This window comes from Silurus aristotelis, assembly GCF_946808225.1.
Source record: "Silurus aristotelis genome assembly, chromosome: 4".
In the NCBI taxonomy this organism is placed as follows: domain Eukaryota; kingdom Metazoa; phylum Chordata; class Actinopteri; order Siluriformes; family Siluridae; genus Silurus; species Silurus aristotelis.
Genome location: NC_139577.1, coordinates 6,189,886 through 6,261,974, shown reverse-complemented (window position 1 = coordinate 6,261,974; position 72,089 = coordinate 6,189,886). Strand labels below are relative to the sequence as shown.

Sequence of the window (72,089 nt, the reverse complement as noted above, 5' to 3'; positions counted from 1 at the left end):
TCAAGTCGAGCTTCTGTTGATGTATTTAACCCTATTGTAAAGTTTAAGTTAATATTTTATAACAAAACAAATTTCTAATTTTGTTACCTAATGAAGGTATTCAGGCTGAAAAAACTCGCTTTATTCAATTTCTTCTGGTTTCTTGACACATCGATTTCAAGCTATTTTAGGTCATATTATTAATTAAATGTTTTTTTCTATTGATTACTATTAGATTTATTTTCCAAATTTTCCCTATTTTTTACATTTATGGTGGCGGTGAAATTCTTACCAAAGTCCATCTTGTACACACAGAGCAGACAAACACAAGTCTTACAAAAATGCAAGTCAAAAGTGCAAGTCTATTTATAGCTTTTCTGCCAGAAATAATTATACTAGAATAACTTGTATAATTGTATCGTTGTAGTCTGATTTATCTGCCATCATTTCACTACTGCTACACATTTGCACTTTTACCTAATAAGTATATTTTATATTTATATTTTATTTTACTTTAAATGTACTGTAAACAACTGCAACCTAACAATTTCTATGATTCTGATTGAGTCTGATTAAGTGTCTATATAACATATAAAGCATCAATATCAGGTACATTTGCACTACAGTCTAAATGGTAATTAAATATGTTATATAAATGTGTTGTTTTCTTTCTACGAGGAAGCTGTTTGACCATATATGGATATCTGGGGGCGTTTCTCTGTTTTTTTTTTTTTGTGAATGAACGCGCCTGTGTGCTCGAGCACGCGGTTATGAGCGCTCATTAAGAATAGCTTTGCGCGCTTACTTGAAGGTATAGCAGTGCGTCTTAACGTTTTTTAGGGACTCAAGCAAAAATTGCTGCACCCTGCGTAAGCAAAATGGACTTCTCACTGTCAGGAGAACCACAGAAGGTCAGTCATGACCTCCATTATCCTATTCACTTTTTAGTTTCTTGACATACTTTCCTGTTGAATGAAGCGTGTCACGTGTCTTCACCTTGTTGCGAGTGAGCCAGTCCAAAAGTGCAGTGATGATGGACAGGGAATAGAGTGTATGCAGTGGTGCTTCTTTACTCATTCTCACACATTAGAATATATGACAGTAAAGAATGCAGAGAAACGAGAGCCATGACCTCAGACCCATTCTCCAACGATGGAGGACATCAGTGTTTGCAGGGTTCAGCATTTCTCAAGGGTGCAGCTATGCATAATATTGGCTATGCCAATAGATTTGTAGACTTCCTATAGTCCCATGCAACTTCTAGTGTCTTGTATTGGTGTTCTTGTACTGCACATTTGAGCTCAAAATATCACTCAGAAAGGATGGCCATACTTTTGCATATGACTGTAAATGGTTTAGTTTTGCCTACAAAGTCCTTTCTGTGTATTCCTGTGTATGTCCTATGATGAAGTGCACTATTTTTCTATAACGTGATATTCTTCCTATCCCAAAATGATTTGTTTATAATTTCAAAAAATGTATCACAAAATGCAGTGCCATACCTTTGTGTGTGTGTGTGTGTGTGTGTGTGTGTGTGTGTGTGTGTGTGTTTTTGGTCCATTTAATCTTGTTAGTTATTTGACTTTAGTTAAAGAATCTGAGATTTTTACTAGTGGAACAGGTCCGACTCCTGATCTAGCCCTTGGGGGATAAGACTGAGGAGATATTTTTATTCATTCCCCAGCCCTTGCGTAAATGTCAAACATCTTGTTGCTACACGTACGATTACGCATTAAAAACATTAGAGCACCATTCGATTCAGCCTGTGATTTGCAGCTGCAGTACCGTCAGAGCTGCTGATACAGAAAAAGTTTCGACTCCTCCTGACCAATCAAATTTAAGAATTTGACAGCAGTGAAAGCAATGCTTAGCCCAATCGACATAACCGAGGTGAAGGGTTGTATCATCAGACGGGGGCATCATCCATGCCTTTTTAGCAGACTTTCGACCTTGATGAAATTTCTTGAAAGATCTCCATTTAAATGATTCAACAATGATATTATATCAAATATTAAATTGATCAAATGGTAAATCCTGATAAATTTTTATAAATCACTTCAACTTAACATAAAAAAAAAACCTAAAAGATTTCAACGTGGCCTAATTACCACAGTTTCCCTGTTTATACAGCAGAAATTGATCCGATCCACATCGTCTATTTACGTTACAGCAATGTTGGGTTTCATCAGCTCAAAATATGCTTTTTATATAAAGAGATTCCAGGAAATTTCCTCTATTTATGAATGAGACCTTGTAGGTTCACAGCAAGCTAACTGCCATCATCTAACATGGCTTCCAATAGACCACATATACCCCAGCCCCCCCCCACGGTTATTACCAAGCTCATTGTTCTGCCTTTTGATAGTTCAACAATTTTGGGTTGCCATTTGATTTCACCCCTGTCCCTGTTTATGCAGTTTGAAGATTGCCTGACCTCTTTCTGTTCCATTACCATGTGTTTGCTGCCAGGTTAATATAGAAAGTGTCTATCTGCATTTGCATCCCTTCAGTCCTTGTGCTGTCTGACATTATTGAGTTGCAGGTGTTTCAGTCAGGGAGGTTACGTTTCACTTCATAAAAACCCCTCACAGTTCTCACCTTGGCTTGAGTGAATCTTCCCACCTGGATGCAATACCGGTTGTGTCCATATTTATCCCAGGACTCTCATTTAAAATCTGCTCATCCTGTAAACACATCTTTCATCTCAGCTCTGGGGAAGTGGAGGGTCAGTGGTTAAGACGATGGATGTCTGATCAGAAGGTTGCGAGTTCAAGCACCAGCTAGCTAGTACCACCACCTTGATCAGGTCTATTAATAGGAAAAACGCATGTCTTTCTGGATAAACGCTTCTCATAAATGCTGCAAAATGATGTAGATGATATAAGAAAAATTGGTCTTCGGATAGTAGAGTTCTTAATTTTAGTGTAACTAGCTTCATATGCAAACCTTTTTTTTTTTTTTTTTATAATTATTTTTTTTAATGAATAAAATAAAATCCTAAACCATATGTATGCACATATTTTCCCATTATTTAGTATTTAGTTATTGGAAAATAATTTTTCAGGTTAATAATTTTTTTAATAATAAAATGGGAGAAATCCTGCTGATATCCACAATAAACTGTAACTATTAAAAATGTGCTTTGTGCATTTACTATTCGGTAACAAATGATTTAATCTACAGATGTGCTCTGATTTTGATTTGCTGTGTTGGTTTTTTTTGTTTTTTTTTAAGAAAATATCTTTAAATTATATAGGTATCAGTAATAAAATTATACAATTAAAATCTTGTTTATGTTTCTAAAATATGGCTCCAAGCAAAAACAAGACAAAAAATTACATTAAAAAAATTACAAAAAAAAGCAAAAAAATGAACGAGGAGAGTTGACATTTATTTGTCCTTGATTTTACAATAAAACCATTAACGTTTGAAAATGTTAGCAAAAAAAAAAAAAAAAAAAAAAAAGACAAATTATATACAGATGAACAAACAAAAAAAAAATCTGATAAAAGCAGTGGTTTTTTGCACACCCTCATACCGTTCATCAGAAACCAGTCTAAACCTAAACCACTCCGTCCAAAGTCTCTGTACTAAATACTTGCATGTATTTTCAGGGGTAGGAGAAAAAAAATGGAGGAACGTAGATCTAAAAAACAAACAAACAACAAACAAATACACGCTATTTCAAGAGGCTTCACATTGTCCTTTAACCGTCAGTGACGATTCGTCAATTTGCTCGCCTGCCACCGGCATATGAGACCGTTATGCATGATACGTTTTTATTTACTGGAAAATATTCCAATTTGTTTTCGAGAATCCGTTTCTCCGCCGCAGTCCCGATCCTCCTGTCCACAACACAAGAGGAGCAAATGAACGCGGGAAACTTTGCTTGAATCTTGTTTTTTCTTTGTTGGCTCGTCTTTCTCTGTAGTGACACCGCTTGTAACTTGAATGAAATTTCATTGATGTGGCTCAAGTCTCTTATATATACTTTATATATTTCAATCTTTAAAAAAAAAATTATAAAAGGAAAAGAATAAAAAGAAAGGAATGAGGGGAAAAAAAAAAATCAGTCCGATCGCAGTAGGTTACTCCGAGGCTGGTGTGGGCTCAGCAGGCGCAGCCTCAGGTGTGGCCTCGGGTGTGGCCTCGGGCTCAGCAGGGGTGGAAGCAGGAGCCTCCTCGGTTTTGGTGCTCTCCTCTGTGGGTGTAGCTTCTGCTACAGGGGCTGGCTCTTCTGCCTTAGGCTCCTCCTCCGCAGCCTCCGGAGCAGGTGCTGCCTCTACCTCTGCCTCAGCAGCTGCCTCGTTGGTCTCAGCAGCTGGCTCTTCCTCTTTGGTTTCCGTGGGGGCGTGGCCGTTTTCCTCAGGCGCCGCAGCCGCCGCTTCCTCTGCTGGTTCCTCGGTGGGCTTCTTGTTCTTTTTCAGCGAGAGACCCTTGAACTTGAACGAATTCTTCAAGGAGAACTTCTTTTTCTTCTTGGTCTCTTTGGGTGCCTCGGACTCCTCAGCCTTGGCACTGGTCCCTTCGCCGTCCGCGGCCTCGATGGCATCGTCGGCCTCCGCCGTGTCTTTGACCGTCTCTGCGGTCCCGTTTCCGTCGGTCACCGCTGCCTCTCCCTCGGGTTTGGCTGAGACGTCACCGTTGGTTTTGACATGGCCGTTCTCCTAGAAAAGAAATCCGAGAAGAGTAATTAGATACTTTTCAATGTTTGTCTGGGGCTCAAACATTCCACATGCTCTAAGTATTAACCATCATGGCAACTGCATAAATAAATGTACATCACAAATAACTCGTCGGTACACTGATGTATATCCACGTGTACGGCCCCCATCTTATGTCATAAAGGCACGTCCAACACATCAGTGGACGATATTAGACAGTACCCCAGACCTCACGCCACCAAACCAACATTTAAGCAATTACAAGTAACTGGATTAGACTAACAAAATAAGACTAACAAACAATGATGCTGACAAATAACAGCAGCACCAAGTTGCACCCAATTATAAGACCATGACCAGATTAGGGTGTGTGTGTGTGTGTGTGAGGTGATCTGCTTTCTGCAGACATATTTTGTAACCTCTCTTTAAATGGCCAGCACGAATGTTGAAATACGGCAATGAAATGCAAGCGCACACACTCCTGTACCCAAACCCTGACCAATCAACAGCTCGTGCGCGCAACTGCAGAAAGTAGTAGTAATCGTGTGTATTTTAATCCTGAACAGCAGGAGGCGCTGTTTCGCGTGCTTCAGACTTGTTCGTCCGATTTCGAACGTGCAATGCTCAAGTCTACCACGAGGCGCCGCTGTCGCTCCACGGAACAGCACGTCGGCCATTAAAACGTGACAAAACAACAAGGGGCGCGTCCCAAACGGATCGTTTAGCGGCTCCACGTCAAGAATTTTTTTTTTTTACGGAGAATCCATTGTTTGTAGCGCTACGTAGTGCACGTAGAGAGGGAGCAGTGGGGGCGTTTGGGATGTGGACGTCTGGAGATGTGAACGCGCAATGGTTTAATAACGTGGGTAAATGATAAAGCGTGTGTATATGTGAAAATATATACGTTTGTATATGGCATTAAATACCAATAATAATATGAATAATACTAATAATAAATCTTATTAAATGATATTCGTATATTATGATTAAAAAATTTGTAATGTGTTTTATAAAAAAAAAATGTTTTTTACGAGATCAACTCTGAAATGGTTCCTCACACCCGTAGGCTGCTCGGGGTATCAACCTGATGCCCCACCACCGCGGGGCACTCTGTACTCAACACCCACCATTTGGGACTGAACCCAAACCAAAGCGGCATCAATCTGCCTCCCTAAACCCGAACACGAGCGAGATGTGTGGTGGTGAGGATGATGATGATGATGATGATCATGATGATGATGAGCGTCGTGGTCTGTTCCCGCAGCAGTCTTTCGGTGCGCGCTTTTGTTTCGCAGCGCAAAAAAAAGGACCTCATTTGCATCCTTTGCGCTCTTTTGTTCCAAAAGCACCCCGCAGAGCACCATCATCTCGGCCCCATCGCCTGGTCCACAATCACTAACCTGTGCAGATATTCACCACATCCATTCCAATAGGTTTCTACACATATTTCAGTGCACTTTTTTTTTCATTCTTGTCGGAAAAAAGATACCCAGGATGTTTGGGGTGAACAACCAGACCTTAGATGCTCTAGATTTATTTATTTATTAGGATAAGAAAGGAAAAAGATGACGTGGGTGGGCGTGAAAAAGTTAAATTTGCGGTGGGGGGTAAGAAATTAATTAAAACCCGATACCAGGGTCCGAACGAGCGAACGCGCGCGCGCGCGCGCACACACACACACACACACACACAGAGACAGACAGACGCGTACACGCTCAACACTGATGGATTTGAAACCCCATTCCCGAATATAAAAGAAAGGAAGGAAACCAGGGTGCGAGGATGAGAGGCGTACAGGGAGGTACGGGGATGTTTAGGAGCCCCACTTGGACGCAGAGCGGTTACCTGGCCGTTGGATTTCGCGGCTGCGCTCTCAGCCTCGGCAGCTCCACCCTTAGACAATTGGGCTCCCATCTTCACTCCAAAACCAGAACTGTAGCCGACCAAGAATAAAAATAAAGATGATCAGTGCTGGAAAAAAGTAAAAAAAAAAAAAATACAAGAGCCGAAAGGTCTCCGCTGAGTTTTGTTCCCTTTTTTAAAAAAAAAAAGTGTGAAAAGCTCTCAGTATCACATCCGCTCCTGCGTCTCCACCAAGGCGATCTGAAGCTACCCGAGATGTCGACGCGTGTATTAGCGCTGCTCAAATATTGCGCGAAGCCCCGCCCACCCTGGGCGTGGTAAAGCGCGAGGGGCGTGTACCCGCCTCTGAAATCTACTGGGCTACGTGCCAGATGGTTTAGAAGATTTGGGTTCTGTTCTGGGTGCTAGTACCCTTGGTTCTTAAAACAAAAAGAGAAGAAAGAAAAGAAAATAGTATTTAAAGGTTCTAGCTTTGAGTGAGGAACTGTAGGTTCTTAGTGTTTCCTCCCAGCAGTTCTGTTATTATTGTCTTTAATTCTTCATTGTTGTTATTTCTTTCTTAAATTTTTAAGTATAAAAACCCAATAAAATGGTTGCGTTTTGGGTTCCTATGGTTCTAAAAGGTAGAACCGTGGTAGAACTTAAGTTTAGGGGAAACGGTTAACCGTTCTTTAAAATGCAACAGAAGAACACACGAAATTCTTAATGGAAATGAATTTCCACGAGCATGGCATTAAAACAATAAAAATAATAACCTGAAAAACCCAACAAAATATTTTGTGATTCTAAAGTTTTTGCATACTGAAGGGGATCTGCTTTAAACCTGGACACTGTTATATGTAAACCTTTTCGGAAGGCATTACTAATGTAATTCAACCAATTATAATATTAATATTTATAATATTTATCAATACAATTTAGTTTGTGCAGTTAAGTTTTCCAAAAGGGTTTTACATTGAATGGAGAAACTGTTTATTCCTTTCAATAGTATTTCCTGCCAGTGGTGGATCAGTAAATAGTCTCTGGTTTGTTGATCAGAAGGTCAGCAGTTCAAGCCCCAGCCATGTTGGGCCCTCAAGGCCCTTAAACCTCTGTGCTTCAGGGGCATTGATTCAGGGCTGACCATGTGTGTTGACCCCAGCTTCCTCACAAGCTGGAATCTGCAAAAAAAAAAAACCTTTCCTGTAATGTATAATCTGATATCTCTATATGATTACACCTTTAAATATCTTTTCATGATGGACAAACTGACAAAGACTTGAATGCTATCAACCAATTTTATTTGATAAGTTAGCTATTTTTTTCCAGAAATATATACTCCACATTGGATAATGGATAAAAGTTTTCAGTTTTATTCCTTTAAAGGTTCTTCAAAGAGACACCAAGAGAACAAAATCTCATGTACAGTTTATTGTATTGTTCTCAGGGTCTTATGGTTTGGGCTTACAGGAGCAGATTTGGGATTGATCATGTGCTAAAAATTTACAATGAAACTTCAGCCACTGAATAAATCAATCAATCAATCAACTGATTTCAAAAAGCAAAAAACAAACAAAAAAAACTTTTTGTAGTATAACGGTGTAACTTACAAGCGCATCAGCATTTAGTATAGATTGGGGTGTTCCTTTAGACTTGTGCATCAATGCTGAATCAATAGTGCTAAATGCTTCCTTTTATACCTCAAACATCTTTTTCTGTATTTAGTGTAAATTAAATAAACTGCAGGACACAGTTAATCAAGCTCAGTCACAGTGTCCCATTTTCTGTAGCCTAGATGTGTTTCATGTATTATAAAAGTAAGTATTTATCTTGAAGAAAACAGTGATGCAACAATGTATTCTGTGAGGCCTGAATTCCAGGGACTTGTGTGACCACGTAATGAGCATGGAATGATGCCAGAAGCACCAGGAACAGAATTGACAAAAGAATTTGAAATGTTATCCGAACTGTTAAAGGGTTACGATAAGAGGACGGGGCTAATCCATCGTTGCACTTCATCACAATTGCTTCTAAAAGCTGTTTGAAAAGTCCACCAAACAAGGATGAAGTACTGTAAACAGCAAGCGCACGTTGCAATGTGAAAATGCTGGAGGTTTTGTTTTGTTTTCATTTTGTTCAGAGCGTTCCTAAGGAAGTTTAGACACACTCGCATTGTCTCGGCTAAGATTTATTTGTAAGCATGATTTCAAAATGGCGACTTGTGTAAAGAATAGCAGTGGTTTTCCAAATTTCAATAGTCTAAACACACAACTATGAGTTTATCTGTCCCATTTTCTCAGTTCTCGGTGGAAATCCATTCAAAACTATGTGCAATATGTTAAAAAAAAAAGTGAAGAAAAAAATCGCTACTCCTCTGTTGATTGATTTAAACTAATTTGAAGTGGTGAACTCATTTTACACTTGACTGTGATGTGTTAATTGTTCGGAAACGGTTTTGAGACACATGAATTTTCCTTTTGTTTCTGTGCAACAAACTCAGTGAAAGGCAAAAACATACAAGAATTTGGACGGTGAATGACTGGAAGAAAGTTCTGTGAACAGATGAGTACAAATCGGTCACTTGTGGCTCTAACAGAAGAACTTGTGTAAGAAGGAGAACAGGATAGAAGATGTAAGCAGACTGTCTAATGGTTAAGGACTAAATTCCGAAGACTTGTTCCAATGAAAATAAAGTGGAACATCTGGATATTTGTTTGGTTAAAGGAAAGCATCATACCATCGTATGAACTAGTTTGTTATGCATGCGTGTCTTAAACTTTTGACAGGCACTGTACAATGATCTATTGTAAGGGGACCCTTTTTTTGATTTTCCCCAAGTGAAGTTTGATAATTACTTACATTTAGCTTAACACCACTATATTGCCAGGACACACCATGTGTAAAGGCTTTCATCATCCTAAACAGTTAAGCGGTCATCTTTTCCTGCCTGTATTCCACTTACCTCCTGATAACCTCAACTCACAATAAGTACACCTTCCAAGAGATCTACACTCTAGACCTTGCCAGATGTCAAAAAAGAAGGACGAGATCCGGCCTGCCAACCCGAACATGTTTCCATTGTGGGAACTGTGCCAAAGGGTTTACAAAAGACAGGTTTTAAACATACGATGGGAGCACAGAGCTGCTTCCTGGCCCCCGGTTTTGTGGATTATTGTGTATTTAGAACGAAATGTGTCGGAAAATCCATGACATGTAGAGACAAGGCGCAGACCCGCAGGGCTGTCGCAGATTGCAGTTAGATAAACGAAGCCAAACCACTGTGTCAGAACCCAGAGCCCTGCCTTGCTGACAAAAAGGATACCAATGACTAAAGACGTTTCTGTGGCATCTGGTCAGTTATGTAGGGAATGTTTGGCTAAAGTATAGAAATTCTTCACTCATTTAAAAGTGCAACTGGTCAGCTTTCTGGTATGAACTTTAAAATCGAAAGTATGTACCCACATAGTATGAAAAAAAACAAGAAAATGGAATGTGGAAAAGCCATTATCTAAAGCTGGTGGAAAAAAAAGTTTGTAGTCTCTGATCAATAAATCTTAATTTAATATTAAATCCTAGCCAAAGATCATTTGAACAGTTGACTGAATTTGCCTCATTCTATCGCTATAGTTAAATGTTGCTAGCACTAGCGAGGTTTTGAGCTTATTTTGGCAGCTGGTTTATATTAGACAAGGAAAATAAACCTAGCTAAAGAACCTCTATGCCGGATTTAATTGAATAAATGTTTTATTCTATTATCTCAAGAACAATCTGATTTGAGTCACATAAACCACCACCTTATCTTCTTCTAATCTTCTTCTTCTAAACTTTACTTATGAATGATTGATTTTCCTGCAAATGATCACAAACACTTATACGGAAATAACTACTATAAAAAGCCAACACTCCGGTCTAAGTGAATAAATATATTTCCCATACTTGACAATTTACACAAACTATGTCCTGCTGATCGCAAGGACGTTCGTCCAGTGCGAACTCCAAAAGTTTAAATTACTCACATTCGAAAATGACCTCGGACCCTCCCTACCCCCTCCCCTTTCCAGCTGTGAAGGAAACAGTCCCCCTCCATGAGCAGCTGTGGTATGCAAAGAATGTTTTAGCCACCCAGACTGCTCCGTTTCCGCCCGATCATCCCCAAGCTGAAGAGCAAGTAACAGGCCTGAATTTCATCCCAACCCCCAAGATAAGCTGTGAAGAAATGGTGGGTGTAATTATTATGGACACAAATTGTTAAATGGGAATGACTTGATTCCAGCTGAATTGGTTAGAAGAAAAGAAAGTGCAAATCATAGCCAAATTATTTTATCGACTGAGTCGACCTTTTCAGGTAAACGTGTCGCTAGCGTCTTTCCCCGTCAATCGAAATTCCTGAGATGATAAAATTCCTAGAGCAGATGATAAAATTCCTAGATCGGTTTAAAATTCCTAGGTAAATTTGTATCTAATGCTCTTCCAGTCAGTACAAACTGTAACATCGCTATAGATTTCGTAGCTAAACTGCTCTCAGTCGGGAGAGATTTCAAATTGCTGGCTAAATTAGTCCAAATTCCTGTAAAACGTTCAATTCCTGACTAGAATTTTCTGAGCTGAATCTTTGACTGGTTGATTAAAAATTTCTCACAGCTGCCCTTATCGAGAACAATTTAAAGTTATGTCAATTATACAGCTGAGCAGTCGAGGGATTTAGGCCTTGCTCAAGGGCCCAGGAGTGGCAGTTTGGTGGTGCTGGGATTTGAACTTATGCTCTTCTAATCCAAAATCCAACATCTTAAAGACTTGGTTTCCATTTCTCGCCTGATTTTCCACATTCTTATAGTAACCATTTATCATGAATGGTAAATCCCTAGCTAAATGTGATTACATTCATATGATACTTTGTTTGTTTATTGCAAACGTTTGCAGTTGTTGCATGGTGATCTGAGTGAGTGTGTGTGTGTGCGCGTGTGTGTGTCTATTGTGTCTATACTGTAGTTTCATGAACTTTGAACATTTTCACATATCACTCTGGTTAAATATGCATGTTCAGGCGGCTGATGGAGTGAACTGCACTTGGGATCTGGGAGTGAGACTGTGTGTGTGTGTGTGTGTGTGTGTGTGTGTGGGTGGGTGGGTGGGTTTTGTGAGAGAGAGAGCTGAGTGAAGTCTGTGAGTGTGTCTGGCAGTGTGGCTCTGCAGTGTTAGTGGGTCAGTGTGCCAGCAGCGGCTCTTCATCAGTCATGTACTCTAACTGCTCTCTCTGTCTTTGTCTCTCTCTGTCTCTCTTTGTCTGTCTCTCTCCTGCTGTCTGACTGTGTGTGTGTGTGTGTGTGTGTGTGTGTGTGTGTGTGTGTGTGTGTGTGTGTGTGTTTCACACTTACACACACCCTGCCAGACGGAAAGGGTAAGCGGAGGCTCACTTATGCAGTGGTAGTGCAGTCAATAGAGTGGAATACTGTGTGTGTGTGTGTGTGTGTGTGTGTGTGTGTTTGGGTTGGGGGATACGTGTAGATCCCTCTCTTTGTCTCTGTCTATGTTTTTTTCTCTTTCTCTCTCTCTCTCTCTCTCTCTCTCTCTCTCTCTCTCTCTCTCTCTCTCTCTCTCTCTCTCTCTCTCTCTCTCTCTAACACAATTTGTCCTTGAGGCAGGGGACAGCGCTGCCCTTGTATTTTAAAGAGAACAAGTAAACGAAAGATGGGAGATAGGACGAGAAACACATTTGCATGCACAAAGAAAGAAGGAGAGAGAAAGACTTCAAATTTTTTTCATTTCAAGACTGTTGCCGGTTTATTTTTTTTTTCACCCATATAAACACCTTGCAAGATGGTGTGTGTTGGTGTATGTTTGTGTGTATATGTGTGTGTGTGTGTGTGTGTGTGTGTGTGTGTGTGTGTGTGTGGGTGGGTGACTCTATGTGTGTGACCCAGTTTCACCCCTCCTGTTTCTTTCTTCCTACCCGAGATAAACCTCCCCCCGCTGGTTTACAATAACAGGAGGGTAGGCAAAGAAAGAAAAGGCTTCAGATGAAGCTCTGAGCAGCACCACAAATCTCCTTAACATAGATGAACCAATAAAAAAATTGCCTGTTATTAACAAGTATCGATAGTGTGAAGTTGCACTTTGTTTTAATTTTAAAAACAAAAAAAAAATCAACAAAAAAACAGCAAGGTCAAAAGGACAGCTTGTGTTTTGGCTGACGAAACCGTAATCATAATCAGGCAAGCACCACAATCTCTCATTTTCTATTATGATGTCAGTCAGGGAAAGTTATAATCATGAACACTGAACGCACAAAACCAGAAGTTTTGCCATGAATATTTACAGCTTTTTCATTCAGAGAAAATTCAATAAAATTTTCAGTTTGATTTGTATAGCATCTTTACCAATGGACATTATTCCAAAACAGCTTTTTCAAAATAAATAGACTACGAATGTTTTATAAATTAGTTTTTAAGTTTATCCCTAATAAGTGGTCCAGTGGTGACTGTGGCAAGGTAAATCTCCCTGAGATCATCCTCTGGGTGAAAACTGCAAGTAGATTGGGTTTCACAGGTTATTTCATATTATTCTATTATATATTATTCCAGGAGTCTCCAGTGTCAATGCTTGGGTCAAGATTTGCGGAGTTTTGTTGAGTTGTTCCACGCCATTAAAGGGTCTATAAATAAAGATAAGTTATGCCGTGTTTGTATTCATAATAAATTAAAATTATAATTGTCGGCAGTTAATCCGATCCAATTCCGTTAAGGATAATGATTTTTGATTATTTTCCTGGAATGGCACAAAACACACATTTAATTCCTCTCTGAGGAATTAGACCATATGTTGAGCTTAATTTTATGGCTTAAACCACATTATATCGTCCCATTTTTTGACATAAATAAGCATTATTTTTTATTGGTTTTGTTAAATGGTGAGGGAATAACCCCATTACCCCAGTCTACACTGGACCTTTTATTACTACACTACCTCCATTTCCCCTATGGTGTGCTATATCATACCCATGTTCAAAATATTTCTAACTAACTGAAAAATCTGTGCAATACAATGTTAGTTTCTGTCCCATGCCATTGTGTACAGTACTGTTTCCTCTGCTTGGTCATTTGGTTGTGTTATGTGGAATCATGTTTGTATCAGTCTATTTCCTGTCCAGTGCCTGTATGTGTAAATATGGACTGTTGGTTTGCCCTAAACTGGGATCAAATTTATTGTACGCTCAGGCATACTTGGCCAATAAAGCTGATTCTAATTCTAAACTATGTCTCCTTCAAACTCCAGTCTATCCATATACAAAGTGCAATTATAATCTTAAGCATGAGAAAGCAGGCGAACAAAGCTAGCTGTTAATGTGCAGTGAAAGCTGGCAGATAATCAATGACTCTATATCTGAACAATGGACATTAGGGACTAGTGGACAGAGCGGCAACAGAAAGATGCAAGAAGAGATAGAGGAGACAGAGAGGAGGTAGAGACAGAGATGGAAATGGAAAGTGCTCTGCTCTTGCTCTTTACATTTTCATGCTGCAGTCAGGCACTGATTAGATAGATGGATAGATGGATGGATGGATCACTTCTTCATCCCAGAAATTCATAAATTCATACGGGGGAAAGTCATACATTTTAAGACAATTCAATAAAAAACTGTATTATAACTCTAAAAATAGAATAGAAAGAGTACCAAAGCATCCGGTCCTCAAAATGGAGTCTGTGGAACATCTGTGATGGACACCACAACCCAAGATGATCAAAGCTGAAAAAAAAATCCCCAAAATGGCAAATCAAGTAATACCTTTGAAAAAAAATCAGATTTGCTGACTAGCATTAGCAAGCAGCAAAAGAAAACTAAATTTTGTTCAATGGCTTTCTCCCAAAATTTTCTAATTAAACTAATGACCAAATAAAATTGATGCAAATAAAAACGATGACTTAGGACTGAGGTTAAGTAGATTGCCAGGTAGCTAGCAAAGAACTATAGAATTTTACTTTTTTTTATAGAATGATGGATTCTTGATTTGTCTGTTTTGTACAAAATGTATTCTTGATACGAGTTCTCTTTCAGCAAAAGAAGAAACCATCAGTCTGAGCTGAAGTAGATTCCTAGCTAATAAGGAACTGGAGTAGGAAGGAATTTAGCTAGCTTGCTAGTTGACTGTACATACAGTATCGAGCTCATTTGAGTTCACAGTCGTAGCTCTTTACTTTGAGTTTATTTGTGAAGAAAAAAAAAACGCTGCAGAGCTCTAGAGGCAAATTGTTATGTTTCTGTGACCATCAGACTTCAGCATTAGTAAACCTTATTTAGATTTCGTGTCACAAGCCCACTGCTTCCCAAACGTAACCACAGCTCTCAGCAATTGATCTGTGCCAAAGAGAGGAATAGAAACTGCAGGAGCAGAAGGCATGGCAGGCCTGAGATGGGGGTTCAGATCGAGGGTAAAGTGGTGTGACAGAAGGAGTCGGGTGGAGCGGATGCGTGTTGTGGAGAAGATGGGTAACCGAAGAGGATAATGTGTGTGACCCCATGACCTTTAAGTGTGTGTGTGTATTAGTGAAAAAAAAAGAAGGCACATGAATCACAATAAATCCTGGACATCACTGTATAAAAGATTTATAGATTACAATCAAAAATTACAAATGCGATTGGACATATATGTTCAAAGTGTGTGTTTGTGTATGCGTGTGTGTTTAACACTAGTTGTTAAAAATTAACAATTAACAGAATGATAAAGAAATTTCAAGGAGATGAAGAAAGACTTGAAGCGAATACAAGAACAACAGAGCTGAGGGAAAAATCTAATACTGAATTTAATAATGTATTAAACTATCATTATGTAACATTAATGAACCTCCATTTCTCTAGTAGGTAGTGTGTTGGTGTGGTGTTCTCGATTCTGATTGGTCAGTGTTGACTCATTTCCTGTATCAGTTGCTGTGACTACAACAACGCGTTTATTGTAACGCATTTGTGTCTCTATGGTAACAGCTGCCACCCAGTGATATTGTTGTTATGGTGCAGGTGTGACGTCCAATTTTTTGTGAGTGCTAAATGTAGCCACATTTGAGCGCTAAAGCTGTACGTTTTTCCCCGACATCTTGAGTGCGTTCTCTTTCCTCTGTAACATGACAAGCGTTGTCAAGAGAGAAAAAACAAGAGACTAAAAACAAGTGTGTATAGATGCTATAACATAAGCGAGAATAAAAAGCATCCTGTGTGATAGGATAGGATTCCAAAACATTATATGTAACTAGAAAAGAAGAAATTCATGTCATTATTAAAAAAAAAAAAAAGAGTTCATGTTGTCGATGATTTTCCTCCAACAGGCAAACCTCATGTGTTGTATTTGCCTTGTGAAACTTTTACTTTTCAGCTTTTGGTGTCGAAACAATACAAAGAAACACACTGCTTACACTGAGGTTTCGTTTAATTGGCTTCACCCTGCATATACTGTATATACCTAAACCCAGCAACTGATATTCTGACATAAGCAAATGTGGATGCTGTATAGTTTAAGAACGAAAGGTGCTTAATGCTTTTCCCATGTACTTTACAGCATGGTGAAATTCTTTGTTCATATCCCAGTGATTAAGCACAGGTTTAGTCATGATACAGCACCCCTGAAGCACCAAGGGCCTTGCTCAGGGGCCCCAAGCGTGGCAGCTTGTAAATACTGTGGCATAAACCGCCGACATTCCATGTACAGTATGTGCACGCCCCAGTTCAATATCTTTTTCCATATCTGTGCAATAAATCTAATTGCAACACTATCCAACTGCAAACACACACACACACACACACACACATGCACGCTCACAAAGGCAGGGTGATTGAGACACAGTCGTGCACTGATAAACAAGCTTCAGTTAGTTCAGAATGCAGCAGCAAGAGTTCTTACTAGGTCAAGAAAATACGATCATATAACCCCAATCTTATCGTCCCTACATTGGCTTCCTATTAAGTTTCGAATAGACTACAAACTACTGCTACTCACTTATAAAGCACTAAATGGTTTGGCTCCCATGTATCTATCCAGTCTCTTAACACGCTACAATCCGTCACGCTCCCTGAGATCTCAAAACTCTGGGCTTCTAGTAGTTCCTAGAATAGCAAAGTCCACTAAAGGCGGTAGAGCATTTTCACATTTAGCTCCTAAACTCTGGAATAGTCTTCCTGACAGTGTTCGGGGTTCAGATACACTCTCCCAGTTTAAGTGCAGATTAAAAACATATATTTTTAGCAAAGCCTACACATAACACACATCACACACATCACATCATAACCTTGTGCTCCAGAACATCTGATCACATGCACATTATCAACTTGTGCTGTTAATATCATGAACAGCAGCTACGCTAATTCCTCTCCACTGCTTCTCTTTCTCTCCCCATCCCGAGGCATCCTGAGGTTTGGCCAGCTCCAGTCACGTCCCACCTCGTGAAGATTATGGACCTATGGATGATCATGGAGAAGTAGATGCCGAGTGTTTAAAGGCCCTGGCATGGAGAAGCTGATGCTGGATCTATGATGATCACAAATTGTTCTGTATTGTTGAAAGATTTATGACCAAACTTTTGATGTCACCCAAATGAGGATGGGTTCCCCTTTGAGTCTGGTTCCTCTCAAGGTTTCTTCCTCATATCATCTAAGGGAGTTTTTCCTTGCCACTGTCGCCACGGCTTGCTCATCAGGGACAAACGCACACCATTCACCTTCACTGTTGTTTTCTGTAAAGCTGCTTTGAGACAATGTCTGTTGTGAAAAGCGCTATACAAATAAACTTGACTTGACTTGATAGAGATAAGGCCAGAGAGGCAGCAACCTGGATTTTTTTCCTGTTCCAGCAGCAAGTTCCTGCTTCCTCTCTCGCATGCAAAACACACACACACACACACACACACACACACACACACACACACACACACACACACACACACACACACACACACACTCTCTGTTTCAGTGCATGTACATGTTCACTTCTCTTTTTGCTGTCTGAGATGTAAATGGATTTTTCATGTGACTGAGAGGCTGAGAGAAAGCTGAGATGAATGAAGAGGTAGTGATGGAGAGAGAATGGAGCAGTTGGTCATCAAGTGATGGTGCGTAGGTGTGTGTGTGTCTGTGTGTGAAACGCACAGGCTAATAGAAAATCTAATAAAGATCTAAATATAGCCATGTGCAGATTAATAAAACATTGACAACACAGCTTGCTATCTCTTTCTTCTCTCTCTCTCTCTCTCTCTCTCTCTCTCTCTCTCTCTCTCTCTCTCTCTCTCTCTCTCTCTCTCTCTTTTCTCTTGGACTTTCTTTTTAGAAACAGAGAGAGAGAGAAAGAGAGAGAGACATTTCCCTGTATATTCTATGTAATTTTCATCTTTTTCTGTGTTTGTGTATGTGAGAGAGATACCAAGATACCATCACTGTTGTCATAGTGTTGCCATGGCAACCACAGAGATCATCATTATCTCCACATCAACCAAGAGAGACAGACAAGAGTGATAGCGAAATAGACAGCGAGACCCACTGGCGAGTAAATTGCAAAACACAGAGACAGAGGGACAAAAAGAGAGATGCAGACAGGTAGATGAAGATACAGACAGATAGGTCAGAGAGACAGACAGAGAAAGTAAAGATAAAAAAAAATACAGAGAGATGGAAGGAAGAACAGATATGAAGAGAATGATTGAGGTGGGCAGAGAAGTGATGGTACGACTGGAAGACACAAGTATAGGAAGACATGTAAAGGCAGAAGACAGTAAAACACGAAAAAGACAGCAAGATGAGACAAAATAGGCAGAGAAAAAGATGGACAAAGAGACATGCACAGATAGAAATACTGATAAAAGCAGGCAGAGAGATGGAGGGAGAGACAGACAGAAAAACAAATGCAGGGGGGGGGATTGAGAAAAAAAAAGACAGGTAGAGAGGAACAGAGATGAAAAGATGGACAGAGAGACACGGAGGCAAAGAAGTGGATACGGAGTCAGACAGAGATAGACAAAATGACAAACAGAGGCGAACAGTGATGGACTGAGAAGCTTATTTAGACAGAGGGGCCAAGAAGACGGAGGGAGGGAGGGAGGGAGAGAGAGAGAGAGAGAGAGAGAGAGAGAGAGAGAGAGAGAGAGAGAGAGAGAGAGACAGACAGACAGACAGAGAGACACACAGCATTCGTTTCTCACATGAAGTGACTAAGTGAGCAAGAGTGCCTTATACTCTATTTCATTAGAAAAATATTTATCCAACACCTGTCAAGTGGAGACAGACTGACAGAAAATAGAGGGAGACACACAAAGACTGAGAGAGAGAGAGAGAGAGAGAGAGAGAGAGAGAGAGAGAGAGAGAGAGAGAGAGAGAGAGAAAGGAGCGAGAGAGGGGGGGGGGGATCTTTTGTGACTCACTCTATTTGCTCTCTATCTAGCCATGTCTCTCACACAGTCTTTTTGTCTCATGCTATCTATCTGTCTGTCTGTCTGTCTGGGTGGTGGACTGTAACATGGCTGCCATGTGTGTGAGGGTGAGTGGTTGTCGTCCTCCTGTAAATACCCTTAAGTATTTTAAACCTCATCCTTTTCCCATCCTGCCTTTACCATCCCCTCCCCACCGCTCGATTCTTCTCTTTTTCCTTCCTTGGGGCACTGAAACAGACCGAGTTCGTTCTCTTAAACAAAAGATCGGAAGCAGAGCTGCAGACTCGGACACTAGCCGACTAGTACAACGAACAAGCTTTGGATGCTGCGGCCAAAAACAAACAAAAAATATTCTCCCACCACCATTATCCATTTTGAACTGCATGTTATCTCAGGTGAAGCCGAAAAAATGACGCGTCTCAAGAATTTGAACGCGCACACATTTGACAGCCAAATGCTCGGCATCCAAATGAAGAATCCTGTGCTATTTGTTGTTTCCTCAATGCTAAACTCTGGATTTGCATTCATTCTTTCTTAAACTCATGGATAAAAAAAACCCTAAACTCTTAAAAAAAAAAAAAAAATGTTTTATAGCTAGCTGCAGGATTAACAATGAGCTAGCATGAATATCATTCTAGCTAAGATTAATTAGCGGTTTCTTCCAGCTAGCCCTCAGCTAAATAATTTCATAAACAGAGGTTAGAGAAAAAGAGTTTACAAGCCTTATTTTAAAATGTTGTTGGGGATATATGCTAGCATTGCATTGTAGGACATCAGACATATCTTACTGTAACTGTATGAAAAACAAACAAACAAAAAAAAGGCCGGGCAAAGATCAATATCTGATCCTCTACCTTCATTAAAAAGGTCAAAGGACTACCGATTAGCTGTGACCTCAGCCATTAGTGTCGCAGTTTGGTCTCTAATGAGATTAAACTTGTGCACTATTACACTCCAGATTAGCGTGCGCAGGAAAGGGGATCGTTTTAACAGGTTTATTATTGACTTCTGAACCTTAAAGAGCTTCCACAACAGATGCAGGACCATTTTCATTCCCAATCAGTCATTCCATGAAACCCAAATGATTTGTTTCTGTGTTACCGGATTGTATCTTGGGTGCAACACAAAATGTAGTATATGGAAACCAAATAAACATTTTACACACAAACTAATTGTAGGACGTGCTCGGGTTAGGTTAGGATACAAAAACTGGTTAAGCATGATTGTTATTGTAATTTACTTTGGAAAAAGATTGAAGCAATCCTTTCCAGCAAAACAATAAGGTAATAAGCGGGAATCACAACCCAAGAATACAAACACGGAACAGGTGAACACGTTAGGACAGTTAAACCAATGATAATACAGGGGCGGAGATGGGACAGAAGCCAAAACAAAAAGGCTTATAGCCATAACAGACAAAAGCACATGAAGTGAATTCTGAACAAAAGCACACAGAGATTGAGAAATACGTTCAAATGTAGAGCTAGACCACATGACCACACCCTACATGTCTGTCTTTTTCACTATATGTGCTCAAGCTATACAATAGCTATGAATACAAGTTACATAGTGCATTCACAATATCCATTAGGATGGTTTAAGTCCAGCCATAGAGAAGGAGTGATAAAAAAAAAATACTCTTTGGAAATAAAATTCTATATAAAAAATAGTCCAGTTTATTTCAATAGCGCTTTTCACAATGGACATTGCCTCAAAGCAGCGTTACAGAATTTAAGAGTTAAGGTGAACAATGTTATCCCTGATAAAGAGCCTGGGCAACTGTGGCAAGGAAAAACTCTCTTAGATGTTATGAGGAAGAAACCTTGAGAGGAACCAGACTCAAAAAGTGAATCATCCTCATTTGGGTGATATCAAGAGTGTGATTATAAATCTTAAAACAACACAGAGAGTGAGAACTCATATAAGCACCGGAATGTAAGATTAGGAGTAATGTCTACGGTTTTATACAGTCAGTTGATCAGTTGATGTTGTGGAACCAGGAGCTACTGAGCAACTCATAAAATAGCTCAACATTTGAGATCATCAAAGATCCAACACCAGCTTCTCCATGCCAGAGCCTTTAAACACTCCAAATGGTCCAATGTCCAAACTTTACATGAAGTGAAATCCAAATGGTGCTGGTACGTCTCTACATGGTTCGAATATAATTGTATCTAAAAGATGTTAGTAATTAATTAGTTAATTGAATAGTTCGTGTAATTAAATAAGTACCTAAATCAAAACAGTTTTACAGTTTCGATTAAGCTTTAAAAATTTGTGCTAAAAAAAAAAAAAAAAAAAATATATATATATATATAATGTACACATGCACACAATACTTTTGCCATTAACGTGAAAAGACATCTGGACACACCTGTAGAGAGATGCCAAGAGAAAACAGGGTGTGTGTTTGTCTGTGTGTGTGCATAGTATCCGATTGAAACCATCTGGCAGTGTTTGTGTTTATGTCTTACACCCTATGAGCAGTATCCACTGAGGCACCCTGGGGCTGCACAGATCATCTCTCCACCGTTAGGGCTCTGCTGTCACTCTGTGTGTGTGTGTGTGTGTGTGTGTGTGTGTGTGTGTGTGTGTGTGTGTGTGTGTGTGTGTGTGTGTGTGGGGACAGGGAGTGAATGGTTGTTTCACCAGATTCCCCTGTCAGGCTTAGGCTTTCCTTAGTGTTAACACACACACACACACACACACACACACACACACACACACACGGCACATAATACACATACACTAGATACACTCTCTCTCTCTCTCTCTCTCTCTCTCTCTCTCTCTCTCTCTCTCTCTCTCTCTCTCTCTCACTCTCTGTCTCTAACTATTTATCTTGCACTCTTTCTTCACTTGTCTAACTCACGTGTCTCTCACACTACTTTCCAGCTGTCTCTCTCTCACTCTTGCTCATACACTCTCCCTTTTCTCCTGTTTGCCTCTCACAATGTCTCTCCCTCCTTTTCCTCCCTTTCTTGCTCTCGGTCTTTCCTACATTCTCTTGTCTTTTTCCCTCTTTTCTCACTCTGTGTTCATCTCTGTTTTCCTTACATGCCTCTATCTCTCTCCCTCTTTCCCTCACTTTTTCTCTCCTCCTCCCTGTCTGTCTCTCCCACGCCCTGTCTCGCTCTTTGTATTTCCTTTTACATTTTTCTCCCTTTCTCTGTGTCTGTCTCTTGCTCTCTTTCTTTACATCGGCCAGTTCAATTCAATTTAGTTTCTATAGCACTTTTCACAATGAACATTGTCTTAAAGCAGCTTTACAGAATGCACAAATTTGAAAATATTTATATATTTATTAAAAAATATAAAATTCACTTATTTTTAAATTGATGTGTATTTATCAATTATGAACAAGCCTGGGGAAACTGTGGCATGGAAAAAACTCCCTTAGATGGTATGAGGAAGCAACCTTGAAAGACCCAAAAGGGGAACCCATCCTCATTTAAGTGACACCAAGAGTGTGATTATAATTCATTTAAACATTACAGACACCAGGAACTGAGAATATCATGAGCACCCGAGTGTGTGATTTATGTGTAATGTCCTTTCTACGGTCGTATACAGTCAGTTGAAGTGTGGAACCAGGTGCTGAAACAGATGCAAATTAGCTCAAAATCTGAGATCATTATAGATACAAATCCAAAACTCCTCTATGCCAGAGTCTTTGAATGTTTAATGATTGAGAAATAGCATATGTACAATGTTATTTTAAGTATTGATTGAGGTTGTTTATCTACAAAGTCCACTGTCCGAAATCTTCATGAAGTGAAATCCAGCTGGGGTTGGTACATCTCTAGATGGCCCAGGATCCTCGCATAGTAGGCACCTTCACTTTGAAAGTCTGAATTATTCATGAGGTAGCACACAACTGTAGCAAGCTCAATCTCTGGATGCCTGGGGATGGGTAGGAAAAAGAGAAGCATCGGACTGTCTCTCTCATGCTTCCATTAATCTCAGTCGGTCCATCTGTTATTGAGTTTCTCAGTCAATTCAGTATTTCTTTCTCTGGACATTCCTCAGTTTGTGTTTAATGCCACTCTAAAGCACTTAATGTGAACAGCCAGGTCTCTATAAGCATCTGAATATGTTTGGTATAATGTTGTCATAATGCTACTGTGTGTGTCTGTGTGCACCATCTATCATGCTGAGATGTGGAAGTGAAAGCACACAAAAAATGTCAGATAATGCGTCAAACACAGGCCTTCACTTATCTTGTCTGCAGGAATGTTATTTACACCGTTGTTGTTTGCCAGCGAATTTCTGTATGGTTCTAAAAAGAATGCAATTCGTACTGGAGCCAGGACCCTGTGTGTGTGTGTGTTTGTGTGTATATCCGCGGGTGTAAGAGTGTATATAATACATTCTTAGGGGATGTTTTGGACAGATGTAAATGTTTGTGAATGTAACCACAATAAGGAATTTGAAAAATGAAATCAGTCACAAGAGTTTCAACACACAAACCGGTAGTGGCGTTTATCACATTCACACACACACAGGCGCACACGTAGTCATGTTCTTGCTGACGGTCTTATCGGACAAATCTCCATACCAATACAGTGTTTGATGTTCCTTCCTGAGTTTTATGCATCATGTAGCACGGGAGTGTGTGCGTGCACATTTTCGGAATTGCATGAATACTGTATTGGGTACCATTACCTATGGAATTGACTATACATGACTAAGTATGTGCATGTCAAAAAAAGTGTTAGAAGCAGGAAAAATGGGCAAGTATAAGGACTTGAGCGAGTTTGGCAAGGGCCAAATTGTGATGGGTAGATGACTGTGTTGGAGCATCTCTAAAACTGCAGCTCTTATAGGCTGTTCCTGGTCTGCAGTGGTCAGTATCTATCAAGACTGGTCCAAGGACGGAACAGTGGGGAACCAGCAAAAGGTTCATTGGCAGCCAAGGCTTATTGATGCATGTGGTGGGAGAAGGCTGGCCATGTGATCCAACAGACATGCTCCTGTAGCTTAAATTGCTGAAGAAGTTAACGCTGTTAATGCTAGACAGTTTTGGCAGCAAAAGGGGGACTAACACAATATTAGGCAGGTGATCAAGATGTTATGCCAGTGAATGAACAGTGTTTATAGCACTGACTACAAATGTTGTGTGTACATAACCACCCGTGTTTTATATGCTTCGTAAGGTACCTTTAATAATGGATAGGCAAGCAATGTTGTCATGTTTAAATACATGCCCTACAAATGTTCTTATGTCCTTAAAATCTGACGTTTCACTGGATTTCAACCTTGGCACTCATCCATCTCATCCCTTTCTCTCTTTCCTGACCTGTCCTTTTCCCCCCAGGGGCACAGGAAGTGCCCCTCTTTCCTGACCCCGCTGAGCATGTGTGAACAGCAATAGGTCATCCTGCAGGAAACAGGAAGTGTCCTCGCACACCCTGTTCATGCCTGACATGGTAAAAAAAAGTTGTGTGTGTGTGTGTCTGAAGTTATGCGGTTAGGTCCTGGCATGTTTGCTCGTGTGTGTGTGTATGTGTTTGAGTATGTTCAGAAATATGTTGGAATTCTTCCAAGATTGCGTGTCAGGAATGTCTCCAGTTCTCATGATAATCAGTGAGCATACAAACAACATGCACGCCAGGTGAATGAGTGCATGTGCGTGAGTCACAGATATTAAAACACACATCGTCGTCTTTCGGTCTGAATCCACTCATTCATCTGATACGGGGATGCTGGGAATTGATTGCTGTGCTTCATGTGTTACCTGCACAAGCACACACACACACACACACACACACACACACACACACACTTAGACACACAGGGTGTCAGGTTGTGAGTGCAGAGGCTTCAGTCACTTAGAATTAGTGCCATCATGCCACGCAACAGTGATGTGAGATCCAGTAATCTCTGGCTTTAATCACACAGTGTGTGTGTGTGTGCACGTGTCTGGTGTCTGGTGTCCAGATTCTGACACTTTACTCACCCCCATGAGAGATCAGAAGGGACAGCTTCAGTCCAGCTATCTCTAGGGAAAACACACACACACACACACACACACACACACACACACACACACACACACACACACACACACACACACACACACACACACACACACAAAACCAAAGGTTTAATCTAGAAGCTTATTAAAGAGCCATTTCCTCTCTTACAGTATACACTATGCGAATAGTGTGTTCGCACCTCCCACACAAAGCTTCCTGGGATAGACCTCGGATCCGCCTCCACCCTGACCCGGTGCAGCGCTTACTGAAGATTCGTAATGAATTTCCTGTCAGAAAGACAACACACACGACTGTAATATTTATGGAGGAAATGTACGAATGATGATACACAGTCGACTTCCAGTTAACCTGAATCCTTTTCAGGAACTTTGGGTTGGGCAAAACATTTATTCATTTATTTACATTTATATCATTCATACTGAGCTGCTAAGGGGTAAAGGGCCTTGCTCAGGGGCCCTGGAGTGGCAGGCTGGGATTTAAGTTTATGACCTACAGAGCCAAACCGCTAACTAACACCTCCCACACTGGTGTGTTATGGTACCAAAAAGTGATCCAGGGGTCCAGTAGGACAGGTTTCACCATGTATTCATCATTATCCACTTTCTTTACATATTCTGTTACATGGGTTCCCCAAAACAGGATCTACAGATAAAAAATCGTTGAGTTTAGATCTATTCCATTCCTTTAAGAAGCATTTTATGGTTTCGTGAGCAACTTTTCCTTTCGTCTATTTATGCCACAACAAGCCAAATTATGATCATCTATGGCATACCTCTTTCCGTATATTGCTAGCTTTGATCAGAGTGATGAGAGAAACTTAAACATCCCACTTGGTGGAAGGGGGTGTGTGTGTTTGTGTGTGGCGGGTGGGGGTGGGGTTCTATAGGGTGATTGGGGCAGAGGTTGTTATCTTTCTTGAGCTTTCCAACCATCCGCATGTTGCTAATTGCTGATCCACACAAAAAAAACAAACAAAAAAACCCCCAAAAAGAACATAAAACTGGATGCATAAACAACATTCATATAGGAAAACTATCAAGTTTTGTTATTATCCCATTACGAGGGATTATTGGAGACTGATTTGTAGTTCTCTGTGGAACCACAAAAAAAAAAAAAAAAAAAAAATAGTAGTATTATTATTTCATTGTAAAATTAAATAAAGTGATGAGCCATCAGGGCCAGCAACGCTTTCTTTAAATCAAAATTACTGACAGGGTATAATATATTTTTGTTCATGAATATGTATTAAATTATTCCTAATACTCAATTCTCTTAATTTCATAGCGTTTCATACGTTTTTTTGTTTCCCATGCGCAGTACAGGGAATTATAAATTCTCAGACATTTCAGTGTGGATGAGCAACTTTTGGCAAACTAATGAAAACAATAATCTGGACGTGGAACATCTTTTTTTGACGAAAACGCAGTTTTGAAATTTATCCAGATTAGTTTAGACGTAGCCTTAAACCTTTACTGTGAATTCTACAGGCATACTGTAGCTTACGATCCATGTTGCTTGAAGCTGTTGCTTTCATCAATCATTAAATTGTTGAATTGTGTTCATTGGGATTTTTACTTTAGTAATGGCATTTATTTTCACGGTATGAGATTCCTTACTGTTGTGTTCGTTTAGTAAAAATGGCTTCCTCAGAATGGCCTCTTTTTACAGTTACAGTCTTTAGAAGAAAAAGGTTCTCCGGAGGATAAATCTGAAACTCTTAATTCAACTGGGGGAAAAAAAGAAAAGAAGGAACAACATCACAAGGACGTTCGCCAATGCCTTGAACCCTAACACACACACACGCGCACGCACACACTGTCTTATCATTCAGTTCTTCTGGAATGTAAGGAGGGATCATAAGCAGTATCCAGGTCAATATAGAAACGCTCCTTTCTAGGATTTCTTGGCCGTGTAAACATGTGCGGTTAATATACAATATTAAATAAAGCTGTCTTTATGGCTATTGTTTGCTCTCACCGTGCGCGAGTGTGTGTTTTCCTCATTCCTGCCATACCTGAGTGCAGGAATGGGGCACTGATAACAGATAACGAGTGGTGAGAGTTTAAAAGGCTGTTGAATCATGTGTGTGTCTGTGTATACCCTGTGCTGACAAGTTGGAATTGGAAGCCACGCGTCTGCTATGTGTCCTCATGCCACTAAGCTTGTAGCGTATTTAAACAGTAATGCACCCCGGCAGTAACCTCATGGTTCGAAAGAAGCATTCCGCTTCCACAGCAATATCCGTGCCATGTTGCTACCGCCACCATGTTTCACAGGAAAGTCACATGAGCGGTTACTTCCTACACATTTCCTACACAGTAATTCCTAATCCCAGATGGCTCTTTATCCATTTTAGCATGTGAGGTCCATCACAACCTAGAGTTAAACAAGTGGTTTGTGTGTTGCGGTTAAACGCACAGAGGTCATACTTCTGGCACTTCTGTTTATCTGCAGACGCTTTCTTTCAAAAGTGAAAGTGTCTCACCATAACCCCGAGCGAGAGGAAACCTTAGCTGCTGTCAGAGCAAACCGGCGACTTGCATTATGTGGCTAAACCCTATAAGCTCATGCACCGCTTTTGCTTTATCTGATCGGTGCGACGCTCCAAGTACGTATGGTTTCACAATTCACACCGTTTTTCTCGTTTAATGAAATAATGATGCAGTCCGCAGAGACTGTCGTCTGATTCAGTCCACTCTATTGAAACGGAAGTGCTTTGTGATTTGATCCTGCAATTTAATGTCATAGAAGAATTGTATATTTCAGAATCAATATTTTCGTTTGCGTCATTGTTTCCATCGTAACAACTGGCGCCCTGTGTAAACCATCGACTAGGTGAAGTTTTCTGCAAGGATTTATTTAACACTCACTGAAGGAGTCTCCAGTGTCAGAGCTAAATTTTATTAATAAAAAAAGATTTAAAAAAAAGACCACAATGCCACAGCACTGTTGAGGGCAGTCTATTTGATGACGATTATATGTAACTAGAAATAGATTTAAAAAGAAGTCTGATCAGGTGTTTTTACGGTAAAAACCCAGGAAGATTATGTAAAATCGTGTAAGAGCTGGAACTTCTCGAGGGTGTTTCTCACTACACATGACTCTTTCGGTCACTCCGCTGTGAGCAAACGCTGGAAGCGTGGCTTCCTCTAGCAGGAAATGACACGCTGCAGATGCCCCAGAAACCAGAAGTGTCACCCACTCGCTCTTTCTTCATTCGGAAATTAAATGACATGTACAGATCGTGTGCAGATACGTTCCTCGTGCTCGTTCAGCCCAGCGGCGCATGCATGCATGAACAAACACACACGCACACGCACACGCACACACACACACACACACACACACACACACACACACACACACAATTGAACAGGAAATGTGATGTTGTCTGACAGATGACACATTTTCCATTAGGATCACATGGGAAGTGACACACACTTAAACACTGACATGGCGAGAAACCTGTCTAGGCCCGCTTGAGGCTGACACTAGTGCTGAGCAATGCGGCTGAAGGCTTACTCGGTACACACTGACAGATACCTGGAAACAGATGGTAATAAAAGTGGAAGTGGGAGTGCATGCATACTCATGACATTTCCGTCTAGTCACAATCACAAATTATTCAAGGAGATTTCATCTGTGACCCGTACAATGCGTTCGATACACCGCCAAGCGTTTGTAATTGTTCACACGAAAAAATCAATACAGTATTTATTGTGTTCAGTCGATCTCAACCTCTAACGCAGCGAGAACGCGACTAGCCTCCAAGTGATTTTTAACTTCCAGAAAGTGAATCAAAAATGACAAGTGGTTTTGTTGATGTTTCTTCTAGATTATACATGAGGTGCAAAGCAAAACCCAATGACTAAGCCATAGTGCTGCGGAAATGCAGACGAACAGGAAAATGAAACTACGTAGCTGTATATTTGGTATATTTAATGTAATCCCAAAACTAAATATTGAGTGAAAACGTCATTCAAATCACAAGGATACAACGATTCAACAAACGGACTAGAAATTTTAGAAAAATCTTTAGTATTATGTTGTGAAATAAAAAATAACAAAATCCTGTTAAAAACCTGCACCATCACAGAGCTAGTTCTAAAAGATCGACTGTTAAACCCCTGGAGCGAGAAGGTAACCGTCAAATTTTCTCTAAAGTCACTTTGAAGCGCCTGCCAAATGAAAGAACGTAAATAAAGTCAAATTTACTCTATCATTTACATATCAGAGAAAAAAATTATCAAAGATCTAAAGGCTCGCATTTGATGCCTAACAACGAGCGACTCTCTGAAACCGTCCGACAATAACATTACGTTCCGGCACTTCCAAGGTTCAGCGATGTGATTTGGTTAATCTGTAGAAGGAAAAAAAAAAGAACAAAATATATAAACAATGATCAGCCACGCAATTCCTGCTCCTGACCTTTAACCTTTGTCTCCCTGCTGGATAGGGATGCACTTCCTGCTTCCTGTTTTGGAACAGGAAACAGTGGCTGGTTACGGAAGCAAGTAGGGAAGTGATCTCATTGCAGCACCTGCATGGAAATGGCTGGCGTGAACACACACACACACACACACACACACACACACACACACACACACACACACACACACACACACACACACACACGCTTCCCAGGCAGCTGTGAGCAATAGGAAGTTAAGGAGACATTAAGATGTGTTTTTCCCACACTTTTACGCATTTTCCTCTGGCTCAGTTGTTTGGGTTCATTTATATGAAAAAAAAAATTGGGGGATTTATTTATTTATTTATTTTTCTTTTTTTTCATTATCAACATATTTGTTTTTTTTTCTTTATTTATTTATGATTGTTTTTTTTTTTTTTGGGGGGGGCATGTGATTTGTGTAGATTTCTCAAAAAGTCTTTTTTTATCTTATTTTTTTAAATTTCTCTTTTATTTAACAATTTTAAAAAGAATTGTATGTAATTTAGGGTTTATTTTTTCTATTAATTTATTTATCTTGGAGTTTTAAAAACATTAACATTTTTTGTGGTGAATTCTGAATGAATGAATGAATTTGTAGCTTCTTATTGTGATTCAGTGTGAAAAACTTTACACTATTATCACATAATAGACAGCAAATGCAAAATCAAGAAATTATTAGGTCTGATTAGATTATCTATTTTTTTTTTATCTATTTTTCCAACTGTTTAATGCAACATGATGCTTTTTCAAATAATTATAAATACTTATTTGATTTCATCAAACTGATATTAATACACATCCACTGTGAACATTCCAGGATGATCTTCATTACTGTAGACAGGCAACATAAATGAATCACTGCTCGGCTGCTGTTTTGTGTAAGCAGGAGATTATGGACCATTTGTGGAAGGAGTCTCCAGTGCCAGCGTTTGATAAGGTATTTTACACAGCCACAGTAACTTGTAGAAACATTACGTGTATTCAGTGCAGAAAAAGTTCATGTCTATATGTGTACGTGTGTATATAAACACGGACATCATGCTGTGTCTTTTGTGGACAGTAACAGAGACACTTCTTTGTCCTGCCTCCATCCTTCCCAAATTAGCTTCATCCACTTCCTGTTTCTGAGGGCCTTGTGAAAACAAAATGCAGCTGCACAAACAAATGCATGAAGATTGTTCTGTTGCTGTTACTGTTACTGCTGCTGTTCTGTTTGTATATGTGTAAATCTTGATGATGTGACTGATCAGAACTCCAACTTCCAGCGGTTATGGCTAAATGTCATTCAAATTCCACTTGTGTTTGCTGCATACACAATCATACACAGTATGTGATGCAGTGAAACGCTCCCACCAGCTTGCCCAGGACACAAAATAATAAATATATAGTAAATAATAAAATAATGAAATGAAATGAAAAATAGTTAAAGCTGAATTAAACATTATCATAACGATGCAATAATTCAATAATTAATAAAACTAAATAAAAGTAAATGATAGTAAAAAGTACAAATATTACCTTCAATAAAAAAAATCTTATCAAATTCAATATAATAAAATAATAAACAATAAAAGGATAACAATTAAATATTAAATAAAATATGAAAATAAAATATAATTAGCAAATAAAATGAAAGGATCGGTTTTAAAGTGTAAAATAATAAAATCTAAAGGAATAAAATAAAAATAAAAAATGTAAGCAAATTTGGAATCTAATAAATTGTAATCGCAATATGGAAGAGCAATACTTTTTTTTCCTTGTGTGTCTTTCTCTATCCCTGTCTCTTTTTCTCTCTGCCTTTCCCTGTCTTTCATTCTGTCTCTGTCTGACTCTTTCTCTTCTTGGTTCGCTCTCTTTCTCTCTACACACACACACACACACACGCACACACACACCCACACACACACACACACACACACACACACACACACACACACACACACACACACACACACAATGAGTAATAGTGGTGTTTCTTGGCAGGCTGCAGTTTTTGCTGAGGTTACACAGAGATCTGGGCCATAGTGAAAGCCTACTGACACACATTCCATACACACACACATACAAACACAGTTCCTCCTTCCCGAGTTTCTTTTTTTCACTCTGCCTGACGTCCTGAAAGCGAAATGAGGCAGACACACATCCAGGCTGCATATATCTCAAAGAAATGCTAACTCATCAACAGCAGCTACAGTTAGCATGTCATAACGCACGTAATGAAATGTGTAGTGATTTTGTGTGTGTATGTGTGTGTGCGTGCTAGAACTAAAATGGCCAGGATATCTAAAAGCAAAAAAAAAATATTACCTCATTATCCTTAGTATGATAGTTAGTACAGGTCTATAGCTTAGCATGGAAGGGGCTTAAACATATTGATATATGTTTGTGAGAGAATATAGGACATGACACACACACACACACACACACACACACACACACACACACACACACACACACACACACACACACACACACACTCTGCTCTCAAACAAAGCCCCAAATCCAGATAAAGAAAATAAGACCATTGCTAAGAGCTAGCACAAAATACTGACACATCGTTGACAATATATTTATACCTTTGTCAGGTGTTTATGAGTAATTAATCATTATTTAATAGTATTAAAACAGACTATAAAAAGGACTATATGGGTCTGTGAAGAAGAAAAAAGAAGGACGCTAGCGAATGTGGAAAGAAATTGCTTGTAGCAAGTTTGTAGCTGCAGATAGGTGATTAGCATGAGGTAAACAAAATTTAAGAAAACTTGACTATCATTTATCTGTCCAAATTATTCTTTTAATTTCTCTTTTCTTTTATTAACGCAATTCTGGGTCTTCCTTTTATGCTTTATATTAATTTGCTATATTTAAACATTTTCTTACCTCTTTCTTCTGCTTTTACCCATATTCTTTCTCTTATCTTTGCCCTCTCTCGATTTGTTAGCGTAAGATTTGCAGGAAAAAGCCTTGATGTCTGTATAACCATATCCCATGGGTTGAGTGTGAGTGAGTGCACTGGACTGGCGAGATCCTTCATGTCACTCAATTGTTTTATTTACATTATTCTCTTGAAATGGTAAACTTGTACTCAGCTCTAACATGACGCATTCAGATTTCTATTTATTTGTTTATTTGTTTATTTGTAAAAAATTAGAAGCTTTTATTAAGAACATTGCATTGATAAGACCCAACACAATACAATCATACAGCAGTGAATTTAAGGGTTAAGGGTTAAAGCCCTTTACCTTGGGATTAGTTTTGTGACTTATATCCATAGCTTTATTGCACTGTAATAGTTATATTGACTTCATTATGATTTGCTTTAGTATGAGAACTGATGCAAGATAGCAGGAGCCAAGGATTGGAAAATCAAGGCCTGTATACGGACCTCGCCGTGGTGGCAGGTCTGTGGCTCCTCATCAGTTCCTTCAGTTTTAGCCAGCGATATTTCCACCTAAAAGCACAAATATTCTTTAAATGTAGGAAAAAAATACTTAACAGATTTTAAACAGTTTATCATGATACTTTATAATGTTCTAAATAAAGGGGGAAAAAAAATCACGTTTGCTGTTGAAACCTGATTGAGTGTTTTTTATTGTTACTTTATTAAATTCTACAGTTCACGAGAGGAGTGTATGAAGTATAGAGTTGAATCCCAATGCTGGTCCCTATCAGTGTGATGCATTATGGGATACACAGCCTTTAAAGCCCACATGGGGTCTATCTGTTAAAGAGGACAGGAGGAGAGAGTTAACCTCTAGATTCCTCAGGTCCTAGGCAACGCTTACACTGATTTAATTTACGATAGTATGATAGTTAAGACAAAAAAGTGTCACTTGTAATTCATCAACTTGGTTCATGCAAGCAATATTTCTACCTAAAATCCCCAAATCCGCATGACTTTGGACATGGAAAGGAAAAATATTCTTCAGCGTTTCAAATCAATCTCGCTTACGATAAAGTTCAGCCAAAAGTTTCCAGAATTTTCCCTTTTCTCAACTTCAGACACCAAATAAATCTTGTTAGTTTGACTAGGTTTGAAATAGAAAAAGAAAACTGTGAAGATTTTTTAGATTAACTATCATCAGACATTGTATAGTGTATAAAAAGTGATTAGACCTTATTACTTTTCTTACAGAAGATATGCATGATTGATGAAAATTCAAAGCCAAAAAATACTTTCTGAAGCACTTTTCAACACACCAGCACACCCAGCAGTTACTTTCTCTTTTTAACAAGCACTTCAATCCACACCGGCTTTAAAAGTCCAATTACAATACAAGGCTACACTTCCTTAGACTTGCACCTCATTTATCTGTCACTAAAGAACCTTTTCTGGCATAATAAATATGTTGTAGAGAAACTGTCTATAAACATGTGAGCATAAGTTTCAGATTCTTAGCACGATTTCTTTATTTAAGGATTTGCTATTATTTTAATGTATAGCGTATTGAGAGTTTATTTTTAAGTCAGATGTGAAGCCAAAATCACAAAAGTTGCTGTTATGTATGATCAAACAACCAATCAGTTTCAGACACCCATCCAATCACCAAACCAACCAACTAACCAACCTCAATCTCAATTATCCAAATAATGAACAAATTCAACTAATCAGTTTTAAGCATTCAACTAATTAAAAAAAACAACCAATGTAAATCACCCAATCACCAACCAACCAACCAACCAACCAATCCATCTTAATAAATCACCCAACCATTCACCAAATAAATCAACCAACCAAACAACCATTCACCGAGCCAATTTCCAAAATAACCAATCAATCAATCATAATAAATCACCTAACCAACCAACCAACCAACCAACCAACCAACTAACCAACCTTAATAAATCACCAAATAATCCAACCAACCAATCTTAATATATCCATCCATCCATCCAGCCATCCATCCAGCCATCCATCCAAAGTAAAAAGGCAAACAGAAATGAAGCATAACTTTGATATCAATTGATTTAAAGTACAAAATTAAGTTCCTGCTGTTTTCTGCATGTTTGTATTGAGCTGACCATAACACTGCCTGTCCCCCATGATTCACTGACACAGGACATAGTTATATTGATGTGTGAAGTGGGGAGTGTGTTAAGTTGGGCCTATGCTAACAGGTCTAAGCTGAGACACACACACACACACACACACACACACACACACACACACACACACACACAATCGTTTTCACACTCTTACACTAGCGTGTGGTGCAGTTTACAGCTGCCTGCCGTGTTAGTGGACGTAACATCGGAGAAGCCTGTGTTGCCTGGCACCATGAGGAGATGCCGTCGCAGGTTCCGCCATGTGCTTCCGCTCGGCTGGTACCTTTGAGGACTGGACCAGTACCCGCCTTTACCCTGATGGGGAATGCGGAAACTGGGCAGATCGGGCAAATGGTAGCGGCTAACGTAGAGGGGTTCGTAGAGACCCAGGCGTGGCCTACTACAGGAGAAAGAGAGTCATTGCAGATTACTGATTGTTGATAAACTGGCAAAGCAACTTGGGTGCATCGAAATGTTCTTACATCGCATACACACAAACAAACTATAGTGTGATTTATAAAAACACCGGAGTTGTACGTGAGTGTGACTGCAGAGAGAGCCTGGAGAAAAAGAGGAGAAAGGAGGAAGAGGAGAACAAAAGAAAAAGTAGAGGATGATCAGGCACATGGCATTATCAGGAGTGTCATGTTCTGCTAAAAGAGTACATGAAAAGATTAGCGTAAAAACCAGGACAATCTGTTTTAAAATAAACGGTAGCATTTCTATAGCAACAAGACTGAGAGGATGCTTCATATAATAGGAGTGAATGGATTCACAAAAGAAAAAAACTTGCTATTTAGAAAACATTGTGAAGGGTACAGATTAATTTGCTGGAAATGGAACAAACCTGTTTTATGCTATAGACTATACGAACAAAAGCTTGTGGACAAGAGAGCATAAGATTAAGTGATTTCTGAAAACCTATTCCACATTTAGTCCCCATTTGCTGTCAGAATAACATCCACTTTTCTGGGAAGATGTTCTTCTTAGTTTATAGAGATTGTTGTTCATTCAGCTACAATGGTGTTAGTAAAGTCAGGTACTGATGTAGGTGAGGTGAGGAGGCCTTGGGTGCAGTCAGTGTTCAGTCATCCCAAGGGTCTTCAATAGGGTTGAGGTCAAAGCTCTATAGCAGGAGATCTTTCACTCCAATAAAAGTAAAGCATATCTTCAAGGAGATGGATTTATGCACAGGGGGTTGTCCTTGTCATGCTGAAGCAGGTTTGGGTTTCCTAGTTTAAGGGAAGATTTCTTTTAAAAGTATCTAACAATGTCCAAAACAATTGCATGCCTCCAAATTTGTGCTAACAGTTTTTGGGAAGAAACATATATGGTTAAAAATGGCAGGTGTCCCAATACTTATTGTTCATATTGTGTATCTTCCACAACACTATATGTAAGTGTATGTGCATCAGTAGTTGCCCTCACAAGTATTTAAAGTGTGAATTCAAAAGTACCAGGAAAAAAAAGAGGTAAATCTTTGTTCTAGTTTTTTAACGTGATGAGATCATGAGTACACAGATGAATGCGTAAGCAAAGCAGCTCATGGAGCTACGTGCCAAAAGATTAACCCTGATGTTTCATTTCAGTCTTAATTTGTTCAGAATTCAGAATTTTGCATGTTATTATTATTTTGTATAAACGCTATCTGAGCCAAAACCAATTGATTCCTCAAAGGAGCCAGATTTCCCCTGATAAGTGGAACAATCCATTATATACTGCTAGAAACTTGAAACTTGGCCATGGACTTGAGGTTGAAATAAGTTCACTATAACCTTGAATCAACCAGCATATCCCTTTAAAAATCATATAAAACTTTGCAGTACAATGACCGAGATGCTTTGGTGTGAATGCTTGTATGAGGAAATTCTTCAACCTATCCTCCTTACAACAGTACCTTATGTATTTATTTCTGTTATATATAAGAAAAATTAGGAAGATTAAACTTTTTAAATTTGGCACATATATTTTTTATCAAGCAATTAAAACAAATTAAATCTTTACATTAGCTTTCTTAAATCTTACTGGGTTCCTGATGTTCAACAGCCATCCTCAGCTTGGTTTCATCCCTCTCTCATTCTCTCTCTCTTTTTCTCTCACACTCTTTGTGCATCTGGTCTTTCTCGGCATGCGATTTTAATTCCTCACTGACAAAATAAAAAAAACACACGCCCCGTCACCTTTGGCAGACCCCGCTTAGCACTCTGAGGAGCATGTTCTTCACGTCTGTTTTCGCTTTATTTAGGCTGATACACTTCTCCGTCTCCATTAGAAGTGACACGGAGATCAGCTGCTTCACTCCGTCTTGTTGATGGATGCGGCTCGAACAGAAATAATGTGTGCAATTGCAAAATGTATTCGTTTTAACCAATACATCTGAACGTCTGCATGCACACATACACACTTATATCAGTGTACTGCTGGACTTCTTCAGCGTGAGATTGTGTTGATTTGCGGGCAACCGTACAAGATAAATTTTGCTGCAACACAATCCTAACCTGGTAGCTTTGAGGGAAAATGAGGACACGTCCATTTTATACTGGGCCTGATGTACACATTGGCTACTCCCACTTTTTTCGACAGGAATAGAGGTCATGTCATTATTTTCACTGGTATGAAAGAGGCCACACCTCCTTTAAACACCTACTCTTTTCTTTTTTCCTGAGATAGACATGCACATAAGTCACAGCTTTAATTTTCATAGACTAGACAGGCACATGAGCCACACCTCTTCTCTTTTTCCTGGGATAGAAAGGAACATCCCTTCTTTACAGGGAGTTTTATGCAATAGACTTTAAAACGTCATTTTGTTTAAAAAACTGTTACTTTATTCTTGTGAAAAGACAAAAATAAAAGCAATTAAGATGGACAGGCTGAATTCTTTTTAAAAAAAAAAAGAAAACGGGAAACAAATTCAGGATTTTTCTGAACCCAAAAAATGTTCCATTGGCTTAAAATGATTGGTCTTTTATGAGCCAAAGCTTCATGCATTTGATTATATTTGCATTTTAGAGGCTTTGTTTCATCCATATAACAACTTCCTACAAGGTAGGTATTTTTCACAGTGCTCTCTCAAACACATTTACAACATAAATACAACATAACTACAACATATTTACAACATACAATATAGTTACCATAAACCACACAATGATAAGAAAAAATCTTTACAATTTTACTGTATCTAGAACCTACCTGAGTATGTAATTAGCTACATAGTGGGCCGTTTCAGGATACATGCTTCCTCTGAATCCGTGTGTGTGCGCGCTCATGCTGACCTTTAAAGAAAAGACCTCAGACTAGCCCCCCCCCCCCAACCCCTTCAGCTACAATTAAACCCTTAAAATCCTCCCGGGTGCACAGTTATGTTTGTGGGTAAAACTTAGACATCTCAAGGGACGATGTTGTTGACTGTGTGTGTGTTTTTTTTAACTTTGTCTCTCACACTCACACACTTAGGACTGTATATGGTCTGAAGGGTGAAAACCCCCTGCACTCATGGATTCGCCAGCGATGACCAAACATCGTCCGTTCAGGCTCGGTGATGCGTTACTGAGATTGTTGCAGTGGTTTGGGTTCTAACGAGGACGCAAATGGGTCCTGTGAGATTTAAGGATCATTAGGTGCAAATAACAGAACCCCGAGCATGTCGGAAAGCAGAAAAAGGGTCATATGAAGTCTCAGGAGCGTTTAGTGGCACTAATTAATCCCTGTCACGATGAACACAACCGCTTGACACAGTGGCCGTTATTTTATGACGGATGATAATAGTTGTATTTGTACACGTGTGTGTAAGAAAGTTGGGACACGTGTCTGTCAAACAAATATGGTGAGGAAAATGTGCATTTACGTATTCAAGGAACAAAAAATGTCAAATGTTTAAGTTGACAACGGTACAGCCATAGCCATGTAAGGTCTGGGTACACATGTAACATTAATGTGTGTGTGTGTGTGTGTGTGTGTGTGTGTGTGTGTGGGGCAGAGGAAAAAGTAATTCATATTGACGGTAAAAGAATAAACATGTCTCGGAGAGACCAAGAGCAGCAGCAGCAAGTAGAGGAAAGCATAATTTATTTGAGCTACATGGCTACATGAGGTATCTGCTTAAATGTGTGTGTGTGTGAATTTGTGTGTAAATACACATGAAACACATTCTTTCAGGTTTTTGTGGTGACTGGGTGATGAAGCATGTTATCTGTCAAATCAGTGATACATCTCCTGCTTAAAATTCACCTCTGCTTTGCAAGTACCCACTTTTAGGAGACCTATGAAACACACACACACACACACACACACACACACACACACACACACACACACACACACACACACACACACACACACACACACTTAGACATAAAACACAGAAGAATGACAACAGCCGAACTTGCCACCTGAAACACATAATCGAAAAATGTATATGAAAAATGTAGAATTTATAAACCTTCCCATTTCATTTATCTGGGATACACATGCACACACTTGCTATTAGAAAGGATACGGATTTTGCTAACAATATAGCTTTGTTTTTATACAGCTATTAGTTGAGATGCTGCTACGTTATATTAACACTTTCAATAAACAAACTGCCTCTTGAATTCATTAGATTTCAACTGAAAAGTAAAAAATGGGTTTTAAACAGAAAAACGAGACAAATGAGACAAAAAAGATTTATGTTACACTTATTAATAGCAATAAAGACATGACCTTAATGCCACATTGATATGAGGTGGTATCAAAAAGTTTTGAGGCTAGCTCTGTTTACAAGAAAAACGCACTTTCACCTTCAAAATTGTCAATACAGCAATACAGCACTCCCAGCGTTCCTTCCACTTCTGGAATATGTCCTGGCAGTCTTCTTGCATGTCAAGAACCTTCTGCTATTCGTGCCTGATCTCTGCACTCAGTGGTATTAAGAGGTGGATTAAGTTGGGAAAGTCCACACTAAAGGCCCAGGTACCAAATGCACGTCCCGCCACAGTCTGCACTGGTGTCAAATTGGCGACCTTTGTGCTGGATCTTCATCTTTAGGGAAAGGGAGAAGTCTGCAGGAGCCAAATCTGGTGAGTAGAGTGGGGTCGGAAGTAAGATCGGAAGTGTGGATTGTTCTCCGACGATCATCATGCACGAGTTGCCGAACGGTTTCGTTACTTTCAGAGGTTGAGCTCGTTGAAGGTCTTCCTGATCTCTCACCGTCTTCCGGTTAAATTCTTGAAAACACCTCAACCGACTCATTGCAACATCGCCGTAGGTCAAACGTACTCCATGTCAAATGTCTCTGTGACAGATTTGCCCAGTTTCAAGCAGAATTTCACCTTTTGTTCCAACTTGCTGTCCATGATGTTATTGCAGACGTGATGATGCATGTGGTCAGCACCAGTTAGCACCAGTAGTCTCAAAACTTTTAAATGGTAAAAACTTTTTTAAATGGTAAATGAATCAATTTTAACGTAAAAATAACGTTAGTTAAAGCTAATATGGAATCTGGAACAATTTTACTTAATAAAAAAGTTATGAAAGTAGCTTTTGACTGTTTCGATTTGCTAGGAGAAATGAGTTGTTCTGACTGCACATGGATTGAATCAGTAGTTTGTAGACAGTGAATAAAGTTAAAGTTAAAGTATCTTCACAGACATAACAGTTTAAAGTATCTTCAAAGACATAACACTTTAAAGATATTGCATGGCACTGGCAAGGAAACTAGCCAGTTTGGAGCTTGTAAAATTGACTTGAGTTTGTGTGGAAATGTATAATCATTTTGGAAAACCTCAAAACAAACAGCACTGTACACTGTACATCAGAGATGCTTTCAAAGAGACTAACTTTATTTCCCAAGGTGCTGCCTGGTGAGGGAAGGGAAGTGGAGTGGAGTGACATCTCATTAGAGGTCAGCTAATCTTAACAGTAATAGACAGACGGATGCGCAAAAAGACATCAATACAATTAACAAAGCGAATCTTTAAATGTAATTCTTCCACCACCATGCTTTACTACAGACAGGGTTTGACAATTAGCAGTGTAGTGGTTTATGCCAAGGCCATAACTTTACATTTTGGTCTCATCAGACCACAGGACATTTGGATAAATATTACTTATGCAAGGCACTATATTTGTTTATATATTCTTATCTGAAACAGGTTTATCTATGCAGTAAGTACATGAAGCAGTTTAACTGACATTAAGATGTTTTGTTGATAGTATGTATAAGTATTTCCGTAAATGGGTGTGTGGGCTGACCACTTAACACACACTTTCACCTTCAAATATAACCTCTGGCAGCCTTTACCCAAACAGGAAGTTTGAGTCTCTTCAGCACATTGTATACAGAGTAATCTATGTATGCATTGCCATTTCTCACTAGTCTTTTTTTTTTTTTTTTTTTTTTTTAGCTGTGATTAAACAAAATTAGATCTTTTGAAATGATTACTGAGTCAGGAAACCTGCATGTATTGAGAAGGATGTATGACTATAAGCCTTTAAAAAAAGCTTTATATTAATAAATATTAATGAATACCTGTGGGCACAACCTGCCTGTAAATGTCCAGAGTTCCTCCACAGCCTTCAAGCAATCAATCTTAATGAGTTAGATCCTCCACCTAGATCCAACTCAGACATCTATTATAACCCTGACCGTCTAGATCAATCTAGACCACCTAGGATCATGACCATCTAGATTAAGAGAGACCACCTTGGATCAGTTTGACTGAATAGATTTAGAGAGACAACCTAGAATTGCTGACCATCTAAAGCCTGTATATAAGAATCCAAAGGTAGCATCGAACCAATCAAGCCTGACCACTAAGATCTAGCCTGTAAGAATTCAAAATCTTAAAAAAAAAAAAAAAAAAAACATCAAACCAACCCAACAACTTAAAACCATTATGACTACTTAGAATCAACCAAATACTACCAAACCAATCCAGTTTGACCCCCTTGAACCAGTTTGGCCTATAAAAATCAACTTGACCTCTCTGAAGTAGCCTTAATTCAGGTTTAACAACTGTTTGATTTTGCCCACACTTTGGTCGTCTGAGACAAATTTAGAAGATTCTAATAGATTGCTATAATACTAGGTTAAAATCTGTAGTCTTTGATCACTGGTTTGTTCACTGACAGTGGATTAATGGCTGATGTGAAGTTGTGTGTTTTTTCCTCCAATGTGACTTCTCCTATGATGACCATCAAACCAAGAACCAATAAGAGCACCGAACCTGATGCTTAGCTCGCCAACTTTAAACCACCTCAGGGAAGATGTGGAAATAAGTTGACAGTGGGCAGTACAGCAAGAAGAGAAACGTATCAAATTAAATGAGGGAAAAGGAGCGTTTGAATGATGTTATTATCATGTCATAAACAAAATGAATGCTACAGATTGTTTTTCATTGCTTCTAGCTACCATTAGCGAGAGAACGCGGGTCTGAACGTGTCAAGGATCGATGACGTAAAACGTCTTTTTCTTATGTGCGTCAGTTTTTAACTGTTTTATAGTCTAGCATTATGACAAAGAAGATCCTGTTTGATCCTGATCATGTTCGTACAATCGTACAACTGATTGTCACACAGTGTGCGGCCGACATTAGAACTAATCTGTAAGAATTGGAAAAACACAGAACCTGTCTGACCAATAAGAACCAGGCTGACCACCAAAAACAAGCCAGACTATTTAGAACAAGCATGTAAATATCCAAAAGCTTTTAAAAAACCTTTACACCAAACGAGGCTGACTAGCTAGAACCTGCCTATGTGTACAAAACTCTTTGACAACCATTAACTCAATCAGCCCGACCTGCTACAACCAGCCAGTAATTATGGAGAACCCCAAACTACCAAGCTAAGCCAGACTGAGGAGGTAGAACCATTTAAAATCCAACTAAAACTATCACAATCAAACCAGACCAGTCTGTTCATCTAACCATCCCAACAAGACTTTTTATTCGTTTTTGAAGATTAAAGTATTGCCACTGGCTGCTGCCATGTCTTTGTTTTTTTTTTACGCTGCAATGAAAACAAACCTGCTGTTGCAGCAATCATCTTTTCACATAAAATATGATGCCAGCCCTCAGAAACAAATTTAATTCAAATATAATGTTTGTGTAATTTTACTATTCACACAACAACCACCTGATGACCTCCAGACAAATTTATTACACCATCAAAGCAATACTGTTAGCATTGCTTAGCTAGTCTATTCCTTGACAGGAAACATCTGACTTAATAAGCCATTAGAAGTGAAGAAATAGAGGGAGAGAGAAGGGAAAGCAGTTTTACCTCTGGGCGATGTTTGATTTGGAACGTTGTCATTCTGAAAGGAATTTACAGCATGACTGACACAGGTTTATGTTACACACACTTTCATTTCTTCTTTGGGACTGAGGGAGCAAGAAAGGGGGGAAAAAAGGGGGTCGAACAGAACAAATAAACTCTGTGCAGTCCTCCTTTTCCTCGCTTCCCCCCCCTTCATCGTAGCTTATTTTTCCACACTTCCATCTCAGCCAGCGGTAAAGATCAACACACAGTGAGGCTTAAATCAATCAGGACAGTCGTTTTGTTCTCGCGCCACCATTCTGCTCTCTCTTTCACTCTCATTCCATCATTCTGCTCATGTTCTGTTTTTCCTTTTCTCTCAATGGATTTTGCAAACCTCTCAAGCCTTAGGGCCCCAAAAACCAACAGAGAATCAGTCTTTTAGAACATCTAGGTAAAACATGGCTGACTGATGGCCCACTTATGTGGTGGTCAGGATGCTTATGCATCAGTCACTGACTCTAGCTGATTTTATATTTCTTGCTAATGTTTTTCAGTCTTATATCAACACCTTGCACTTAACAAGCTGCTATAGATATTTTGTACTAAATAATGTTGGTAGTTAGCTAGCTAGCGAATTATAAAATCAGTATTGGTTTTTCAAACATTGAAGGAAGGTTTTATTCACATAAGTGTTATTTTCTGTGAGCTGGTGTTTATATTCAAGGGTGTAACAGTGTAATTTTTTTTGAAGGCGTCAAATGGTAAGATCACAATTTGCGTGTGAATGTGATGCTTGCTTAGTAATTTTTTGATGTTTTTCAATGAGTCGAGACTAGTTTCATAACGTGATGGATGCTTACCATTTATTTCCTGCAACTCTGAGAAATATTGATACTATGGGTTATATATGCATGGTGGAATTGATCAAATAGGGTGTGTGTGTGTGTGTGTGTGTGTGTGTGTGTGTGTGTGTGTGTGTGTGTGTGAGTGAGTGAGTGAGTAAGTGAGTGAGTGAAGTAGCAAGCAAGTTCACTGTTACTGGCAGATCTCCAGTAAATGATGTCACATGCAGCTATTACACAGTGAGCTTTAAAGCTGATCAGCAAATCCCCCCTCGTTCAGAGCTCAGGGACAACGAGGACTCCAGTCATGTCTTAGCAATATATGTATGTGTGTATATAATATGTATGCAAAAAAAGATGGGTGAGAGAACCGCCCCCTGTTATTGTTGCACACAAAATTTTGCACACCCTTAGGTCAAACTGATTTTCTTTAGTTGTTATATAGGTAAAGTAATAAAAAAAAAAGTTGAATCAAAGACCAAAAAGTATGTGTAAGTGTAGGAAAAAATATAGATCGATAAATAAATATTAACGAAAAATTGTTAAGGAAAAATTTATTTGTTGTATTTGATATGTTTTGCAATTCGCACATGTTCCTGCACTATGATATTAATGATTCTATAAAGTGATACCTGAGAAATGAGATAATCAGGTCTAAAAAAGGAAAATGTGTTTATTTTTGCGCACCTTTCTTAAATTGACAAAATTTGAAATAAATCAGGCAGGGATCGTAACGTACGGAATATAAAACCCCCCTGTTCTAGAAGAATAATCACCAATAGGGTGGTGTGATGAGGTTGAGTTAATTATCTTTAGCCACCTGTTATTTATATATAAGTATATATAATTACATTATATATATATATATATATATATATATATATATATATAGCCACAATTTCTGAAATCAAATCTACGATGGTGGTTGCCATAGCTGTTTTTTTTTAAACCCAACCATTATGGATGCACAAGCCAGTGCACTCTTAATGCCGGTCCCAAGCCCGGGTAAATGGAGAGGGTTGCGTTAGGAAGGGCATCCAGCATAAAACATGTGCCAAATCAAATATGCGGATCACAAATGAGAATTTTATACCGGATCGGTCGAGGCCCGGGTTAACAACGACTGCCACAGGTATCGTTAGCCGACAGGGTACCGGTGGAAATTGGGCTACTGTTGGCCCGTGGGAGGAGAAGGAGAGGAGGAAGACGTCTACAGAGACGGCAGGGAAAGGAGCAGTGCAGGAGAGTGGAGGTTCGGGTTGGTACTTTAAATGTTGGTACTATGACGGGTAAAGGAAGAGAAATAGCTGATATGATGGAGAGGAGAAAGGTAGATATGCTGTGTGTTCAGGAGACCAAGTGGAAAGGGAGTAAGGCCAGGAACATTGGAGGTGGGTTTAAACTGTTTTATCATGCTGTGGATGGAAAGAGAAATGGTGTAGGGTGTGATTCTGAAGGAAGAGTACAGTAAGAGTGTAGTGGAGGTGAAGAGAGTTTCTGATAGGGTGATGATCATGAAGGTGGAAGTTGAAGGGATGATGATAAATGTCATCAGTGCCTATGCTCCACAAGTTGGCTGTGAGATGGAGGAGAAGGAAAGATTCTGGAGTGAATTGTATGAAGTGGTAGATGGTGTACCTAGGAAAGAACGATTGGTGATTGGGGCAGACTTTAATTGGCATGTAGGTGAAGGGAACAGAGGTGATGAGGAGGTGATGGGTTGGTATGGTTTTAAGGAGAGGATTGTGGAAGGGCAGATGGTCGTAGATTTTGCTAAAAGGATGGAAATGGCAGTGGTGAACACTTATTTTAAGAAGAAGGAGGATCATAGGGTGACGTATAAGAGTGAAGGAAGGTGCACACAGGTGGACTATGTGCTATGCAGGAGATGCAACCTGAAGGAGATTGGAGACTGTAAGGTGTTGGCAGCTAGAAAAGTACTTGGTGTGACATCTGGAAATAGAAAGCCAGACAAGGAGACATGGTGGTGGAATGAGGACGTGCAGGAGAGCATAAGGAGAAAGAGGTTGGCAAAACAGAAGTGGGATAGACAGAGTGATAAGAACAGTAGGCAGGAGTACAAGGAGATGCGGCAGCAGGTTAAGAGGGATGTGGCGAAAGCCAAGGAAAAGGCATATGAGGAGCTGTATGAGAGGTTGGACACTAAGGAAGGAGAAAAGGATTTATACCGATTGGCCAGGCAGAGGGACCGAGCTGGGAAGGATGTACTGCAAGTTAGAGCAGTAAAGGTTGGAGAGGGAAATGTGTTGACTAGTGAGGAGAGTGTGTTGAGAAGGTGGAGGGAGTATTTTAAGCAGCTGATGAATGAGGAAAATCAGAGAGAGAGAAGGATGGATGATGTGGAGTTGGTGAAGCAGGATGTAGATAGGATTAGTAAGGAGGAAGTGAGAGCAGCGATTAAGAGGATGAAGAGTGGAAAGTCGGTTGGACCAGATGACATACCGGTAGAAGCATGGAGATGTTTAGGAGAGATGGCAGTGGAGTTTTTGACCAGATTGTTTAACAGGGTTTTGGAAGGTGAGAAGATGCCTGAGGAATGGAGAAGCAGTGTGCTGGTACCGATCTTTAAGCATAAAGGAGATGTGCAGACCTGCAGTAACTACAGGGGAATTAAGTTGATCAGTCACACCATGAAGTTATGGGAAAGAGTAGTGGAAGCCAGGCTGAGAGAAGAGGTGACCATCTGTGAGCAACAGTATGGTTTCATGCCGAGGAAGAGCACCACAGATGCCTTATTTGCTTTGAGAATGTTGATGGAGAAGTATAGAGAAGGACAGAAGGAATTGCATTGTGTATTTGTGGATTTAGAGAAGGCGTACGACAGGGTGCCAAGAGAGGAGTTGTGGTATTGTATGAGGAAGTCAGGTGTGTCAGAGAAGTATGTGAGGGTGGTGCAGGACATGTATGAGGACAGTGTGACGGCAGTGAAGTGTGCAGTAGGTACGACAGACTGGTTCAGGGTGAAGGTTGGACTGCATCAGGGATCGGCCCTGAGCCCTTTCCTGTTTGCAGTGGTGATGGACAGGTTGATGGACGAGGTCAGACAGGAGTCTCCCTGGACTATGATGTTTGCGGATGATATTGTGATTTGTTGTGAGAGTAGGAAGCAGGTTGAGAAGAGCCTGGAGAGGTGGAGATATGCGCTGGAGAGAAGGGGAATGAAACTCAGTAGGAGTAAGACAGAGTACATGTGTCTGAATGAGAGGGAGGGCAGTGGAGTGGTGCGGTTGCAGGGAGAAGAGCTGGAGAAGGTGGAGGAGTTCAGGTACCTGGGGTCAACAGTGCAAAGTAATGGAGAGTGTGTTAGAGAAGTGAAGAAAAGAGTGCAGGCAGGGTGGAGTGGGTGGAGAAGAGTGACAGGAGTGATTGGTGATAGTAGGGTATCTGCAAAAATGAAAGGGAAAGTTTATAGGACTGTGGTGAGACCTGCGATGTTGTATGGATTAGAGACAGTGGCATTGAGTAAAAGACAGGAGGTGGAGCTGGAGGTAGCAGAGCTGAAGATGTTGAGGTTTTCGTTGGGAGTGACGAGGATGGATAAGATTAGAAATGAGTTTATTAGAGGGACAGCGCATGTAGGATGTTTGGGTAACAAGGTGAGAGAGGCGAGCTTGAGATGGTTTGGACATGTGCAGAGGAGGGACATGAATTATATTGGTAGGAGAATGCTGAGGATGGAGCCACCAGGTAGGAGGAAAAGACGAAGGCCAAGGAGGAGGTTCATGGATGTGGTAAGGGAAGACATGCAGGTAGTTGGTGTAAAAGAGGCAGATGTAGAGGACAGGGTGGTATGGAGACGGATGATCCGCTGTGGCGACCCCTAATGGCAGCAGCCGAAAGAAGAAGAAGGTTGCCATAGCTGTTTTCCCCCCAGTTTGAAAACACAAAGGTCGCACTTGTAGTAATGAGTCACCGAATGCTATATTTTTACACCTTCTTAGACAGATCTGATGTATTCTGGCTCTCTGCTGGCAGTCCACTGTATTATTAGGAGGTAAAAAAAAGCCCCTTTTGTGAGTGATATTTGAGTCACAAGTTGTAGGTTAGCACAAATATCGTAATCTGTGTAAGAGTTTCGGTTCATGTCATCTAGGGTGAGCTGCCTACTAAGAGTGTGCATGTGTGGGTGGGTTAATTTACCCACCCAAAAACTACCCTCTAGTAGTTAAAACTACTAGAGCTTAAGATTCGAATTAAATTAACAACAAGCTTAAATTTTTTACTATATTTATATTCCTTGTTCTTGTTATGCTTATTCGTGAGATTTCATTTCTAGTTGGGTTCAGCCACCTCGCACTCACTTCCCTCAGCTCACACCGAGCAAGTGTACCAAGATGCCAGGGGAACTTCCTGTTATTCTGGGAAAACCCCTGTCATGAAACTCTGGGAGATTTTAACTTGAACATCTGTGACTGTGTGTGTATGTGTGTGTGTGTGTGTGTGTGTTAGAATTTTTGCAACAGCTGAAACTCAGCGAATAAAACAACTTACTGTTAAGATCGTAAATGAAAAAAATACATGTGACTTTGCCAGCTGCGCCGTGTTTGTGTGTGTGCGCTACTTTATAATACCAGTCTTTTCTGTTTATTTCATATATCAGTCTCAAATACTTTAATGCACACTTCACATACCCCTGACTGCTCTAAAGCTTAATTAATAGACCAGTCTCTATTGCCCTACCTAGACTTCATAGACCAGTTTCTATTGCCCTAAATCCATTTCATAGATCAGTCTCTACTGCCCTTCCTCCACTTTATAGACCAGTCTCTACTGCCCTACCTCCATTTCAAAGACCAGTCTCTACTGCCCTACCCCCATTTTAAAGACCAGTCTCTACTGCCCTTCGTCCATTTCATAAAGCAGTTTCTACTGCACATTCTCCACTTCATAGACCAGTCTCTACTGCCCATTCTCCACTTCATAGACCAGTCTCTACTGCCCTACCTCCATTTTAAAGACCAGTCTCTACTGCCCTTCGTCCATTTCATAAAGCAGTCTCTACTGCCTTTTCTCCACTTCATAGACCAGTCTCTACTGCCTTACCTCTAATGACTCCTTGTCATTGGCTTTTCTCAACATACAGCACAGGAATCATCACCCAAACCATGTACTGTTGTTCTGAACAGCACTTCATTATATAGCGTTATGACTGTTGGCTCATGTAAAGTATTCAGCAGCATAGAAATGCTCATTAATAAACCTGATTTCGAATCAGTTAAAACCAAGAGAAAAGCCTTTGCTGTAATTCCCAAATAATTCAACTATTGGAATTTTGTAAATTCATCAGAAAAATGCATGAACAATTTCGCTTCATTCCCTCAAAACTATTGTGCGTCAATCTCAGTTCTTTAGTAGTCCAACTTTCATAGGAAGTGAAAGGTTGTCTGTCACTTTGCTAAAACTTCCAGAAACGTCTGTCATGTTCAACTTCTGCTTCATTGTTCATGAATACTATTCAGTGCTCTCGTTTCAGATCTTTCTCTGTATGTGCAAGAACTCTCAAAAAAATAACTCCCATTAGGGAAAGTTTGCGTTCGATGATCCCATGGGGGTAAAACCTTTTGAGCTGACTAATTGGTGTATTTAATTCATTCAGTTGAAGTTTTGATATGACAAATTGAAAAATTGAGGTGCAGTTCTTCTTTCTTAACCAGGACGAAAAGCAGTGACGCTATTGCAGGGACGCTAATCGGTAATTCAGTAATTTTCTCCCGCTTATCCGTCTAATCGGTAATTGTAATCTGGAATTGGGAAAGAGAGAGAGAGAGAGAGAGAGAGAGAGAGAAAGAAAAACAGAAGAGAAGTCAGAGGTTTTGGACTTGTGGTAGCAAATTATATAAATTAGTAAGTATTATTTATTAGCCCAAAAGTCCGCTAAAATACACCTGAGTCTTTAAAGAGAAATGAGGACTCCATTTATAGGTATTCACACCTCTGTGTGTGTGTGTGTGTGTGTGTGTGTGTGTGTGTGTGGTGCTGGCCAATTCCTGTGGTTTACTACAGTGGTTTGTGAGGACTTTAACTTTGTGTGTGGGTGGGCGATTGAGTGTGTGAGGTCAGCCCTGCATTGAAATGACACCATAACCCCTCACCGTCTCTCTCATCATACCCCCATATAGCCTGCCTTATTCGTACGCTTTTTGTTTGCCCATATATGGGCAAAAGTTCCTGTTCTTTCTTTATACACAACTTCTCTTCTATTGGTGCCTTTGTTGCTTTTATAGAAAATTAATCATCACCTTCTGGCCAATCAAAATCCAACTATGCTTTTGGATGTGTATATTGTATTTTATCTTTACTCACACACCGACCCATACACGTGCATTTCAATTAGATGGACTACACCGAGTCCCGACCTCGTGATTATCCCCCTCTCCCTAATCGACCCCGGTACACTTAAGCTCTTTTTAATGACAATGTAAACCTAAAGAAAAGCTGTGCTGCAGATTTCCCAGAGATGTAGTTTCTCACGCAAGGGAGTCTACTGGGCAATGCAGCATTCGTCTACATTCCTGCGAGAGAACCCCTCAGCAACCGGAGCCTTCAGCGACTCACTTTATGAGGCCCCTCACAGGCCCAGACTTCCTGTTTCTACAGACTGGAGAACATGGCAGCTCTGATGGACTTGCATACTAAACTGCTTTTGGGAAAGGCTGCATCTATATGAGGAATATAGTTCATTTAAACAAACGCATGACCAACTTGTCTTACTGAATATTTGAAATAAAAAAATAAAAGTGCAACATATGTGCAAAACCTAAAATAAAGTGCAACATAATAGAAGGGCAGGTATCAAATTTGTCATATACAACAGCACATGCCAGAGGGTTTGAATTTTTTAATTGAACAATTCCTTTTTTTACTTACTGAAAAAACATATTATTTTTATTCAGTTATAGCAATTTTAATGTTTAAGATGGCACTTTATACCACACCATACTGCACATAGACACTTTAAGGACAATCACTTTAATTTGTACTGTCAATATCTTCCATGATATATTTTATTTAGTTTATACTTATTTATCTACCTTTTTTTTGGTTTTATTTTTATACTTAATTCTTTTCCTTTATATGCTTAAATGCCGGACAGTCGTAAAAAGCATTTCACTGCATGTAGTACTCTGTATGTATGTGTATGTGACTAATCTAATTTAATTTGATTTGATTGTATTTGATTTGAGATATATGTTAGAAGTCAGAAGGCACTTAAGTAAATTGATGATTTGCTGTCTGTCGGAACCAACGAAATTAAAGTGAACTATCCGTTACATATTGAATTGCAAGGGATCATATTTTTTTTATTGCATTAATACGATGCAATGGAATAAATGAAAATCTGTGCGATCCGATAGAAATCGTAATTGGGATGAATCAAATGAACCTTTAATGTATTGTATCGTTGGTTATGCATTGAGATTCGAATCGCATCGTTTGATTTAGCGCAATTTAACGATGCAGTGGAAAAAATATGATCCCTTGCAATTCAGTTTGTTACGGATAGTTCACTTTAATTTATTTGGTTCAGACAGAAGGCAAATCATCAATTTACTTAAGTGCCTTCTGACTTCTAACATATGTCCCTTTCACAAACAGGCCTTTATAGTGCAAAATGAAAAAGATGAAATAAAACAACGATGCATCACGATATGAATGCTAACTCGTATCTGATGCACACTGTTAAATCAATGCATCACATCGCTAACTTTTATGCCAATGCCACTAATGCGAATCGGTGAATTTAACCATCTCTAATAGGAACTATACAGTAAAAAACAGCCGATTCCTGTGTTATATAAAATTGTTAATGGCTGCATTCTGATGTTCACAGACATGCCGCAATGCTTTAAACAAATATTTTTACTTTTGATTATTATTTCTTTAAGAATTCTGACATTTTCAACCAACTGCAGTGAGAATCTGGAGCTCGAAAAACAAACCCCAATGTAAAATGTGTGGAACAGTTTGTGTTTGCGTTCTCAAGCTGTAAAATCTTATCCGTGAGACCGTCCTGAGCTCCGTGTTTACTGCAGAGACAACACTTTAAGACGCAAGTATGTCCTCCGGTTTCGCAACATGCAAACAAAGCTTTGAAGACTTGCATTTGCCTGCTGATTTTCATAAAGCCTCACTGAGTACTCGCGATCCTTCGAAGAACTGGAAAAAGACATTCTGAATACAAAAAAAAATAAAAAACATAAACTTTAGTTTAACTCAAAGATTATATATGGTTATGGAGCATCTGGAAAATGTTTAATATTCAGAACATTGGTATAAAACCAGTATTTGCAGCTGCCCCACTTGCAGAGCTGCTGTTATAGAAAACTAATCAACACCTTCTCACTTGACAAGGCCTGGAAAATGAGAAGATCTGATTGCTAATGCTGTAAAAGTGTGTTTATGTATGAGTCTGTGTTTATCCAAGTGTGTGCTCACGTGTATGTGAGTGTGTGTGTGTGTGCGTTCGCGCCCCTGCGCTGATGACGAAGTGTGCGCGGATATTGGACGCCCCAATAATCCTGTGTAAATTCCCACAATCCTCTTCTCCAATGTCATGCCAAGAAAGCCTTCTTCCCTGCTGAGCTGTGACCCCATCGTTCCCACAACACACTGCTGAATAATTCTCCCTCGATCTCCCTTCCCTTTCAGTTTTTTGCTTCATTCAGTTTACTACTGAGGAGGTTTATTTCATGAATTTGTTAAAAAAAAAAAAAAAACACACTGGTGCAAAGAGCGGATGTCAAGAGATGACTGTAGGTGCCAGGGGTGTAACCCTAGGGGTGCATTTGTGTTTACATCCATGGCCTAGATTTAAAGTTAAACTGGTGTCAGCATTGAGTGTGAGATCTGGGCTTTGACACTTTCTCAACCCCGGCTCCAACTCCAGTTCGTAATCGTCCTTCATTCAAGATTTCTGGTTTGTACTTTCCCACAATAGATTTTAATGAATCTGTGGGAACCTCATTCAAGCAGCCTTATTCAAACCTTCACTGCCCTGACCAGGCTATTACTGAGAATGAATGAATGAAAGCTGTCGAGGCATTTGCTCTGCCCCACGCATTCTGGTATATGTAACTAATTGAGGTGAACCACGGGTACACTATTAGTATCTAGTGGTCCTGGAGACCTTAGTGATCGGAAGGTAAGGGGTTCAAGCCCCATTATCTGTAATGTTGGGGCCCTTGAGCAATGGCTGACCCTGTGCTATGACCCCAGGTCCTAACATTGCTGGGACATGTGAAGAAAGAATTTCATTGTGAAAAGTACATGTGACAAGTATTTATTTGTTTTTTTAGATCATTTCCATTTTTTCCATGACAAGCTTTTTTTCAATTTGAATCAAGAGAAGTGGCTTTATTGTCATTTCAGTGATAGAGAGCTGATACAGTACACAGTGAATCCGAATTCCTCAAGGATCATAATGCTTCATAGAACTGACTCTAGGTCATTGCTTTGGAAAATAGTGTGGTCAGCTATTTACTCTTGTGTATAATGAATGGTTCTGGGAAGACTCTTCACTAGACTTTGGGGCATGTCCATGTGGATTTGTTTATTTAGCTACATTAGTGACATCAGGCTGTTAGAGATGTTGAGTTTCAGTTCATCCCATAGGTGTTCAGTAGGGTTGAGGTCAGAGCTCTGTGCAGGTGTTCTTTATTTTTAGGGATGGTGTAATGCTCTTAGTTCCAACGAAGAAGACATTCTATTTACAGTTTCTGTCTGCATATGTAATGAATCTGAAATTAGCTCACTATTGCATGACTAAAAATCTTCTTGTACAAAGTCTCTGCCAATGCATCTATGCCAGTCCATCGTGTTGGCAACCAACAGGTATATACAAAAATGTCATATAAAAATATACAAACACTTGGATGAAGCAACCACCAGCCACTTGCATTATATTCGCATTTTATGGAGCGTCCTGTTTGCGTAGCAAGATCACATAACGTTACAATCACTCAAAAACATGTCCAGGCACATTTGGGCATTTGGGCTGGTATACAACACAACAGACACACAATTGATACCCCACCCACATACGATTGTGCAGATACACTTGTTTGTTTTGCTCAGATTTGCTCAGTCAGAAGCAGCTGCAGCAGGATTTACTCACTCGCTTCCAAAGCTGTCACCACATTTTTTACTCTCACAGAGCAAACACTTTCATGTGCATTTGGATATGCGGCGTGTGCTTGTGTGCTTATGTCTGTGTGAGAGCCATCTGTGTGTGTGTGTGTGTGTGTGTGTGTGTGTGTGCAAGAGAGAGCTTTGTTACTGTTTTTTTGTCTGTGTGAGTTTTGAAAGTCAGTGCAGGGTGCAGGAGCGACACCTCGGTGGGCTTTTCGCAGTTTTTGCTTCTGTCAGCACCCGCCACCACACACAAACACACACACACACACACACACACACACACACACACACACACACACACACACACACACAGATCAAATTGACCTGATCTTTTAAACAAGACACTACAGGTGTAGAGATATTTTGTAGATATTCGTAGAGATATTTTTTACATATAAAGTGGTGCGATTTCTGTTTGTCACACTTCACTGTTTAAGATAATCAAACTAATTTTAATATTAGTAACAAATAACACAAGTAAACACAACATGCAGTTTTTAAATGAAGGTAAAGGAAAACAAAATCCAAAACTACATGGCCCTGTGTAAAAAAGTGTTTGCCCCTAAACTCAATAACTGGTTGGGCCACCCTTAGCAACAACAACTGTATTTGCGATCACTTACAATGAGTCTGTTACTGCCCTGTGGAGGAATTTTGGTCACTCATCTATGCAGAATTGTTGTAATTCAGCCACACTAGAGGGTTTTCGAACCGCCATTTTAAGGTCATGGCACAGCATCTCAATAGGATTTAGATCAGGACTTTGACTAGGCCACTCCAAAGTCATTTTGTTTTTCTTCAGCCATTCAGAGGTGGACTTGCTGGTGTGTTGTGGATTATTGTCCTGCTGCACTTCAGCGTGAGGTCACGAACAGATGGCCGAACATTCTCCTTCAGGATGTTTTGGTAAACAGCTGAATTCATGGTTGTATTTATCACAGCAAGTCTTCCAGGTCCTGAAGCAGCAAAACAGCCCCAGACCATCACACTACCACCACCATATTTTACTGGTGGTATGATATTAATTTTCTGAAATGCAGTGTTACTTTTACACCAGACGTAATGGGACACACACCTTCCAAAAAGTTAAACTTTTGTCTCGTCGGTCCACAGAGTATTTTCCCAAAAGTCTTGGGGATCATTAAAATGTTTTCTGGCAAAACTGAGACGAGCCTTTATGTACTTTTCGCTTAGCAGCGGTTTTCGTCTTGGAACTTGCAGACCTTTTGTGCCCAGTCTCTTTCTTATGGTGGCGTCATGAACACTGACCTTAACTGAGGCAAGTGAGGCCTGCAATTCTTTGGATGTTGTTGTGGGGTCTTTTGTGACCTCTTGGATGAGTCGTCGCTGTGCTCTTGGGGTAATTTTGGTCGGCCAGTCACTCTTGGAAAGGTTCTCCACTGTTTCATGTTTTTGTCATTTGTGAATAATGGCTCACACTGTGGTTTGCTGGAGTCCCAATGCTTTAGAAATGGCTTGATAACCTTTTCCAGACTGATAGATCTCAATTACTTTCTTTCTCATTTGTTTCTAAATTTCTTTGGATCTCGGCATGATGTCTAGCTTTTGAGGATCTTTTGGTCTACTTCACTTGGTCAGGCAGGTCCTATTTAAAAGATTTCTTGATTGCGGACAGGTGTGGCAGTAATCAGGCCTGGAAGAAATTGCTAGAGAAATTGAACTCAGGTGTGATAAACCACAGTTTTAACAGGGGGGCAAACACTTTTTCACACAGGGCAATGTAGTTTTGGATTTTGTACATATATATGTACACTGTACCAATAATTTGGACAGTTTCTCCTCACTATGGTGTAAAAACTGTGTCATTGTGTAGATTCTGCGTCAGCATAAAATGTCTAACCTATTTTTTTGTTTAGTTCAAAAAGGACTATTTTAACCTCAGGTACATTCTCTAAACGTTGTGCAATGCTGTAAATAACATCTGAGTCAAGTCAAGAAGCCTGAGCCATGATCTTTTTTTTATTTGCTTTACCCTCAGACAGGAAGTTCCTGATTTCCACACAGGGTCTTATGGAAGTCTGGGTTCTTATAAGAGCTTAACTTAGCATTTGAGTTACAGGCTTACAGGAAAAGAAAGCTGACTTGCTTTTCCTTTTTTACCCTTTTTTATACTTGCTGTAGGGTCAAAATCGTAGTAGGATTTGTTATAAGAATTAGGGTATTGCTTTAATTGAAATTATGATTCAATATGTGTAAATCGTCGAAACTGTATACGTTCTGCGGGCAGATACAAACCAAAATTACTGCAGGAGTGACAACAATAACAATTTGACATATACAAACACACACACAAACACTACACACACTCTAGTTCTAATCTAGGGATAAATAGAAATGGAAAAACGAGATAGTGGCGAGCGTCTTTAAAAAGTTGGACATTGGACTTTAAAAACTGTTGAGTTTGTGTGTGTGTGTGTGTGTGTGTGTGTGTGTGTGTGTGTGTGTGTGTGTTTGATTTGTGAGAGACAGAGTATGCAGCAAGAATGCTGATCAGACATGGTCAAATATCATTTGGAATTCCAAGAACAAAAAAAAACACCCTTCATTTCTTACTTATAGCGTCGTAGATCGATTGTGTGGGTTCATTACATCTTGAAATCTGCTAGGAATTACAATACACTGTCAGGTGGTAGTCATTAAGAGGCACACACCAGTCATCACCGAATTTCTACAAAACAAACTGAAGAAGCAGGAAGTGTTTTTCAATTTGCGTGGACTCAGCATTAACAGCAAAGCAGTGATCGTTGTCCCAATTCACAGCAGAGGATGAAACCCACGGAAGCAAATTCACACACAATGATACGTAAGTGATAATTCAGGGTAAGGTGAGTGCTACAGGATGTTAGTGCACGTTGTGGAGGTGAAGAACGGCCCGAGGTGAAGCAGAGTATATTAAAATAGTGTTAAAAATAATGCTTACTTATTCATAGACGGCTCACAAACAGAGATAAAAAAAGGTCATAAAGTTACCTCTATTTACACGAGTTTTAAGAAATAGTTATTACAGACAACGAGAGTGTGTGTCATGTCTACTAATATTGAAGCAGTTGAAGTTAACTCCTAGTGCCATTTTTTTCTTTTTCTTTTATTGGAACGTTTTCTGTTAGTCGAATTCATCTTGTTCCTCTGCCCATTTATTAAAATCACTTAAGCAAAAATCCTCCAAGGAGCTCAATAAGGTTATTAGGAAATCTGTCTTACTTACTGTATGTGACTGGAGCTGTATATTACTCTGGTTTAGTTGTCGATAGTAACAAAGTAAATGCAATCCGTTACTGCACTTACGTAGCTTTTTCACGTATCTGTACTTCACTGAAGTATTTCCATACGGGGAGACTTTTACTGTAACTTCACTACATTTCAAAGTCAAGCACACAGCAAGCCACCAATCAGAGTACAGCATGCACTCTGTTTTAAACTTGGTGGTATCCAAGTTTATTAGATATCAATCAGTATTTGACACATTAATATTATTCTATTAATAGATTGGAGTTTTTTTTCCCATGAACTGAGTTAAGCGAATGACAAAAGTGATAGTAGGAACATTATAGCCAAAATACATAATAGTACTTTGGATACTTAAGTACTTTTATAAACAAATACTTGTGAAGTGAAAGTTTAAATGGAGCACTTTTACATTTAATAGAGTGATATTTTACAAACTGTAACCCTACTGTAACTCAAATACATGGTTTGTGTACTTCGTCCAGCACTGTTGTGGTTACAGGTGTTTTTAAGCACCACATTAATTTATATTCAACTGACCACACGTTAAATGTGTTCAATGCTCTGAACTCACACCCAAACTTCCAGCCAATCACAATCCAGCATTCTGACAGACCATCCAAATAAAAGACAAGACTTAGCAATGAGACAAAGTAACAGGAGGTTCGAAATGACCACTACATAAGAGCTGAACACAGAACAGGTTTACACATTAGGTAAACCAACCAATGATATTCCAGATATTGGAGATCCAAGGCGAAACATATGTGCAAGTGCTTGATTGGTACAAGTATTGATTTCGCACCCTTTTGTTTTTTGAGGCCTAGTGATGAAGCTCTCTTTATGCCAAAAATAGGAGACAGGGGATGAGCGACAATGGGATTACAGCAAACGGGAAAAGCCCAGATTTGTTGAGTTGGAGTGCTTTTTTGATCATTGTTTTGCTTTTTGTTTGGATGTTCTAGACTTAGTGTTTTGTTGCATTCTAGGGATGAAATAAGTTGTATGAGTAAGAAGGAGTGCGTGTGATAAGATGACATACACATGTAGATAGCACAATTCCTGTTGGAATAACAATATTTAAAAAGCCTTCTTTATCTGACACAAAGAATCATCAAAACACACCCACACATTGATGAAAACAGCATGCTGATCAAACAAAGCAGTAAAAATGTAAGCAATGCTACACACAGGCGCACACATACAAATGTTGGCACCCGGTTTCCAGCTGCAGCAGCACATTCCCGCCAGCTTTAATAGGCCTGGATGTGCCATTAGCGCCATGGCGTTAACCCGACCGAACCTGAGCTCTGCGCCGTTGTGAATTCCATGTAGTGGCGTCAAGGTCAAAGGTGAAAGCAGCCTTTAACATTGACAGGAAGTGCTTCATTTTAGTTGGGGCACTTTCTTTGCGCACCACGCCGCTCTTGATTTCACTCATCTTGGCCGAGAAGCACCTTTTTCTCACAGGAGACGCTGGGACAACTAAATTGTCCCCCCAGGGTTTTGGAGCCACTGGGGCGCCGCTCCATGTCTTATTACCGGCTCACAGGAAAGAGACGAAAAAAGAAAACCACAGCGTCTTCTCTGATTAGCTCGCCCAGCGACAACAAAACTCACCCACTCTCTGGGTAGGCAGCTGCTATAAAAATATAGCTATAGAGTGCAACACACACACACACACACACACACACACACACACACACACATGGCTATGCAAGCTGTGCATGCTATGAGAAACAGCTGGAGGCATTTGGCTTATAAGAATGGAGACGATAAGCATATGGTGTGTGGGTGTGTGTGAGAACTTCTGTGAATTAAGTTGCATATATGATTGTATAAAAACTTTACAAGCATTAAGCAAGTTAATAACAGGTTAATGATCAATCACAAGGGTGCCATTTTGCATCTATTCCAACCTTGCGAATGCACTTGTATGCTGCAGTATATGTATGTTTTCATACTAGGGTGATAGTTCATGAGTTCACAAGGTTGCGAGTATGCTATTTTGCATCTATTCAAAGAGGCAACTATGCAAATGTTGTAATTCGCTGGGGTGTACCTACGCAAGCATGTAAAAGGGCTGGCATCATAGTGTGCCTGTAAGTACAAGTAAGATGGTGTACTAGCATGCAAGTGTGTAAATAGTATGTGTGTATGCACGTGCCCTATTTAAGCAAGTATGTATTCCAATGTGATAGTTAGTTAGTAAGCTAGTATTATGAATGCAAGAGCACTATGTAAACAAGTATTTGTGTATGCAAGTTTGCTAGTAAACTAGTATGCACAGTATGTATGTATGTATGTATGTATGTATGTATGTATGTATGCAAGTGCACTAGAAAATGAGTACTGTATGTGTATACAAGTGCTCTATGTATGCATGTGTGCTTGTAAACTAGTATATATTTATGTATGCATGCAAGAGCAATTAGTAAATTATTGTGTGTCTATGCAAGTGCACTATGTAAACAAGTATGTATGTATGTATGCCTGCAAGTGTGCTCGTAAGCTAGTATTATGCATCCAAGTGCACTATGTAATAAAATGTGTTTATGCAAGTGCACTGTGTGTGTGTGTGTCTATGCAAGTGTGCTAGTATATAAGGCATGCAAATGCACTTATGCAAATGTGTATACAAGGGTGCTAGTAAACTAGTATTAGGTATACAAGAGCATTGTGCAAATATGCACGTGTGCAAATGCACTATGCAAACTACTATTTGTGTATGCAAGTGCACTAGTAAATGAGTATGCATGTATGCAAGTGCACTAAAGCTGGTATTATGTATATAAGTGCACTATGCATAAGCATGTATGTATGCAAGTGCACTATGAATAAAAGTATGAATGTATACAAGGGTGCTAGTAAACTAGTATTATGTATACAAGAGCATTGTGCAAATATGCACGTGTGCAAAATGCACTATGCAAACTACTATTTGTGTATGCAAGTGCACTAGTAAATGAGTATGCATGTATGCAAGTGCACTAAAGCTGGTATTATGTATATAAGTGCACTATGCATAAGTATGTATGTATGCAAGTGCACTATGAATAAAAGTATGAATGTATACAAGGGTGCTAGTAAACTAGTATTATGCATACAAGAGCATTGTGCAAATATGCACGTGTGCAAATGCACTGTGCAAACTACTATTTGTGTATGCAAGTGCACTAGCAAATGAGTACGCATGGTATGTATGCAAACGGTCGATGTGAACAAGTAAGTATATACAAGTGCACTATCAAACATACTAGTAAACTAGTAGTATTCAATTATGCAACTATGAAAATGTGCAAGTATGCAAGGGCATTATGCAATTAAGGACGTTCCTCTTTGTAGGCAAATTTGCATGTATACAAAAAACACAAATACTATGTTAATAAGTAAGGATGCTGCAACTACGCAGTGCATTCCCATTCTAACATGTAAGTATGTAAGGATGCATGTGCGCTAGTCAGGGAGTATACAGCTATCAAAGTTTGCTAGTATAGAAGAGCATCAGTGTTTATATAGATCGCTTGTAATTTACACAGTTATTCTTAGAGCCCATAAGGCTTGGCTGCTATGACCTATCGCAATGCAGAATTCAAGAACCCTGTTGTGGTATAAAACATCAGTGCCCATATGGTAAATGTTTTACCTAATGCTAATACCTTGTATAGGATAATTGCTCATAATTAGTCATGAAGAGCATTCCTCTGGCCCTCTAATCCTGCTGGTCTTTAACACAGGGCCTCAACCATCTCAATACTCCTGCTGTAGCCTGAAAGAGTAATCTCTTTCATCTCTTTCTCTATTCATTCCCCTTTTCTTTTTTCTTCTCTTATCCTGTCAGTCATGTCCTCCTCCAGCTAATTAGCTTGCTTCATCATGGCCTGGACTACAATGACGACAAAAAAAAGAAATCCTTCCGTTTCCCTACTATGCCCTCGAAGCGTACGGAAACAGTAACTAAGACAACAAATGAAAGTTTATAGGAATCATGTTTATGAGAAATGAAAAAGGAACAAAGGCCACCCGACCACAGGAAAGAGAGTGTTTGATGTGTATGGAAATAGCAGAATAAACTTGGACATTTTTTCAACCACAGAGGGGAAAAACACTTTTTTTTTTTTTTTTTTGTTTAAATAAGATTTGATCGAAATTTTATACCACTGTGATGCCCTTTCCTGGAGTATCATCAGAACGGTATGAACATGACGCTCATTGCGAATTTACTGACAAAGCAGTGGTGTTTTTTAAAATGTTTGTGAGTGTTGAGAGTGCTCCAAGACGATGCAGTGAACATAAACATTAAAAGTGCCATCATGCTCGAACCATCATCATCGAACAATCATTCTCAAAACATTAGACTCGAACCATCCAATCCATCATGCTCGAACCATCATACTCAATCCATTATGCTCAAACCTTTATCCTTTAACCATCACCCTCAATCATACTTGAACATTTATACTCAAACCGTGAGGCTCTGACTGTCATGCTCTAACTATCATCCTCAAACAATCACACTCTAACCATCATAGTCAATCGATCATACTTGAACCATCATCCTCAAATTTTTATGCTCAAACCAATACATTATATCATAATCATCATGCTTAAGCCACCATGTAAAGCTGCCGGGAATCATGCTTAAGCCACCATGCTCAAACCATCATCTTGTTTAATACAATCATTCTCAAACCATTATACTTGAACCATTATCAAACCATCCAAGCCATCATCCCCAACCATTATGCTTGAACCATCATACTCAAACCATCCAAACCATTATGCTCGAACCATCATACTTACTCCATCATGCTTGAATCATCAATTAAACAATTATACTCAAACCGTGATGCTCTGATTATCATTTTCAAACCATCATCCTCGAACCACTATAGTCAAACCATTATACTCAATCCATTATCCTAGAACTTTATACTCATACCATAATACTGAAACCATTCTACTTAAACCTTCCAAGCCATCATGCTTGTACCATCATTTTCAGGGTACAAGTACAAGCCACATTAATGAATATACAGCTCACTAGATGTAGTGGTTGGCAAGACTTTAATGAAATTAGCAAATGAACGAGCTGAACATTTTATGTACTGATAAAACCAGGAACGAGTGGTGGACGGCACAGTGCTACATGATGTGCTGGCAGAAAGAGAAAATGGCCTGAGTCCTAGTGAAAGTGGAACAGATTAACAGGTTTTGTTGGATTTTATATATATATATATATATATATATATATATATATATATATATATATATATATATATATATATATATATATATATATATATATATATATATAATGATAGCTACTACTGATCAAACCTGATTGGTCAAGCACACACAAACACACGCACACACACACAAAACCTTCCTATGTCATGTTGAGGAGCACAGTTTATGAATCTCCTCCCCTGAGAGAATTTTAAGTTTCTTGGCATTGTTTTGTCTAAATGAATACAGCAGACAAATCAAACTTGTATTAACTCAACTGTATGTCACAAACGTTTTTGCCCCTGAGTGTATTAACTCCTGATATATATATATATATATATATATATATATATATATATATATATATATATATATATATATATATATATATATAAAACACATATACATTCTTTTTTTTTTTTTTCAAGAACTGAAACCTGTGTCAGTTTCTTGGGGCTGAATTTAGAGGAATGGAAATTCAGGTTCCAATGAAAAGAGTCCATCTGAGTTGTGTTATGTATCGGCACTGTGTGACACAGCAGAAAACTGTTTTTTTTCTTCCTCAAACCCTCGTTTTCCATCCTTCGCTTTGCTGTTTTCTGACATTCTTTGGAATCATGAACTCGGACTGAAGTGGCCTGTAGAGATTACCCGAATGCTTCTACTGACTGTTTCACAAACACAGTTTTTTTTAGGACTTTCCACTGACATAATGATTACTGTAGATAAATCATGCAAACTGTAATCTCACTTACCAGATGGAAACATCTTGGCTTTTTGTGTAGATATTTTGTAATAAACTTTTTCATATAAAAGCTGGAGAATAAAAAAAAACCAAATCAGGTCCAATTTATTGTGAGGACATTTTTTGTTCACTGGTCCTCCAGGGCGCCAAATAAGTGTTACATGTTCATCTACTTGATTAAGATATAGAATCACTATATAGACTAAAAAAACCTTAACTGTATTATGTTGATTTTATTTTGATAACAGTGTATTCTGTGATATTTTATCCATCGTACACTACAGCAGATCAGCAGAATTTTGTATTCATTAAAAAACATAATCCTTAATTCATTTATTTAGAATTAGAATTGGTGTAGGTAATGTTATAGCAGCTACAAATGATTTGATTTTCTGCATTCTTCTGCGTATAATCAAGCCAAAATAAATAGCAGTGGTTAAAAAAATGTTAAATAAGATTTACAGAAAGTTGAGAGTAAACAGATTATAAACAGATAAACAGTGTGTATAATATATATATATATATATATATATATATATATATATATATATATATATATATATATATATATATATATATATATATATTATACACACAGGTGCAGCTCAATAAATTAGAATATCATTAAAAAGTTGATTTATTTTATAATTCAATACAAAAAGGGAAACTCATTTTATATGTATTCATCACACACAGACTGAGATATTTTAAGTGTTTATTCCTTTTAATTTGAATGATTATGGTTACAGCTAATAAAACCCCAAAATTCACAAAAAACAGAAATGTTGGACTACTGAAAAGTATGAACATGTACAGAACTCAATACTCGGTCGGGGCTCCCTTTGCATGAACTACTGCAGCAATGTGGCGTGGCATGGAGGTGATCGGTCTGTGACGCTGCTGACCTGTTGTGGATGCCCAGGTTGCTCTGATAGCGGCCTTCAGCTCTTATACCTTGTTGGGTCTGGTGTCTCATATCTTCCTCTCTAAAATACCCCATAGATTCTCTATGGGGTTTAGTTTGGGCGAGTTTGCTGGCCAATCAAGCACTTGGATACCATGGTCCTTAAACCAGGTATTAGTACTTTTGGCAGTGTGGGCAGGTGCCAAGTCTTGGAAATGGAAATTTCCAAGACTGCTCTAAAACTTCCTGGTAGACGGCTGTTCAGAAAGCACAAATGGTCAGGGGTTCACAAACCTTTCTCAATTTATTGTATATATGTGTTCACTCAAATACCTTTTGTTTTTTTTATATAGTAAAGGCTCATTCACCGGAATTTCTTTGGCAAAAGACTTAACAATTTTAACAGAAAATTCATATCATTCATGATTTTTACATTTGGAAGTTTTTTTTAGTAAAGAAATGCTTTTTTTTTTTTTTTATTTAAAGAAGGAACAAGCATGAAGCGTTCTTTTTTTTAAGGAAGGAAGTTTTTCATCACAAGAAAGTTTTTTGTGTTTTCAAGCACTGCAGCTTTTTCATGACAAGCTTTTTCTCTATTTGCAGTAACAAGATAAAAGTCAGTTTGTTCAGGTTATAGCAGCTGTAAACACTCATTCCCTCACAAGTACCTTTTTTCACTTTGTGGAAATAGAGTGCCGGTAAGAATCGTGGACACTAGAGACTCCTTGTCTCCTTGTTTCAATAAACAAGTTCCAACATAAACATCCAATAAACAAGATCCAATAAACACAAAAATAAATCTATTTAATGTGGAGCAAGCTGTTGCTTCAGAAGTATTGAAAACGTGGGCATTAAAAGTGAGAGCTGCTGTTACAGAAAGCGAGAAAAATTCGTCAGGATAACAATTATAGTAACAATTATATAATTATAGTCCCGCCCCTAATCTAGACCTAACCTACATTTTGTGTTAAGTGAGACATCTGATGAGTTTAAATGAAAACATATGAAAAATTAGCATCTGAAGAAAAAAAAAACTAGATTTGCTCTTTTTTTGGCTCAAATAACAGCAAAATAAATTCCTGGAACATAAAAGCTCAAATCTGTCCAATTTCATGCGACAATCTTGAGCACGTTATCGTCATAAAAAGTGTCTCGGAGTTGATATTAATATATTACTCACAGCCGTGTCTTGATTTCCTCCTGCAATCCCATGTTGTTTCGATCGCCTCCCTATTTCTCTCTAACATCTGTAACGAATAGCAGATGTGGACAATCGCTGACCTTAATGCTCTTAAAAGTCTCCCATATCTCCTTCTGTCTCACAGACACACACACACTCTTTCTTTACGAAATATGTTTCACATCAACACGCACACATTCTTTTTATTATTCTAAAATTTTTTTAACAATTTGAAATATGAATTTTCGGCTCGTTAAACGTTTCCAGGTTTTGATGTTAGTAACGTGGCCCCAGACTTCGATCCCAATACACATGAGGGAGTTTAATTGGGAACAGAACATGGAAAAGGGTTCACACCCTGTCCACTGGGTCATATCACAAACACATATGCACACACACACACACACACACACACACACCCATGTATATGGAATCGAATAACATACATGAACAATGCAAACAAATGAGGTTCACACCAAGCGATCATCTCTGAAGGGGTTTAATATGTCCCCCCGATGCTTCTTTTTGGAGGTGTATCAAACACACACACATACACACACCCGTACGCATTCCCCGACCCCGCCAAAGGTTCTTCAAACATAACACTCGTTCTGCGGAAAATCCCTGAGGAACCCGATGGAGCGTAGATCACATTCCTGCATTCATGAACAAACCAAGCAGAGCAGCAGGAGTTTGGGCTGTACAGAATTTATATCACGCTATATTACCATTAAAACAATATAAGAAATTGTTATACTGGGAGCTTTATGCGGGTTGTTGAATGACAGAATGAGAAAATAAACATCCAGAGGTGAAAATATGAGTATGTAGAAAGAAAGATCACCTTCTCTGGTATCGCATAATCTTGAGATAATATTTTTTTAAATTTGGGGGATTTAATGATTTATTTTGCTGGAAAGAGAGGGGAGGGGGTCTTGGGCATTGCTGGATGCTGGAGGGGATCAAAAATTATTTTAAAAAGTTATTTTCATTAAAAAAAAAGAAAGAATTGAAAAAGGCTGGAAGAATAAGAAAAATAAGATTGTAAAGTTTATATAATTGAAAAGTTTAGAAAAAAGAAAGGATTATGATAATGATGATGATGAAGATGACAATAATATTTTTAAAGTTCCCTGTAGATTTCCATACTGTGAAAAATGCTGATGAAGCCTAATGCAGCATCTGTTGAACACTCCCTGTTTTCTTTTTTTGGTCGGCCATTTCTGTCTCCATCGGCGTGAGAACTATTTCCTGTTTTCCTTTTCTTCTTTCTCTCCGTCTCCTAGAGCAAATCCAGATATCGATCCACTCCTCAAGTAACTTGTACTTCATAGTCGAGAACAAAATCTTTTATTTTACAAGTCATTTCATTAAAATCATCAGTTTATTGACTCCAGTTTGACTGGGTGATGTAGAGCTCAAATGCGGGGAAGTGCACCTGAAAAATTTGTAAATGTAAATTAGAGCCTGTGAAACGTGTGGAAACACCTGGACTTTTATGTTTTTTGAGACACATGCATGTTCTGTTTGCTTTTTTTACAGCAAAATTGCTAAAAGGTAAAAGGATACACAAATTGTGGACAGATGAGGGATTCTGAAACAACATGGCAGCCATTTCATACTTTAACACCATGTATTTCTGTTTGGATGCATGCACTCAAGCTCTGTAAGTTTTATTTAGAGATAGAATGAAATGTTATGGAATGACCTACTCAGTCACTGCACCTAAATCCTATTGAACTGCTCTGGAGTGAACTGGATTACAAGAAAGAGTCCAGACGAAATTGGATGGTGTTGGTGTATGGAATTGTAGCATTACATTCACCCAGAGTAAATCTCCAAACTTCCCTGCCACAGAACATCCCCAAATCATTCATTTTTCATCTCCATGTTTGACTGTGGAGGTGAGGCAGTCTGCTAACATCTTTCCTGTTCTCTGTTTTACACAAGTTCTTTTGTTAGAGAGAAAAATGTCAAATTTTGACTCATCTGTCCATAGAAATTTCTTCCATTCACTTATTGTCCATATATATATCTCTCTTTTGTATAATAAAATTTTTATATTCATTAAAAAACATTATTATTCTGATATACTGCATTCCTTCTCTTTTTTTGGTTTCTGCAACCAGAGAATGCTGACGTTTTCCCTTTTGAGTCTGTTTCTTCATTGGCTATTTTAGTTCTTTGGGAAAAGACTCTCTCTGAAAGTAATGATGGAAATTCCCAAATTAAATGTTTAATATATTTACAGGTTATGATTGATCTGCTCATCCCTACTACAAGTTGGGATAGACACCAATTATGGATATTAGTAATTTACTAATCATTTTCCAGCACTCTGACCAGGAGGCAGAAGCCCTGCTCTACAGGTAGTCCCTAAATATACAGGCTAGGTGGTTTCCTTTTAGTACAGCTTGAGAAATGAGCCATTTAACACCCTAAGTGTTAAAAAAGTACTTATGAGCATGATTTGTGACCATTCGAGTTTGAAACCTGATCACAAGCAGGCATGATCTCCTGGGGACATGACCACATAAACATCATTCCAGAGCGATCACCTGCATTAAGCTCTAACACTGTGATCCCTTAAAAAAAAAAATAAAAGCAGGGTTACGTTCTTTCTTTCATCCTCGTCATCCTATTTCCTCTCTCCACAGCACTTTCTAATTAAGATTAGCCTCGCTGGTAGAGAATCAGCCATTTTTATTATTTTAGCCGTAAAGATAAAACACACTGTCCAGTAATTTATGGCTGAAATGGTGTCATGAATCCCCAGTTTATTTCAGTATCAGTATTTTTCAAATGTCGTGAGTGCAGAAACCTTTCCATGAAACCCGAGATAAGCTTTTAAAGTGCATCTGGTGATTTAGTAGCGGATAAATGTTAATTTTTTTTAAATGAAATGTATACATCTATCATCATATTTGCACTTATTTAGCTTGAAAAAAGGATTTATTAACACCAATATGTGATAGTTTTGTTATAATATCAACACTTGAGGAAAACTGAGGAGATGCCTTTGTTGTTTTTTTTTTTTTTTTTGTTTGTTTGTTTTTTTTAACAGTAGGGAGTTACTGGAAGAGAAAACGCCGTATAGCCTGTTAGATAATTAGCATCAATAAACACGCTCAGCTGAAGCCTGGGGGAAAACACAGGTTTGCTAATTCTTCTTTCTGATTGGTCACATGTTTCTATAGTAGCAGCTTCATAGGTTCAATACTAATGCATTTGGCCTAATGTTAATTGTTTGCTATATGTATACTCACACACATCTGTATATACTTATGTGCTTTTTGAACATCCAATTCCACATTTACTCTCCGTTTGCTGTTAAAATAACCTCCACTCTTCTGGGAAGATGTTCCACTAGATTTTGAAGGGTGCTTTGTGGAGATTTGTGCTGATTCAGCTACAAGGGTGTTAGTAAAATCATGCACTGATGTACGTAAGATGAGGAGGCCTCTTCTATATGGGTTCACATTAATCCAAATAGAGTTGAGATCAGAGCTCAATAGCAGCAGATCTTCCACTCCAACCCATGTAAAGCAGATCTTTATGGAGCTGGAACAAGTTTAGTTCTCTTAGTTCAAAAAATGTCATGCTAATGCATCCAAAGACGTCCTGTACACATATAAGCCTCCAACTATGGCTAGGGTTAGTCAGGTGTCCCAATATTTTTGTCAATTATAATGTATAACCTTGTGAACTTTCGAGATATGATATCCTAAATATAATGCTTTTAAATATAACCCTGTCTCTCACATCTGCTGTTTTGACATTTTAAATCAACTAATTGCTTCCAAAGCTAGCTCTGCCCAGCACTAAATGTTGTACACGTACACACACACACACACACACACACACACACACACACACACACACACACACACACACACACACACACTCAGTCCACACACACTCAATGCAATGATTTTTACAGCTCCTTCATTAGCTTAGCCAGTGGAGCATGTTTCTGAACGCTCGTTCGGGGTTAGCGAGGTTGCAGCATCATCAGACTGGAAATGTTAACTCCGCTGCCTGCTCTGAAAGCCACAAGCTTTTTACATTTTTTTTTTCTTTAATAGCCTGTTTTTTTTTGTGGAAAAGAAAAGTGTGCTAATGTGACGCCTTGAATGGAATCCTAAACGTTACTGTTTGATGAAGCGAATTAGGAAAATGTAAATGCTGATAAGATAGGCGTGATGAGGAAAAATAGTACAGATTAGCGGAACATGCTGATGTAGAACACTGGGCAGCTAGCTAATGGGCTACTTAGCCATTAGTGCTGTAGGTTGGGGAGGATTGAGTGAGATTGGGTAATTAGTAGTTAATGATTTTAGGTAATTAGCCATCTCTACTGAAATCAATAGGATGCGCAAGAATCGCTTTAACTGCGTTATAAAGCTTGGATATTGTAGCATTACTCTTAAGCTTGTAACATCATTTTAAATGTTCTGGTGCAGCTTCAGTTTCTTCTTGATTAGAAGCAAGAACTTGCCTTGAAGAAATAAATAAAATCTGGGTAGAAAATAACAGTTGAAGAAGTAAATAGAGCCTTTTATTTGGTGTATGAAGAGTCCTTGCTAATTAATTTTTTTTACACAATTGCCTCAAACCTCAGCAAAGGACCCAGCATATTGTGTTAGTTTAGGCTTTTTTTTTTTTATTGTTTGTTAAACAGTATAATATGATTATAATATGGGGGGTGTTGAAGACATGGAGGTGTATGAATTGAAATGAGTATTGAGTCTGTGTTTAATACACAAGACATCGCTACTTTTGGAAGACACCTCGCGCTAACAATGTCCTATCCGTTATCTGATTAATCTGTGAAAAATAAATTTGAAATCCGGAATGGGACTGTCTAACATCTATACAGGACACTTTAGATTCACTGTTACAAATTGTCATGTCATTAAAGGGACATTTTTGGTAACTTTGGTACTATATTGACTGCACGTGACATCATGTGCTCGTTAAACAGCGAAAAATGCGAAATCTAAAATCTCCACCAACATGGACATGTCAAAACACTCAACACATTTTGATGTCACGAGGTTCGAGGTTCAGCTGTACCATGCTGCGATTAGTGTCAGACGCTATACCATGGTTATACCAAACATCGTTACCTGTGCAATAATAAATCTGTCAAATAAGAAGCAGGTTCCTGACTTCAGTCCGAAATGTTTTTTTTTTTTTTTGCAGAAACTCTTAAGTACACTTGAGGAATCCAGACAGTGTGTGCTGGTTTTGATAAACTGGTCCCCTTGGTGCAGTCCATGTTTGTGTGTGTGAGAGAAGCGTCTCCGAAACAGCTGGCAGGTCCATCCACAGACGCACTGACGAGAACCGGCCGATGATGAATAGCTGGGAGAGGTCGAAGGTCATGGGCTCGGCGTCCTGGTATGTGAGAAGGCAGACCACTAGGTTGGGCCTCTGTGTGTGTGTGTGTGTGTGTGTGTGATTAATATCACATTAGTTTGGAGGTCACTGAGTTGTATGAAGGGTTTTCTCACAGAAAGTGAGGAATACAGTTTAATGCATTGTGGACTAGGGGGCCTCCTTTTAGACACACACACACACACACACACACACACACACACACACACATACACACACACACACACACACACACACTACAACCACCAAAGAGGCTTAAAAGACACAACAGTAAGACTCACAGCTGGTGTCAGCACCCCAGTTGGATACATGCCTCTTTCTCTGTGTGTGCTTGTGCGTGTGTGTGTGTATGGGAGAGAGACAATAGGCTACATTTAAAGTATAATCGCGTGACTAACTTTGAAAAGACACCAAAAGAAAGACAAAAAAAGAATGGAGAGAAACCAGGAGAGAAGGGTGAGGAAGGAGAAAGAGGGGAGAGAGGGATAGAAGAATTGAAGAAGGAGTAGAGAAAAAATGGGAGGGGCACATGAAGAAAAATAAAGGGGGGGGGGGTAAGTGAGGAGAAGACAGAAGGAAGATGGAGAGAAATAAATAGGAAAAAATGGGGTTTGGAAGGGAGGGAAAAAAGCAATAAGAGGAACTAGCCTGAGGAGAGAGTGAAAAGTCGAGAGAGGGAAAGGAGGAGGAATGGAAACAGAAAAGAAGATGGATGAAGGAAATGGGGATAGTAAAGAAGGAGATTTATGGAAAATATTTATGGAGAAAGAATAGACAAGGGACAATGAAGAAAAGAAAGAGAAGTGCAGCCAAGTAGAAATGATAGAGGGGGTAGGAAGCTGAAAAGTGTTTTTAAAAAAAGGATGAGAATGATAGGTGAGAAAAGATGAGAGATAGAACAGATGGAAAACAGGTAATAGAGAGAATAAAAGAAAGGATAGAAAATTAAGTGTGGAGATATGACACAGGTGAAAGGAGCAACTAGGGAAAGGGGGATAGAGAAGGAGAATATTTAAGGAAATAAGAGGTAGGAAAGAAAAAAGAGATCTGAGGATATGTCAGGAAAAAAAGGAACACACTGAGGAAATTGCAGGGAAGAGGGGAGGAAAATAAAAAAATGGAGTATAGATTGAGAGAATAAAATTGAAGAACAAGAGGGGACAGAAAATTAGAAATAAAAGAAAGAATGAGGGAGAACTTAAAAGGAGGAAGAGAATGGGAGAGCAGGAATGGAAAAGAAACAGAAAGCAAGTTATAGAGAGAAAAAGAAAAAAGGAAAAATGGGTGAGGTTCAAATTAAGTACAAGAAAACTTTAGGTTGAGAGAGAGAGAGAGAGAGAGAGAGAGAGAGAGAGAGAGAGAGAGAGAGAGAGAGAGAGAGAGAGAGATCTGTTTCCTCTCTAAAATACAGAAGAAAAAAAGTGTGAGTACAGGTTATGAAGTTTATACAAAGGCCTTCAGTCAGGTGTCCTGTCATAAGGCTTACGCACTTGTGTGTGCATGTGACATTATCTCTCAAACACACATACACACATACCCAAGAGCGTTAGTAGTTCACATATGTCACAAAGTTCTCTCTCTCGCTCTCTCTCTCTATTTATCTATCTACACTATATGGGCAAAAGTTGTTTGGGGACATATGGCCATAAGATTTGTATGTGCTTTTTAAACATCCCATTTCACATTAAGTCCCTATTCGCCGTTATCATAAACTCCACTCTTCTGGGAAGATGTTCCACTAGATTTTGTGGAGATTTTG

The 72,089-nt window shown here is 39.1% G+C and overlaps 3 protein-coding genes across 6 annotated transcripts in view; all 3 read right to left on the bottom strand.

The window, feature by feature from the left end:
• Positions 1-302, bottom strand: part of LOC310725641 (interferon alpha-inducible protein 27-like protein 1) — a 3,596-nt gene extending 3,294 nt beyond the window's left edge. The window contains exon 1 of the mRNA XM_083540637.1: positions 272-302. Coding sequence (XP_083396763.1) covers positions 272-281 — 10 coding nt within the window. The 5' untranslated portion in view covers positions 282-302. The remainder of the gene's footprint in view (positions 1-271) is intronic.
• A 3,049-nt stretch (positions 303-3,351) lies between these two features.
• On the bottom strand, positions 3,352-6,789 carry marcksl1a (MARCKS-like 1a). The gene is made up of 2 exons (XM_083540542.1): positions 6,489-6,789; positions 3,352-4,646 (listed from the first exon to the last, which is right to left on the bottom strand). Exons 1-2 carry the CDS (start codon positions 6,555-6,557, stop codon positions 4,068-4,070), a joined length of 648 nt encoding a protein of 215 aa, XP_083396668.1. The 5' UTR covers positions 6,558-6,789; the 3' UTR covers positions 3,352-4,067.
• Positions 6,790-32,243: 25,454 nt separating this feature from the next.
• LOC310725533 (uncharacterized protein) lies at positions 32,244-65,031 on the bottom strand. 4 transcript variants are annotated; one of them, XR_014533391.1, is made up of 3 exons: positions 36,411-36,786; positions 34,540-34,785; positions 32,244-32,790 (listed from the first exon to the last, which is right to left on the bottom strand). XR_014533391.1 is itself a non-coding variant. In XM_083540553.1 (3 exons), the coding sequence occupies exons 1-3, from the start codon at positions 64,960-64,962 to the stop codon at positions 32,706-32,708; spliced, it is 363 nt and encodes a 120-aa protein (XP_083396679.1). In that variant the 5' UTR covers positions 64,963-65,031; the 3' UTR covers positions 32,244-32,705. The 4 variants fall into 4 exon arrangements, 3 of the variants coding, with proteins under 3 accessions (XP_083396679.1, XP_083396677.1, XP_083396678.1); XM_083540553.1 differs by lacking the exon at positions 36,411-36,786 and adding an exon at positions 64,931-65,031; XM_083540551.1 differs by lacking the exon at positions 36,411-36,786 and adding an exon at positions 37,581-38,130.
• Positions 65,032-72,089: the final 7,058 nt, after the last annotated feature.

Excerpts from the sequence above, each read along its gene's own strand:
- marcksl1a (XM_083540542.1), bottom strand. The coding sequence starts at position 6,557 with ATGGGAGCCCAATTGTCTAAGGGTGGAGCTGCCGAGGCTGAGAGCGCA. Across the intron at positions 4,647-6,488 it reads CCGCGAAATCCAACGGCCAG|GAGAACGGCCATGTCAAAAC; the intron begins GTAACCGCTCTG and ends TTTCTTTTCTAG.
- LOC310725533 (XM_083540551.1), bottom strand. The coding sequence starts at position 37,657 with ATGAGCGCGCACACACACGGATTCAGAGGAAGCATGTATCCTGAAACG. Across the intron at positions 34,786-37,580 it reads GTAGCTAATTACATACTCAG|TAGGCCACGCCTGGGTCTCT; the intron begins GTAGGTTCTAGA and ends TTTCTCCTGTAG. Across the intron at positions 32,791-34,539 it reads AAACTGCACCACACGCTAGT|GTGGAAATATCGCTGGCTAA; the intron begins GTAAGAGTGTGA and ends TTGTGCTTTTAG.